Source organism: Sminthopsis crassicaudata, chromosome 4, assembly GCF_048593235.1.
Source record: "Sminthopsis crassicaudata isolate SCR6 chromosome 4, ASM4859323v1, whole genome shotgun sequence".
Classification (NCBI taxonomy): domain Eukaryota; kingdom Metazoa; phylum Chordata; class Mammalia; order Dasyuromorphia; family Dasyuridae; genus Sminthopsis; species Sminthopsis crassicaudata.
The window spans coordinates 290,874,281-290,946,369 of record NC_133620.1 but is presented as its reverse complement, the minus strand read 5'-3'; the positions used below and the strand labels follow the sequence as shown (position 1 = coordinate 290,946,369).

The following is a 72,089-nucleotide window of genomic DNA, read 5'->3' as shown; positions in this document are numbered from 1 at the left end:
ATTAGTACCAGTGGTTTTGATGACCACCACTTTAAAATATAATTTTAGGTCTGGTACAGCTTGATCATCTTCCTTTGAATTTTTTTCATCAACTCATTTGAAATTTTTGCCTTTGGTTTTTTTCAATGATTTTTTTCATTGTTTTTAATCACTCTATAAAGTAATTTCTTGGCTGTTTGATTAGTATGGCCCTGAATAAGTAGATTCATTTAGGTAGACTGTAATTTTTATTACATTAGTTCAGCCTACCCATAAGCATTTGTATTCTTCCAAATTATTTAGATCTAACTTTATTTGCATGAAAAGTGTTTTGTGAGTGTGTTCACATACTTCCTACCTTTGTCTAGACAAGTAGAATCCCCAAAATTTTATATTGTCTACAGTTATTTTAAATTGGATTACAAAATCAGTTTTGATTATTACTGCTTTGTAGTACAATTTGAGATCTGCTGCTAGTAGCAGCATATTCACTGGTTCACTTCCTTCTGACCTTCTTCATTGTTTTCCAAGAGGTTCTTGCATTTTCATTTCTCTAGCTGTATTTTGTCTATATGGCTCAGATTCAATCCCATGTCAGGAAATTGCACTGCTAACATCAGAGGCAACTAATGATATCATCACGGAATGATCATGTTCCCTTTTATCTATAAACTCATTGTCACAGTTTTGAAGATTGGTCAAGGTACCAGTATCCAGCCATGTTTCATATTGGGAATGAATTCATTAGCATGGGCTGCCTGGGCAGCAGCCCTCACCTCATCATCCCCATAGCTGTCCAGTCCATAGGCAATGTTGTCCCTGACAGATCCTGAGAACAGAACAGGCTTCTGACCAAACCCAGACAACTTTGAGGGAAGTGAACAGTAGGTAAGCTAATCCAGGACAAGGACCCAAAGGGATGCTCCCCTACTACATAGGTATTCAAAAGAAGAAATCTCTTTCTTTCCCAGCCAGCCCTGCCCACCTCTACTTCTCCCAGTGTTTTCTTTCTCAACTTCATCTCCCTTTCCTCCTTATCTCTGATCAACTTACCCCAGAGTCAACTCTACCATCCCTGTCACATGGGTGAAAGCTAAAAGCTACAAAATTGAATATCTGGTTTTCCTCCCAATTTCACACACCTGGAGGACAGGCTTCATTGGGTGATTGGGATAGGCAAAGGAAACATCTTGGAATTCTATGCAGAGGAGGGGTCAAGATCATAGGAGGAGGTAATTGTGGCTTACAATCCAGATTTCAGAAAACTTTCTCTGCTGCATCACATTGCTCATCACATCCCCACACATGTACGCTAGAGTGTAGAAAAATATTAAGGTGAAGGGTTAGTAGACTAGAGCCACTGAAACCTTAGAGGTATAAAGACAACCGAGTTTTCCTACAACCATGGAATTGTATATATGGAAAGCCAGTCTTTCAAAACTTGCCAGAACTAATCCTGAATCTGAAACAAAGATGACAGGGGAATCCAGGTTTGGAGTCCACTGTACCACTTAGCTTCTCTGTTTTAGATGAAATACAAAGGTCATTTTTCAGTGTATATGCTCCTTGACTTCAGTGCAGCATGGAACACTATTGATGATTCTTTTTGATACCCCTCACTTCTTTAGATTCTTTGACATAATACCCTGCCTTGTTCTTACCTCATCTTTCTAAGTACTACATCTCTGATGTCCCCCAAGGTCTGTCCTCTGCTTTTTTCCCCACAATCTGTTAATGACTAACTACTTTTATGACTTCTATGACCACATCTAGATGATATTATGAAAGGAAAGGGATTATCCTATGTGAACTGGGGGGAGGGGTTACTATGTTGAAAGAAGAGTGAACTCTGGATCATTCTTTCTTGCATAAGTATAATTGTGAAGTGATTATCATGGCACTATCCTACCTATGTAATGTGTTCCAGGCTAGGAGATTATTCATGAAATGCTTCTCTGCAACAGCAAAAATGCAGAAGTTGTAGGTTTGTTCTCCTAATCAATAAAGGTGTCAACATTATTATTGTGAATCTAGGATTTTGTATAAAATAAACTATTCCTCATCTTCCAAAAATAGTGGATGATTCTAGAGAATAGAAGCAGTAGTTAATACTTGAAAAACAGACTTTGTACAGCAATGATTGGTCAAAGATGAAATTATTTTGGTTGAAAATCAAGGAAATAGAATGCTAATAATTGACAACTGATATGAGGGACAAAATATAAGTGACACAATCTGATGACTTTATTGAGGACCAATAAATCTAGACTTGGTTCCAGTAATAAGTAAATAAATCTGTTTATAACCTATACATTCTGCTATTTTTAAGCATATCATGTACATAGTTATTTACATATTACCTCCTTTTGTAGAGGGTCACAGATAGTAGTGAACCCTGGATGAGGTATAAGACTCTTTACTCTAGTAAAAGGAACCCTGTTAATGTATCTGGTTTGGTTCCTCATCTTCCCTAGAGGAATCTTGGCCTTCCTGAGAAGTCAAGAGGTATGACAACCAGTGTTGTAATTAAAGCAGAATTATATTAAAATGGCAAGGAAGCATCTGCACACAATAGCAAGTTGTTTTTGTGGTCCCCTTTGTGACCATATCCTATAGGTAGCACATGTGCAGTGTATTAGGGTATATAAGGCTGAGAAAAATTTGAATAAACAGACTCCTGTTTGACCCCTTCATGAGACTTACCCATGATCAGAATTTTGGCTAGTACCTACTCTAGTGAGAAAGTTCAGACAATTAGCATTCAACCCAGGGCCCCATGCTAAAATTAGCACCTTGTAAGAATCCTTGTTTCCGAGTTCTGACCCATAACACTTCTCCATGACTCCATGGCTCTCTGGGAGAAGAGGTTGGAATAAGAGATATGGAAGGTAGTGGGGCAGCAATTAAATTAATATTACAAGGCTGTGGGTCCTGACTCAATCCCCAAGGACACATTCCTTATATATAATGTAATAAATTGGCTTTAAGAAATACCACATATAAGAAAAAAAAAGCTTTTAGCATGGAGTGTCAAACAAGGAAGTATGAGAAGAACAAATCAGGATGGTGCCCACAATCCCAGAGGGTACGGTGCATGGAGTGGGGACAAAGATAGGGACTGCACTGGGAAGTTTGAGGGGCTTGGAACTTCTCTGTTTCTCAGCCTGAGCCTTTGGGGTATCTTCTGCTTCCTGATCTTCCTCCCTCAACTCCATCTCCATGGGGGGAGGGGAGAAAAGGAGGAGCGAGAGGGGTGGTAACACCATCAATACTGCCAGCACAGCAGTTTTGCCCACCCTCTATGTCCAGATTACAAGAGGCATTAGTTAAAGCAAGGGAGGAGGGAGAGGATACATTTGGGTTGATAATGGAAGCATACCCTGTGATTAAAGAACCTGATCCTGTATATGAATGTTATGGAATATTATTGTTCTATAAGAAATGACCAGCAAGATCAATACAGAGAGGCCTGGAGAGAGACTGAACTGATGCTGAGTGAAATGGACAGAACCAGAAGATCATTATACACTTCAACAACGATACTATATGAGGATCAATTCTGATGGAAATGGCCATCTTCAACAATGAGATGAATCAAATCAGTTCCAATTGATCAGTAATGAACAGAACCAGCTACACCCAGTGAAAGAACACTGGGAAATGAGTGTGGAATACAACATAGCATTTACACTCTATTATTGTTTGTTTGCATTTTTGCTTTGCTTCTCAGGTTAGTTTTACCTTCTTTTAAATGCAGCAAGATAACTGTATAAATATGTATACATGTTTTGTATTTAACCTATACTTTAACATATTTAACATTCATGGGACTACCTGCCATCTAGGGAAGGGGATAGAGAGAAGATGAGGGAAAGTTGGAATAGAAGTTTTTGCAAGGGTCAATGTTGAAAAATTACCCATGCACATGTTTTGTCAATAAAAAGCTATAATAAATAAATAAATAATTTTTTTAAAAAAGGACCTGACCCTAATGGGCTTCCAGGTCAGATCAGGAGAAGATATATTCCTTTTAATCTGGAAATTATCAAAGACCTGAAAAAGAATTACACTCTTTATGGATCTACATCATCTTATGTTAGAATGTTGTTAAAGAATTTGACTTATGAAATCCTAACCCCTAATGATTGGAAATCCTTAGCAAAAACGCCACAACCAGACCAAAACCTTATTCCTTATGTAGTATTTGTGGCTGGAATTTTGTTAAAGGCCATTAAACAAGTAATATAATTGCCTGGGATAGGCCCTAACAAGATACACATCTTTTATACTAATGTACAAATTAATGTATGCTGTGAAACCATCCCAGAGTGGCACATTTTATTATCCAATGCTCCAAATTTTTTGCACAGGTCCCTCTTAAAGATAGTCAAGATATATATAATTGAAGAAAAAGTTTCTAAGATCTCTCTTAAAGGACTGACCATCTTTATAGATGAGTCCAAATATAACATTTGTGCTATATATTCTCCTAATTTAGCTATAAAGAATAGTCAGAACTTCCTTTCAATCCACTCAGCAGAATGAGTTGTATGCAATTATGCTAGTTCTTACATATTATCCAGGAGATGTAAATATAATATGATTAAGCTTTTTCAGTAGGTGTGATACAAAGAATTGTCTCAGCCCCCCCCAAAATTTGTAGCTTTTAACATATTTCAGCTTTTTAAGGAACTTCAGGAACAATTGAGAAACTGTTCAAGTATTACCTCTTGCATGTCCCCGCTCATATTGGTCCTATTTTTTTATGGAAACTCAAAAGCAAACCATCTTCCCACCATGTTAGCCAACACTCCCTTATTTCAGGTCTTCCAAGAATCTCATTCTAATTATCATAACAATAGAAGAAGTTAAGAGCATAATAAAAACCTGTACAGCTTGCTTCCTTTTCCATACTCCTACGCTACCTCCAGGGAAGAACGAACCCTCCTGGTTTGAGGCCCAATGAAATGTGGCAAATAAATATGACCCATTATAAATTTTTTGGCCATCTGTCTTTTATCTGTGTTGTCATGGACACCTTCTCAGGATTTACTTTTGCATACAGTGGCAAAAGAGACAGCCTGGGTAGTCACTGAATTTCTTACACAGGCCTCTGCAGTTATGGGTTTGTCACAAGCAATAAAAACAGACAATGGACCTGCATATACTTCCAAACATTTCACACACTTTTGTGCATAGTATAAGATTTTACACACCACTGGCATACCCTTCAATCCTCAAGGGCAGTCAATAGTAGAGAAGAAGAACAGGGATATCAAGATGCTCCTTCAAAAACAAAAAAGAGGAGAAGCTACAGGTAACCCTAGAGAACTTCTAAATTTAACCCTTTATACTATTAATTTTTTGGGTTTTTTGATGAGGACACGTTGGCTCCAGCAGACAGGTTTCATAACCACCAGGACAGTGTCCACTGTGAGCAGCTTCAGTATCTTTTTTTTTTTTTAGTATCTTTAGATAATCGCCAGGTGATGTGGAGAGATCCAGTGAGCAGTGAATGGAAGGGACCAGATAGTTTAATCACTTGAGGCAGAGGGTTTACTTGTATCTCAACAGATGGAGAAGGAATCTGATGGATGCTCACACGCCATATCAGTCTTGTCTGTCAGAGAGAGATGAAAAAAGAGAAGACCTTGAAATGAAAGAGAAGACCCAGGAAACATTTGGTGGTTCCATCTCTGCCTACATCTGCCACTGAAAGAGCATGGCTGTTAGCCTTCTGTGTATGGCAATTGACTAACAAATATTACCATGACCATAAAAATAATTGCTAATGAGACTGACACAGGACTTCAAAACCTGCAGGAATCATTCGATTCCCTGACACATGAAGTGATGGACAATAGATTGGCTTTGGACTATCTCTGGGCTGCTGAAGGAGGCGTATGTGTGGTTGTGAATTAATAATCACTTTTTACACCTTCTTTCTGGGATTCATGGAAGTGTTTTATAGTGTCTTGTGTATTCATGTTGCTTGTTATATTAGTTTTACCTGTGTCCTTCCTTCTTTTGGACCATCTTCGTGAGTTCTGCCTCTTCACTCCCGACCCATGATCAGGATTCTGGTTGGTACAGAAATCCTCTAGTGAGCAGGTCTAGACAGGGTCCATTACAATAGGAACTCCATGAGGACAGAGACGGTGTTTTTGTGTCATTGCCTATTTTGTATTTCGAAGTTGAGCACTGTGCCCGGCACACAGTAAGTGCTTAATAATGCCTATTAACTTGCTCTTTGACAGACTGAGTTTGGCCAGTGGGACAATCCCACCGGGCGTTTCTCTTCCTTACATACGCTCTCTCCTGCTCCCTTTGGCCACAGACTATTAGCAGTAATTCACTCAGATGGCTGACATTGTTTTAACAATATTCTACAAACATGGCATAAAAGATGTTTACAAATACAATGTTAAAAATGATTACTCAGATGTTGGTTTAATTTCCCAGTTAATTGTATTGGGGAGACGTCACCATCATGAACTTGAAACCTTACGGATAGCATATAGGAAGTGAGGACAGGAAAATCTGGGGATTCCATCCAACTTTTGCAAAAGAAAAAAAAAAAGGATGAAGTTCGATGAATGAATGAATTCATTGATGAGGAGTGTGGGAAATGCAGAAATCAGCTAGAACCAGTTTGGGAGAACCACCAAGTGTTAAACTTTCCGTGTCACCATTTATACACTTCAATAATTGGCAAACGCTACACAGCTATTCTCCAAGATGCTGATAGTGTTTTATAAAGGGCCCCTCAGCCTCGAGGAGGAAACTGAGGTCCAGGAGCACTGCACAGCACGGGGAGGCAAAGGGAATTAGAAGCTCTTCTCTTTCACAAGCCCAGCAGCCCCACCCGGAACCTTTGGCGCATGCGCAACCGCAGCCCGGGGTGGAGGAGAGTTGGGAAACAAGTGTGACTCGGACCACGCCCACCGGAGGCGGGGCAGGGCGGAGCAAGGCGGCCTCAGAAGGCAAACCAGAGCAGCCCGGATTGGCTAGTCCCAGTTAGCCTAGGGCGGTTTGAACTGGGAACTGCAGGGGACTGCGGGGGTAACAGTGTAACAGAGCTCCACCTCGCGAGCCTTCCTTAATCTGAGGCCCCGTAGGGAGAGTAGGGAAGAAACCTCCCCGACGTGTTTCCTTAAGCGGAGAAGAAGGGGAACTCGGGAGTCCGAGTGTGACCTCAGTGAAAGGAGGGAGACTGGACATGGGCCCCAGCTGAGATCCCGCCTGGGCCTGGAGAAGGCGGGGTTACCCCACTATGGGGCGGAGTGGGTAGAGCCTCAGCCCCCCCCCTCCTCAAAGAGGAGGTAGATTCCCCCATTAAGCATTAGGGGGCGCAGTGAATAGAGCTGGTATGCGATGCTTACTAGCGGGGTGACTCTGGATGTTTAATTGTTTGCTTCAATAATTCATCTGTAAAAATGAGCGGGAGCAGAAAATGGCAAATCGCTCCTGTATCTTCGCCAAGAAAACCCCCAATGAGGTCGCAAAAGGCCCGATGAGACTGAAATGATCCACCAAGCCTAGATTTCTCAGACATTCAGAAAAGGAGCGGGATTTACACACACATACGCACACACAGGGGGGAGGGAGCTTCCCTCCTCCCAGCCGGGGCCTCGTTAATCTCACCCCTAGAAGCTGAGCATCCAGAAGGCAGCCACGTCCCGGAGATTCAGTTCGATTCAATAACTATTTATTAAGCTCCACCTAAGTGTGCAGTAACTGATAAACGGAAAGGAAAAAAGATGAGATGAGACAATAGATCCTTCTCCCAAGTCAATCAGCAAGCATTAAGTTTAAATTTATTTTCTAGACACTATGTTGAGAGAGTTCAGGGGTTACAAATATAACAAGCACTCCCACCTCACAAGGAGTTTACGATCTAAAAGGCAGGGGATATTTGTCTGGAAGTTGTCAGAAAAACTCTGGAGAGGATGTGAAAATGCCAAGGGCTGTGGGAACTTTTGATTGAGACCTGCTCACATTTTGACCTGTTCAATGGGGTGTGAATAGTCAGAAAAGGAACTTAGGACCAAGAGCATCCTAACTGAAATTCCGAGGTAGAAAAATGGCCCTCCTAGAACATATATTTTATAATTTATGTTCTACTATTAACCAATAAATCCATTCTTGGGAGCTGAGAGGAGAAAGTTAACACCTAATCTCAAAACCCCAGGGATGCCAAGATGTTCTCCGAAGACACCCAGGACTGACTTCTCTAGTTGTGAACGTTGTCACATAATGTAGGGAGGACCATGGTCTGTAGTAGGGGATGCACATATATGGAAGATTTCTGCTCCTTTTCCTGAGTCTCTCTAGGTTAGCACAGCAGTGTGAGACCTCCTTTTCTTTGATAAATTTTCTATTGCAAAAAAAGAAGTTAAGCACAGAGTTCTAGAAATAGGAAGTGATGTCTGAGATGTCATAAGCCACGAGTTCTACTGCCTACTGTTGTCCCTTCAGCTTTGTCTAAAATGTCATCCTCTTCAAAAAAAATTTTCCCATTACTTTTAACTCCTTCTTAGGGGACAATATAGAGGAATATGTAAATTGACTCTCAAGGTTTTCTTCCTTTTACAGATTGTCCCTTATCACACCTTACATCCCATTACTTGTCTACTTCATGAACTTTCTCTCAAACAAATACACAGCACACCTTCTCCCACTCTCTCCTCCTTGAAATGATAAGATCAGCATTTTCCTGACAGCTTCTCTGCCTCCCTTCTCCAGCACCACCTGATTAGATCTAGCCTTCCTGACAAAGCTTCCTGGCTTAGAAGCAGAAAAAGTCCCAGCTGCATATATTCACTCCCTCTCACAACTGATGGCTACCTGAGAACGTGAGAGTTGCTATATCACAATGATGTAATGACCAGAAATGTTTGCAAATGGAAACAAGGTTACATCCAGAAAACCCAAGTGCCCCGTGTCCTTGCTGTGTTTGGACAAAGTAAACTTACTTTATTCAATTACTCCTGAATGCTTCCTTCTGTCCCAGCATCAAACCTGAAATGTGAGCACTGCCTACAACAGAATTCTTATTCTTTCAGCAACCTTTTTCATTCCCTTCTGTCAGAAATTTTTAATCTCCCAGTCTAAAACCGCCTTCAGGAACCCTTTATTGTATATTCTTGTATCAAAATGTGTTACTCTCTATAAACTTGCACCTTTAATATTTATTGTTGAGGATAAGAGAAAAATGTATCCTTACTCCATGCTGCTGGCGTAGGAGCTCAAGAGAAATGAGACATTTCTTTTTTTTTTCATTTTTTATTAATTTATAATTATAATTTTTTGACAGTACATATGCATAAGTTATTTTTTTACAACCTTATCCCTTATATTCATTTTTCCAAATTTTCACCTCCCTCCCTCCCTCTACTCCCTCCCCTAGATGACAGGCAATCCCATACATATTAAATGTGTTACAGTATAACCTAGATATAATATATGTGTGTAAATCCAATTTTCTTGTTGCACGGTAAGAATTGGATTCCGAAGGTATAAGTAACCTGGGTAAAAAGACAGTAGTGCAAACAGTTTACATTCAATTCCCAGTCTTCCTTCTCTGGGTGTAGTTGTTTCTGTCCATCATTGATCAACTGGAAGTGAATTGGATCTTCTTTATGTTGAAGATGTCCACTTCCATCAGAATCCATCCTCATAGAGTATTGTTGTTGAAGTGTATAGTGATCTCCTGGTTCTGCTCGTTTCACTCAGCATCAGTTCATGTAAGTCTCTCCAAACCTCTCTGTATTCATCCTGTTGATCATTTCTTACAGAACAAAAATATTCCATAATATTCATATACCATAACTTACTCAACCATTCTCCAATTGATGGGCGTCCCTTCATTTTCTAGGTTCTAGCCACTACAAAAAGAGCTGCCACAAACATTTTGGCACATACAGGTCCCTTTTCCCTCTTCAGTATTTCTTTAGGATATAAGCCCAGTAGTAGCACTGCTGGATCAAAGGGTTTGCACAGTTTGATAACTTTTTGGGCATAATTCCAAATTGCTCTCCAAAATGGCTGGATTCTTTCACAGCTCCACCAACAATGCAGCAGTGTCCCAGTTTTCCCACATTCCCTCCAACATTCATCATTATCTTTTTCTGTCACTTAGCCAATCTGACAGGTGTGTAGTAGTTGTCTTAATTTGCATTTCTCTGATCAGCAGTGATTTGGAACACTTTCATATGAGTGGATATAGTTTCAATTTCATCATCTGAAAATTGTCTGTTCATATCATTTGGCCATTTATCAATTGGAGAAGGGCTTGATTTTTTATAAATTAGAGTCAGTTCTCTGTATATTTTCGAGATGAGGCCTTTATCAGAACCTTTAACTGTAAAAATGTTTTCCCAATTTTTACTTCCCTTCTAATCTTGTTTGCATTAGTTTTGTTTGTACAAAAGCTTTTTAATTTGATGCAATCAAAATCTTTTATTTTGTGATCAATAATGATCTCTAGTTCTCCTTTGGTTATAAATTCCTTGCTCCTCCACAGGTCTGAGAGATAGACTATCCTCTAATCTATTTATGATCTCATTCTTTATGCCTAAATCATGGACCCATTTTGATCTTATCTTGGTATATGGTATTAAGTCCATATCTAATTTCTGCCATACTAATTTCCAGTTTTCCCAACAGTTTTTGTCAAATGATGAATTCTTATCCCAAATGTTGGTATCTTTGGGTTTGTCAAACACTAGATTGCTATAGTTGTACCCTATTTTGTCCTGTGTACCTAATCTGTTCCACTGATCGACTAGTCTATTTCTTAGCCAATACCAAATGGTTTTGGTGACTGCTGCTTTATAATATAGCTTTAGATCAGGTACAGCTAGACCACCTTCATCTGACTTTTTTTTTTCATTAATTCCTTTGAAATTCTCGACCTTTTATTCTTCCATATAAATGTTGTTGTTATTTTTTCTAGGTCATTAAAATAGTTTCTTGGGAGTCTGATTGGTATAGCATTAAATAAATAGATTAGTTTGGGGAGTATTGTCATCTTGATTATATTCGCTCAGCCTATCCAAGAGCACTTAATGTCTTTCCAATTATTTAAATCTGACTTTATTTTTGTGGCAAGTGTTTTGTAATTTTACTCATATGATTCCTGATTTTTCTTTGGTAAATGGATTCCCAAATATTTTATTCTATCGACAGTTGTTTTGAATGGAATTTCTCTTTGTATCTCTTGCTGTTGCATTTTGTTGGTGACGTATAAAAATGCTGAGGATTTATGCGGATTTATTTTGTACCCAGCAACTTTGCTAAAGTTCTGAATTATTTATAATAGTTTTTTAGCAGAGTCTTTGGGATTCTCTAAGTATACCATCATATCATCTGCAAAGAGTGATAGTTTGATTTCCTCATTACCTACTCTTATTTCTTTAATCTCTTTCTCTACTCTTATTGCCGAGGCTAGCATTTCTAATACAATATTGAATAGTAATGGTGATAGCGGGCAACCTTGTTTAACTCCTGATCTTACTGGGAAAGGTTCCAGTTCATATCCATTACATATTATGCTTATTGACTGTCTTAAATATATGCTCCTGACTATTTTAAGGAATAGTCCATTTAATCCTGTACTCTCAAGTGTTTTTAGTAGGAATAGATGTTGTATTTTATCAAATGCTTTTTCTGCATCTATTAAGATGATCATTTTTTTTTTGTAATTTGATTACTAATATGGTCAATTATACTGATAATTTTCCTAATATTGAACCAGCCCTGCATTCCTGGTATAAATCCTACTTGATCATAGTGTATTATCCTGGAGATGATTTTCTGAAGCCTTTTTGCTAATATCTTATTTAAGATTTTTGCATCAATATTCATTAAGGAGTTTGGTCTATAATTTTCTTTCTCAGTTTTCGATCAACCTGGTTTAGGTATCAGTACCATGTCTGTGTCATAAAAGGAGTTTGGTAGGACTCCTTTATCCCCTATTTTTTCAAATAGTTTATATAACATTGGGACTAATTGTTCTTTAAAGTTTGGTAGAATTCACATGTATGTGGGAAAACTGGGACACTGATGCATTGTTGGTGGAGTTGTGAAAGAATCCAACCATTCTGGAGAATAATCTGGAATTATGCCCAAAAAGTTATCAAAATGTGCATACCCTTTGACCCAGCCATACTAACTGGGCTTATACCCCAAGGAACTACTAGAGAAGGGAAAGGGTCCTGTATGTGCCAAAATGTTTGTGGCAGCCCTTTTCATAGTGGCTGAAGCTGGAAGATGAATGGATGTCCATCAATTGGAGAATGGTTGGGTAAACTATGGTATATGAATGTTATGGAATATTATTGTTCTATAAGAAATAACCAACAGGAGAAATACAGAGAGGCTTGGAGAGACTTACATCAACTGATGCTGAGTGAAACGAGCAGAACCAGAAGATCATTATACACTTCAACAATGATACTGTACGAGGATGTATGCTGATGGAAGTGGATTTCTTCAACATAGAGAAGAGCTAATCCAATTCCAATTGATTAATGATGGACAGAACCAGCTACATCCAGAAAAGGAACACTGGGAAATGAATTTAAACTGTTATTTTTACCTTCTCCTGTGCAACAAAAAATTCAGTTCTACACACATATATTGTATCTAAATTATACTGTAATATATTTAACATATATAAGACTGCTTGCCATCTGGGGGAGGGGGTTGGGGGAGGAAGGGAAAAAATCTGAATAGAAGTAAGTGCAAGGGATAATGTTGTAAAAAATTACCCATGCATATGTACTGTCAAAAAATGTTATAATTATAAAATAAAATAAAAATTAAAAAAAAAATTAAAACAAACAAACAAAAAAAACAACAAAAAAAAGAATTCACATGTAAATCCATCTGGTCCTGGGGATTTTTTCCTGGGGAGTTGATTAATAGTTTGTTCTATTTCTTTTTCTGAAATGGGACTACTTAAGCAGTTTGCCTCCTCCTCTGTTAATCTCTGAAGCCTATATTTTTGGAGGTAGTCATCCATTTCACTTAAGTTATCATATTTATTGGCATAAAGTTGGGCAAAGTAACTCCTTATTATTTCTCTAATTTCCTCTTCATTGGTGGAAAGATCATTTTTAAGACTAACAATTTGATTTTCCTCTTTCCTTTTTCTAATCAGATTTACCAAAGGTTTATCTATTTTATTGGCTTTTTCATAAAAGCAACTCTCAGTTTTATTTATTAATTCAATTTTTTTTTTACTTTCAATATTATTGATTTCTCCTTTTAATTTTAGAATTTCAAGTTTAATTTTTGGTTGAGGGTTTTTAATTTTGTCTTTTTCTAGCTTTTTAAGTTGCAGGGCCAATTCATTGATCTTCTGTTTCTCTATTTTATTCAAATAGGCCTTTAAAGATATAAAATTTCCCCTTATTACTGCTTTAGCTGCATCCCACAAATTTTGGTATGATGTCTCATCATTGTCATTATCTTGGGTGAAATTATTAATTGTTTCTATAATTTGTTGTTTCACCCAGTCATTCTTTAAGATGAGATTATTTAGTTTCCAATTACTTTTTGGTCTCTTTACCCCTAACTTCTTATTGAATGTAATTTTTATTGTAGTGTCTGAGAAAAAGACATTTACTATTTCTGCCTTCCTGCATTTAATTTTAAGATCTTTATGACCCAATATATGGTCAATTTTTGTATAGGTTCCATGAACTGCTGAGAAGAAAGTATACTCCTTTCTATCACCATTCAATTTTCTTCAAAGATCTATCATACCTAGTTTTTCTAATGTTCTATTTACCTCTTTAATTTATTTCTTATTTATTTTGTGCTTTGATTTATCTAATCCTGAGAGTGCAAGGTTGAGATCTCCCACTATTATAGTTTTGCTGTCTATTTCTTCTTGCAACTCTCTTAATTTCTCCTTCAGGAAGTTAGATGCTATACCACTATACCACTTGGTGGTAAATATGGTGGTATATATGTTTAGTATTGATATAGCTTTATTGTCTAGCTATCTTTTAGCAGAATATAGTTTCCTTCCTTATCTCTTTTAATTAGATCAATTTCTGCTTTTGCTTGATCTGAGATAAGGATGGCTACTTTTTGGCCTGCTTTTTTGGCTTCACCTGAAGCATAATAGATTCTGCTCCAACCTTTTGCCTTTACTCTGTATGTATCTCCCTGCTTTAAATGTGTTTCCTGTAAATAATATATTGTAGGGTTCCCACATTTGATCCAGTCTGCTATCTGCCTCCGTTTAATGGGAGAGTTCATCCCATTCACATTTACAGTTAAAATTACTAATTCTGTATTTCCTGCCATCATATTATCCCCTGATTATGCTTTTTCCTCTTTGTCCCCCCCGAACCCCTTCCCCAGTATTGAATTTATGAACCCCATGTAGCCCTCCCTTTTTAATATCCCTCCCACCTTCTTTTAAGTCTCTTCCCCTTTCTTGTACTCTTCCCTTATTCCTCTTTTCCTTTTCCCTTTTCCTCTCACCCCTTATAATGAGGTGAGAGAGAATCCTCTGAAAAACAAATATGTCAATTATTTATTCTTTGAGCCTATTCTGATGAGAGTAAGATTCACACAATGTTTCTCCCCCTCTCTAAATTCCCTCTAAATTTTCTATACCTCTTCCTGGGATGTAGTTTCCCTCTTTTTATCTCTCCTTTCCCTTTTTCTGATGCTATCCCCTTTCCTTTACTACTTCCCTTTTTTTTATGTTATATAAGTAAAATCAAATTATCCATGTGGACTTTCTCTATATCCACAATAGAGATACAGTTCTCAAGAGTTATTTTTACCTTTTTCTGCTTCTCTTCAGTCTTGTGGATATAGATCAAAATTTTTGTTCAAGTCTGGTTTTTTTTCTTAGAAACAAATGGAATTCCTCTGTTTCATTAAATGTCCATCTTCTTCCATGGAAGAAAATGATAAACTTAGCTGGGTAGTTTATTCTTGGTTGCAGTCCTAGTTCTTTTGCCTTTTGGAATATCAGGTTGCAGGCCCTTCAGTCCTTTAATGTGGAGGCAGCCAGATATCGAGTAACCCTTATTGTGGCACCTTGATATTTAAATTGTTTTTTCCTAGCTGCTTGTAATATTTTTTCCTTTGTTTGGTAGTTCTGCAGCTTAGCCACAATGTTTTGTGGATTATATTTTCTGGCTTTTTGTTTTAAAGTGTTTAAAAATGGCTTTGATTTCTTTTCTGATCTGCTGTTTTATAAACAGAGTAGAGTTATCAGCCTATTCCAGATTCCTCTATCTCAGTGGCTTCTCTGAGCTCAGAGTTCTCCCCAGCCCATTTGGCACAGTGTGCTAGCCCCTAGTCTAACCCTGTCTGTGCCGGTCTTTTTTTTTCCTCCCCTCGGAACCGACCTTTTCTGTCGAAATTCTAGATTCTCTTCGGCGTGGTAAGTTGTGCTTCTAATCCTTGTGATTTTTATCAGTCCAGTGTTATTTTTGAGGCTGATTTAACTAGTTTGTATTGAGGGAAGAAGGGAGCTTAGAAATGTGTGTGTATCTTCTCCTCCATCTTGGCTCCACACTCAAAATGAGACATTTCTTAACTACCTGTACCTCTCTAAAACCATTACCTCAAACTCAACATGTCCAAAATAGAACCATTTTGATCTTGAAATCTTAGGTGTTCTCTTGATTCATCTCCATTCCTTATATCCAATTAGTGGCCAAATTGAGATCCTACCTCTGAAATTTTGTTTCATCCATCACAAACTTCTACTATCCATCCATCACTTTTACTGTAATTTCTAATTCTGACTACCTCTATAACAATCTTCTGAATTCAAGTATCCCAGTTCAAATCCATCCTTTAAAACCATTGATAATGCAATCTAATCCACCTGATTAAAAATCACTACCTCCCTCAAACTCTCCCATTCCAAAAAACCCTTTCATTGCCTACATAATAAAATTAATGTAAATTCTTCAATCTAATATCCAAGGCCCACCACAACTTGATTCCTATCCATTTTTACAGCTTTATTTCAGGTATTCCTCTCTGGACACTCGTGTTCTTCTACAGGAAGCCTTTCTCAATCTTCTTTAAGATTTCCAACTTATCCTACATAGAGCTTGTTTGAACATATTTACTTTCTTGTTCTTTATCATTAGATTGTGAACTCTTCCACTGCAGGAACTATCTTTTGCCTTTCTTTGTATCCCCAATACCTAGCACAGTTCCTGGTATATAGTGAAGTGGAAAAGCACCCCAATTGGGACCGTGAGAAACATAATCTTGAATCTTTATAGTTAGAAGTTTATTATTAGTTTTTCACTCCCTACTGCAGATGGTATTCTTATACCCCAAGATGTGCTTTCCTGAAAGACCAGAGACCTTGACAACCTGAGAAGCTTAAAGAAATACTGCTTGCTGCTGCCTGAGAATGACCCCCTTAGAGTGATAAATTTTTTTTGCTTCCTTTTTAGAATAGAAATTCCTTTATTATGACAAATGTATCAAGAAACATTTTGATGTCTCTCTCTTCTTTCTATTAAATATATGGCCCTGAAACCACTCATTAGCTGACTCCCTTGTTCTGGTGGGGTTCAGTTGCTATCTAGCAATAAATGCTCTTAAATTTTCATTATTTTGGCTGCCCTGTTTTTTTCTTGCCTGGGTACTTCAATAGTAAGTGCTCAATAAATACTTATTGAGAATATTCCAAAATTTCAGCCTACCCTCTCCCATCTCTATACATTTGTACTCATATTTCTCTCCCCCACCATCCCCAGGCCTAAACTGTCTATTTTCCCAACTCCTGTTAAAATCTTCAAGACCTGTTCACTTCCAAGAGGCTTTCCCTTATTTCCCCCTATCAAAAGTGATCCCTGCCTCCTATAATCTTCAGCACTTCCTTTGATCACTCCTATTTCTCTATTCAACAAGCATTAGTACAGTTATTCTTTCTACATCTCTGGCATTAGAGGCACAACACAGCCTTGATCTAGAAAATCAATGTAAAATTTTTTGGCCTTCCTTTTGTACCAGAGAAAGTTGATTTTTTTTCTTTGTCATGTATGGTGTGGTTATTATAGTACCTTACTGTAAAAGTTGGTTAAGTATTTGGTCATAAGCTCTGTGTTATCTGCTGATCTTCTTGTGTCATCTGAGGCTTCCTTAAAACTTCCAAAAAATTCCTATTTAATTTTTTATGCTGACCATATATCAGATTCATGACAGGGAAAAGTTGTAATGTGTAAAGGATAACTATATATGCCAGGCTCTATGCTAGATGTGAGCACATACATATATCCACAAAATACTTGCCTAAAAAAACTTACATTCTAACAAGAGAAAACAACATAGTCACAGAAAAGTAAATGCAATCTATATAAAGTATATACAATTTTACAAGAAAGAGGAAACTAAACATCTAGTAAGGTAAAAATAGGCCTCCTCTAAGATTTTATATTCTAATTTGTATTATACTCATTTGTATACATCTCATCTCCTCCCTATCATTGATTTGTAAACTTCTGACTCCCTGCTAAATCATCTCCTGCCTACTAGGCATAATCTTCCCCCAAGACTCTTTCCTGCACCCTCATATTTCTATAAACTCAGTCCCTTGGTGAACTCAGCAGTTTCTAGTGCTTCAATTATTATTTCTATTCAGATGACTCCAAAATTTGTTTATCCAGCCTTAATATCTCTATTGTAAACTCCTGTTCTGCATTATCAATTGCCTGCTGGACATTTCTACTTAAATATCTAATAAGCATCTCAAATTCATGTCCAAAACAGATCTCATATTTATCCCCAAACACAAATCTTCCTACGAACCTTCTTATTTCTAATACTAGCACTGTTATCCTAGTCATCCAGGTTGACTTTATTTTTCCCTCTCACCACTGGATGTAAGCAATTGCTAAGTTTTACAGATTCCCCTAACTTCTCTTATCTCTATTCAATTCTGTACATTCACATAGCTATCTCCTAGTTTACTACCATATTACCTATACTTCAGCCTCCCAATCAGTTTCCCTACTGCCATTTCCCTTCTTCATTCCCCACACACAAGTGCCAAATTGTTATTTCTAAAATACTCCTTTAGTCAAAAACCTTCAGTGGCTCCCAATTACCTTTAGGATGAAATAGTACATTCAGTTTAGCACTTAAAGCCTCCCAAAATACAGCCCTCCCTTACCTTTCCATTCATTTCATTCTTCCTCTTCACAAACTATTCTAATCAACGGCCTACTAGCTATTTCCTGTATATAACATTCCATGTCTCACCTTTGTCTCCTTACACAGCTGCTTTAATTCTAAAATGCATGTTCTTCTCACCTCCACCTCTTAATAATCCCTAGCTTAATTCAAAGCTCACTCCGCTCTAGTACTACCATCTAGATGAAACTTTTCCTGTTCCCCATTGTTGTCAATATTCATAAAATGAATTTGTTATTTGTGTAAATTTCCAGTCAGCTATAAGCTCATTGAGGCCAGGGAATGTTTCATTTTTGTCTTTATATCCCCAATGCTTAATATAGTATCTGATTATAATAAATGCTTAATAAATTTGTTGAATTTATCTGTGTATCCTCAAACTGTAGCACAGATAGTTTGTGTTTTTTAATTAGGATACTAGATTCCAGAACCATTTTTCTTCCCTTCCTATGTTTCAGGAATGAAAAGTAATTAGACACAAAAAATTCTAAGATTTATTCCATAAAGATTACTCCTGACTTAATGCCCCCAATAATAAGATAGGTGTCAGAATGGCATCCTTTTCCTTTATTTCAATTTTATAGACAGGTACTTTCCACCTACCTCCTGTTTTTAAATAGCCTTAAGAATGAGTTTCTCCTCAGTAACCCAAAGTGAAGAGGGATGGTTTAGCAAGGTATCCAAAGGAAAAGTGAACAGAACCTAAGAAAGGGGGGGACAATTAAGGAGGGAACATTTTGGGTAATAAGGAGAGGAGTATAGGAAGATGTAGAAGTTAGTAACCAACTAGAGTTGAGTTTTCCAATTTCCTAATAGGAAAGGATAATAATAAAAGCTAATATTTACATTATACCAAACACTTTATAACCAAACACTTATTGCCTCACAGCAACCTTGGGAAGTAGGTGGTGTTATTAGCCCCATTTTATAAATAAGAAAATTGAGGCAGGCAAGTCAAGTGTTTTGCCCAGGCTCCCACAGCTCTTGTCTGAGGCCACATTTGAACTCAAGTCTTCTTGCTCCCAGACTCAGCACTGAGTAGAGGCTATAGAGTGTCAGTCTTTAGGAGAAGTTCCTACCTGCAGCAGAAAAAGAAGGAAGATAGCAAAGGGTCCACTGTTAAGGAGTTTGTCTTAGACATAATCCTGTCTACTTCCAGGCCAAAGTACCCAGATTGATGATATCTTCTCAAAAAAAAAAAAAAAAAAAAACCCTAAAAAATAAACTCTATACTTTCTCCCTCCCCCCTTCAAAAAAAAATTTTTGTCAAATGCCCTGGGGGCTCCTAAATTCTGTAATATCTGCTTGGATGATAAGTATCAGTTTCAAGTTCTCAGAGGGTGACCTCTGCTACAAACCCTGTTCCTGGGTAATTGGCAAAAATTCTTCACAACTTCACAAAGAATAGGAATATTTCTTTAGTCTCAGTGTCACCAGTGAAGAGAATGAAAGATAGATCAATATTCATACATGGAAATGGGAGTTACCTTCAGGATAATTGGACCCCGAGAGAGGAGTGTAGCCTATAAAAGAAGAAAGACATTGTTAGAAAAGGGTCTGTGGGGATGTCATAGTGAGGGGGAATGAGGTAAGAATCACATTTTGGCATGAGCATTGGGGATAGCACTTCAGAAGGGTCACTCACCAGAGGAGCCTGCTTTTTGGCAGAAAAACAGGCCAAGGAAGAAGAAGATGACTCCAAGTCCCAGAGTCAATACAGATACTGAGATCTTCACAGTCTGCCTCAGAGAGAGGCCAGAGGCTGTAGGGATACAGTGTTACAGGGGTCGGGCTTAGTGCTCTGTTCTCCTTAGCTCCCCATCCAACAGATCCCAAATTCTAATATGTCTCACTCATATACACGTTTGTACACACAAGTGCATAAACATAATCAAAAATTAAATTATCTCATCCAAACCCAGGAATTGTACATCCTTTTATTACCCTCTAACTATCCTGCATTTAAAAACTTCAAACCTGTGTATGTTTCTCCCTTGTATTTTCATCTGGAAAACTCACATTCTTGCTGGGATGACCATTTTTATTTACTTCCTTTACTGACTTAGGCAGCTCCCCTCTCTTGTCAAGTTCTCTAAAAAGGAGTACCATTTCCAATATTTCTGATCTTTTTCTATTTTTTTCCATGCTTATCCCATCCATCTTCTTATACTTTCTCCTCTCACATTATCATTTCCTTAGCTAGACAATCCATCTCCCTAGAATTTGACCTATCCTGGAACTATGTTATTTGAACAATAACCTAATTATTGTAACTCTTCTGAAACCCTTCCATAACATATGGAATTCATACTGTGTACCCCACACTCACCTTAGCTGTCCTTTAAATCCATAACACTGCACTCCCATCTGAGAAGGCCTGAACTTGTAAAACCTCTAAGACATCATTTCCATAGCTTTCAACAAAATGGGATGCTATTTCCCTGGGTCTATCCCTGAAATATAAGTCTTCTTCAAGAAGACTTCCCTAACTCCCCATGTTACCCTAAGTTATTTTGAAGGTCAAATGATATCGTATATGTAAAAATATCAGCTATTAATATCACCAACTTATCTTAACTCCCTCTTTCTACAATCTTAAATGCTCCTTTCATCTCTGGCACAAAATTCCTCTGGCACATTCCTTTCCTCAAATATATTCAAAATATTCCCACACTCGAAATATACTTACTCCAGGTCTGTAAGATGGCCTGGGGAGTCCCACTGTGCTCTACATAACAAGTATAAATATCCCCACTAGAGGGGGTAAGGGCCAAGTAGGATCGTGTCTGGTAAGTCCAGTCCCCATTAGACTGTACAGCCCTCTGGATGCCACTGTAAGGGATTGGCTGCCCATTCTTCAACCATGAAATGGCCACATCAGCAGGATAGAAGCCCCATACATAACAGGCCAACATCACTTGCTCCCTTGTGTTGAATGGTGTGGTCTGGGCTATTTGTACTGATGGCGACCCTGGAAGAAAGGAATGGCATTGTTATAGATTGAAGAGAGAAGATGGGAGCAAAATCAAGGAACATACTAATAGTTTCCCCAAACTCAGCTCCTTTCCTGTGCCTACTCTTGATGTCTAACGGCTTTCCTACAGTTTTTTCTTCACTGATACTTTTTCCTCTGTATTTTAGGAATTAAATCTTTTTCCTGCCTTACTAATTCCTTTTCCCCATGCTTCCTTCCCCTTTCCCTCTTCCTTGTCTATCTAAAATTATCTCATGAGAAAAAAATTATATAGAAGACAAAAAAATCTGAATTCTTAGAATTTGGTAACAAATTAAGAGGCTAATTCCAAGAACATATATTAACCACTAAGTTTAAAGAATTATTGTTTAGTAAAGATTCACAGACTCATTGAAGCAGGATTTTAGGGGTTTAATTAATTGATAAAGGTTATAATTCATAGGTAATCATTTTGTATATAGGAATTCTAAAGTTTGTTTTAATAGTTTATCTTAAAATATAGGTTTACTCAAGAGATTTCTAAAAAGGTAAAAAGAAATCTTGAGAACTATACTTCTGCCAAAAAAATATGTAAAGAACATATGTACAATTTGTCTTAGAAACTAGAGGTGGAAAGGAGATTATATCATGAAAAAGCGTAAAGTGGTGGTACTACATCTCATGAAGAGGCAAAGGTAACCTATTGTATCTGAGAGAAAGAAAGGAGGGAGATGAACATAGTGTGTATCAATAGACATATTCAATTTATGGTGAAACTTCTTCCACTTCATTGAAAAGTGAAAGGGAAGGAGTAAGCTAAGGGGAAAGGAATACAGAAATTTCGGGGGAAAGGGGTAAAATAAGGGGAGGATCTTTAAGGTGGGGGAGGGATCCTAAAAAGGGAGGGCTGTGAAAAGCAAGTGGTGTTCACCAGTTTAATACTGGGTAGGGGGGTAAGAGGGAAGGAAAGGGGAAAAGCATAAGCAGGGGTTAATAGGATGGCAAGCAATATAGAATTAGTCCTTCTAACCATAAATGTGAATGGGGCAAACTGCCTCATAAAGAGGAAGCAGTTAGCAGACTGGATTAAAAGTCAGAATCCTACTATATGTTGTTTACAGGAAACACACCTGAAACAGGAGTGAGACATTCAAACTAAAAGTAAAAGGGTGGAGCAGAATCTATTATGCTTTAGGCAAAACCAAAAAAGCAGGAGTAGCCATCCTCATCTCAGATCAAGCAAAAACAAAAATTGATCTAATTAAAAGAGATAAGGAAGGGCATTATATCCTGCTAAAGGGCAGCATCAATAATGAAGCAGTATCAATATTAAACATATATGCACCAAGTGGTGCAGCATCTAAATTCTTAAAAGAGAAATTAAGAGAGCTGCAAGAGGAAATAGATAGCAAAACTATAATAGTGGGAGATCTCAACCTTGCACTCTCAGAATTAGATAAATCAAACCACAAAATAAATAAGAAAGAAGTCAAAGAGGTAAATAGAATACTAGAAAAGTTTGATATGATAGATCTTTGGCGAAAGCTAAATGGAGACAGAAAGGAATATACTTTCTTCTCAGCAGTTCATGGAACCTATACAAAAATTGATCATATACTAGGACATAAAAACCTCAAAATCAAATGCAGTAAGGCAGAAATAGTAAATGTATCCTTTTCAGACCATAATGCAATCAAAATTATATTTAATAAAAAGCCAGGGGAAAATAAACCAAAAAATAATTAGAAACTAAATAATCTCATGCTAGAGAATGATTGGGTAAAACAGCAAATCATAGACATAATTAATAACTTCACCCAAGAAAATGACAATAATGAGACATCATACCAAAATGTGTGGGATACAGCCAAAGCAGTAATAAGGGGAAGCTTTATATCTCTACAGGCCTACTTGCATAAAATAGAGAAAGAGAGGGCCAACGAATTGGGCTTACAACTAAAATTGCTAGAAAAGGAACAAATTAAAAACCCCCAGACAAACACAAAACGTGAAATTCAAAAAATAAAAGGTGAGATTAATAAAATTGAAAGTAAAAAAACTATTGAATTAATTAATAAAACTAAGAGTTGGTTTTATGAAAAAACCAACAAAATAGACAAACCCTTAGTAAACCTGATTAAAAAAAGGAAAGAGAAAAAGCAAATTGTTAGTCTTGAAAATGAAAAGGGTGAACTCACCACTAATGAAGAGGAAATTAGAACAATAGTTAGGAGCTACTTTGCTCAACTTTATGCCGATAAATTCGATAACTTAAATGAAATGGAAGAATACCTTCAAAAATATAGCTTGCCCAGATTAACAGAGAAAGAAGTAAGTAGTCTAAATAGTCCCATCTCAAAAAAAGAAATAGAACAAGCTATTAACCAACTTCCTAAGAAAAAGTCCCCAGGACCAGATGGATTTACAGGTGAATTCTACCAAACATTTAAAGAACAACTAACTCCAATGCTATGTAAACTATTTGAAAAAATAGGGATTGAAGGAGTCCTACCAAATTCCTTCTATGATACAGACATGGTACTGATACCTAAACCAGGTAGATCAAAAACTGAGAAAGAAAACTATAGACCAATTTCCTTAATGAATATTGATGCTAAAATCTTAAATAAGATATTAGCAAATAGACTTCAGAAAATCATCCCCAGGATATATACACTATGACCAAGTGGGATTTATACCAGGAATGCAGGGCTGGTTTAATATTAGGAAAACTATTAGTATAATTGACCATATTAATAATCAAATTAATAAAAACCATATGATCATCTCAATAGATGCAGAAAAAGCATTTGATAAAATCCAACATCCATTCCTACTAAAAACGCTTGAGAGTATAGGAATAAATGGACTATTCCTTAAAATAATAAGGAGCATATATTTAAAACCTTCAGTAAACATCATTTGTAATGGTGATAAACTAGAACCTTTCCCTGTAAGATCAGGAGTGAAACAAGGTTGCCCACTATCACCATTACTATTCAATATAGTACTAGAAACTCTAGCCTCGGCAATAAGAGCCGAGAAAGAGATTCAAGGAATTAGAGTAGGAAATGAGGAAATCAAATTATCACTTTTCGCAGTTGACATGATGGTATACTTAGAGAACCCCAAAGACTCTGCTAAAAAACTATTAGAAATAATTCAGAATTTTAGCAAAGTTGCAGGATACAAAATAAATCCACATAAATCCTCAGCATTTTTATACATTACCAACACAATCCAACAGCAAGAGATACAAAGAGAAATTCCATTCAAAATAACAGTTGATGGTATAAAATATTTGGGAATATATCTACCAAAGGAGAGTCAGGAATTATATGAGCAAAATTACAAATCACTTGCCACAAAAATAAAGTCAGATTTAAATAATTGGAAAGACATTCAGTGCTCTTGGATAGGTCGAGCGAATATTATCAAGATGACAATACTCCCCAAACTAATCTATTTATTTAGTGCTATACCAATCAGACTCCCAAGAAACTATTTTAATGACCTAGAAAAAATAACAACAAAATTCATATGGAAGAATAAAAGGTCGAGAATTGCAAGGGAACTAATGAAAAAAAAAGTCAGAGGAAGGTGGTCTAAGTGTACCTGATCTAAAGCTATATTATAAAGCAACAGTCACCAAAACCATTTGGTATTGGCTAAGAAATAGACTAGTTGATCAGTGGCATAGGTTAGGTTCACAGGCAAGATAGTGAATAAAAATAGCAATCTAATCTTTGACAAACCCAAAGATCCCAAATTTTGGAATAAGAATTCATTATTTGACAAAAACTGCTGGGAAAACTGGAAATTAGTATGGCAAAAACTAGGCATGGACCCACATTTAACACCACACACTAAGATTAGATCAAAATGGGTCCAAGATTTAGGCATAAAGAACGAAATCATAAATAAATTGGAGGAACATGGGATGGTTTACCTCTCAGACTTGTGGAGGAGGAAGGAGTTTGTGTCCAAGGGAGAACTAGAGACCATTATTGATCACAAAATAGAACATTTTGATTACACCAAATTAAAAAGTTTCTGCACAAACAAAACTAATGCAAACAAGATTAGAAGGGAAGTAACAAATTGGGAAAAAATTTTTACAGTTAAAGGTTCTGATAAAGGCCTCATCTCCAAAATATACAGAGAATTGACTTTAATTTATAAGAAATCAAGCCATTCTCCAATTGATAAATGGTCAAAGGATATGAACAGACAATTTTCAGATGATGAAATTAAAACTATTTCCACTCATATGAAAGAGTGTTCCAAATCACTATTGATCAGAGAAATGCAAATTAAGAGAACTCTGAGAAGGTTTCCTGTCTCCATATGTTTCCCCAGCTACTTCCACTCTGCCCAAGTTCTGAACTATGATGATCCTATCCAACCAATACTCTTCAACTTTTCCCTCTTTCACTTCTATTTCCTTGGATCTCTTTCTACTGCCCCCTCCATTCTTACGTGTTCTTCGGGTCAATGACCCCCAGAAGGGTTTTGTATGATTAGCACAATCCTGGAGTCCATTGCTCAGGTGGTGTATCAAGGTATGGTCAGTATTAAGGATTTGAGAAAGCTGCTCAGCTAATGGACGCAGTAATCCATAATCAACAGCGACCATCTTTTTAGTCTCTGAGTCCCAGCAGGTCAACGTATCCTTGTTGAAGGAGATACAATATGTGAAGTCCTTTACTGATCCATCCTCATCCAGTACACAGTCACTCTCCACATGGGTCACAAAAGCCCCTGCAATAGCCAGGATAGAGAAACAGGTCAAGCTTACTACGCTAGAAGTCTGAAAACCTCTCTCTCACTAAACATTCCGCTGAAGAACTCGAGTCCTTCCCAGATTAAGACCTCATACACAAAGATATAAGATGTATATTAGTCCTCTGCCTCCTAACTATGGAGTCCATGTAATTTTAAGTATGATTAACGTTAAAGAGATCCCTCCCTGCCCGGCTCTACTACCCAACCCTGGCAGATTCTTTCCCAAGAACAAACAAGTCATACATAGCCCCAAGTTACTTTGGAGGGAATTTTCTAAATCTCCAAAAAAATAGGGCAATGGGGAAGGAGTGTTAAGGGAAAAGAAATGTTTCTTACCTGTTCCAGAAAAACCCAGGCTGAAGCCTACTAGCAGTAGATTCAGTAACTTCATTCTTTGCTTCAGGCAGCTTTGCAATGGATTTTTTTAGAGTTTGGAACAATACATTTACCTTGTATTGTAGAGATGATTCTGAGTTTGAGAGTCTGAAATTTTACCCAATTTGCCCAAAGCAAACAAGTTGACTTCTCAGACCAGGTCAAGTAAATATTTTGTAGTTCTAGCTGGTTCTCCTCAAACGTGAAAGTTTTTACTCTAGCCAATGTCAGTAATTTGCTCGGAGATTTGCTAGGTGACTTGGAATAGATGTGAAACCAATAGCTAGAATCTTCTGCCTGGCATCATCAGTTACTGGGTAGATCTTCTCTAGCACAAGCCTGTATAAAAGAACTGTTCCAACTACTTTTAAAAAAATCTTATTTTTATAAGGAACTTCATCTAATCCAATTTGCAACTGGTTAAGAATATGTTCTACAGAATTTCCAATGATCTCAAGTGCATGAAGAAACTTTAACCTTCCAAGGCAGCCCATTCAACATTATGAGTACTAATTGTATTCTAATTATTAGGAAGTTTTTCTTTACATAAAGCTGAAATGTTCCTTTCAATGTACAGATTTTGGTCCTCTGGGGGCAAATAGAACAAGTCTAATAGTTCTTCCATATGGAATCAAATGCTTAGAAATAGCTATCATGTCCTTCCATAATTCCGAATTATTAACTATGACTATCCTGTTGAACTGAATTGGAAAGTTTCTAAGAGTTCAAAAAAATTTATATCAATTAATTTTGGTGATAATAACCTAAATATCCATTAATATTATTTACAAACCTGAAAGGCAGCAAATCTATATAAAGGTATCCCAGGGTCAGTGACTGTGTTAAAATTGTACATTGTCCTGATCCCCATGATCACTCCCACTTTCTAGTCAGTATTGTAAATTTATTAGTAGTCAATATAAAGAGACAATAATAGAAAATTATTGCAAAGAGGAACCTGGAAGTCACAAACAAACCATCCCAAGATCAAAGTAGCATAAATTAATTGTCAATACAGTAGGAAAACAAGTGTACTACTCCTAGTAGCCAAGGTTGCCCTTAACTTTAACTCTTTGCTCCTTAGTATTCTCTTCAGAAGTTCCCAGTCTGAGCATTTAATTTCATCTCTTAAAGTTAAGGAACCAAGGATTATCTGGAGTCTGTCTCATTATTTAGGAAAAGTTCTAACCTCTGAAGACAAGAAAGACTGAAGACTAGGACTAGTTGACTAAAAAACAGTTGGATAGAGAATAAAGGAAGTTATAAATCTTAAGGGCCCATGTCTCCAGAGACTGGGAAGTCCTTCTCTGAATCTATGCTACATAGATTCTATCCTCTTACATATTCATTTCCTTCTGAGCTTTTTCCTAAGGTTAATAGACCCCCATACACTTACCACTTGTGAGTTCCCAGGAGGCAAGATCTAGGAAACCTTCAAACCCTCTCTTTAAATAAAATGATGTTGATTTGGTGCCCTGCTTTTGAGAAGTTCTCCTTTCAACCTGCCATTGCAGTCAAATGAAGTAAAAACTTCTTCATTACCACCATCTCCATGATGAAAATGGTAGTTCAAGTGAGCACTTAGTTGCCTGTTTATGGATTATATATAAAATTCCAGACTTAGGGTCCCTTGGGGGTACTTCTTAGCTATTGAAAAATGAGAATTTATTTAAACAAGTAAAAAAAAATAGAAAGGTAAATCTGATGCTGAAGAAAAAATCTGTATATTCATAATGAATGCAAAAAAAAAGAATTCTCTTCAATTATGTGCTATTTAGAATTATTTATACTATTATCCTCTCTCTTAGGACAAAAAAATCAATATATATGAATATTCTACTTTCTTTGATGTCTCTGTAGAAAGGATAAGGAAGAAAAGATAGAGAGAATTGGTCTACTATTTGGCTAGATCAGAAAACCCTCAGGAACGGGCTCGCTAGGAAAAGCTGCTCCATCAGTTCCACTTTCATAAGCTAAGGACATAACAATACGTCCTTTTTTTCATATTACTTCAGCCCTAATTTATTCACTAAGTGGAGTTTTTAAAAATCTACTAATTTGATCCTTTTTCCAAAAAGAACCCAGAGTTGGCAATCCCATACTCATTCTGATGGCTGTGCACTCCATTCTTTTCTTGAGAGAGCAGTGGGGAAAGTATGGATTACAACGGGATTTCAGCACAAGTGGAATCGTTGATGCTGATAGGGGATAAAGAAGATGAAATAAATATTATCTCTGACCTTGATCAGTGGTTGTGCTCAAAAATGTGTTAAATCCTATTGAGATCAGCACTACCAGGAAAGAGAATGGGAAGAGTGGAAGTGAGACCTGGGAATCTATTCCAGTAGTAAGAAAGCCTACAGGGAAGAGAAGGAAATGAAGAATTTGTGAATTGATGGGTTTTCACCACCAAGGAACTTGGGAAACCGCAGGAGAAATTGAAATAATATCCTAAGCTGCTGAGGGTGTGATCATTAAAAATGAAGAACTCTGGGGCCACTAGATCTCTTTTAATGTCTTTTTTATGATCTTAACTAACCAAGAAGTCATTTCAATGGCTCTTGCATTAGGTGACTTTCCACCATCACCACCACTCCCTCACCCCCACCAATCAAATCTTAGGAATGGCTTTATGTGCACTGTCCTCTCTGGGTTATTCCTCAAACTTGCACTCACACTCATAGATGGACTCTCTAGAGAAGGTCTGCTACCTCAAGTTCTAAGGGTAATCCTATGGATCTACACTACTAACATAGTAGTTAATATGTGTAAAATCTGTGCTGGCCTAAAATACATGGTTAGAACTCTGATAAATCTTGTTTCCACACTGGCAAGAACTTGACTTTACCCCTTCCCTGCTTCTTTATAATTCAACTTTGGAGGTATGAGATCTGCCCTAGTGTGATGAGATTAAAGGGGCTACCTTTAGTTTAGAGATCCTATTTCTGGTCCCTGGGTTGGGGCTCATTGGGATATCTTGGTGCCTGTCATTACATCTCACTCCCTTAGATGCTTCTAATTAAACTCTGTTTCTTTCCCTTTAGATTCTTTTGTTTTTTAAATTTTTTGTTTGTTTGTTTGTTTGTTTGTTTGTTGGCTTATTTTAGATTCTTTCTTTAATATATATATACATAGATATATATATTAAATATGAATTTAAATATATAGGGGGCAGCTAGGTGGTGCAGTGGATAGAGCACCAGCCTTGAATTCAGGAGGACCCGAGTTCAAATCTGGTCTCAGACACTTAACACTTCCTAGCTGTGTGACCCTGGGCAAGTCACTTAACCCCAGCCTCCCCCAAAAAATAATAAATTAATTTTAAAAAATTAAATATAACATGTAAAGAACCAATAGCTTGTGGTAGTTTGGTTCATTTGATTCTTCTGTGAAGCCCTTATAATCTCAGCAATGGACTTATCATCTATAATAATATAATTTATACCAACGAAGTCATATATCTGTACCAATGAAAACAGTAACAATAACAGCAATAAAGTCCTGCATTTAATTTTGTCATTTTTTTATTCAGCCTTATAAAGTTAGTTGAGTTGGGGGAAGAGGAGAAGGATTTAATCATTTACTTATTGTTTGCTCTTTGTTTCTAAAGAAGACCAGTAATGTCCCAGGTAATGTCTTAATTGTTGGGTGAATTAGATTTAAGTAAAGCAAAGTTGCACAAAGTCATAGGTCTTACTTTCTCTTCCAGAGTCATCAATGCAAAGACAAAAGTCAAGAAAATTGATGATAGTCCAAGATTCATTGCATGACTTTAGGATCTTAGATGTCTAATCAATAAGCATTTATAATGCACCTATCCTATAACAGGCACTGTCCTAAGTCCTGGGTGTAGGTATAGAAAGACAGTCCCGGCCTTCAAGGAACTTAAGATCTAGTGGACGAGACCACATGCAAACAAATACATTCAAAGCAAGATAAATAGGAAATAATTGAGAAAAGGAAGGCACTAGGATTTAGAGGGTAGGAAAGCCTTCCTATAGGAAATTAGATTTTAGTTGGGTCTTGAAGGAAGCAAAAAGGTTCATAGATTAAGGGAAGTGTTCTGAGCTGGTGAGTCATATGTAACATTATAGCTAACGTTTCACATTTTAGGAGGGATATTTACATACTAAAGAGAACTTGGAGAATGGTGAGTAAAATGATAAGAAGAGTCTGGGAATCATGTCTTGTGAAGAACGATGAAACAAAGTGGTTATGTTTAACCTTGAGAAGATTTAGAGTTACATAAAAGCTCTCTTCAGACACTTGCATAATTAACATGTGGAAAAGGGAGTAAACTTAGTCACTTTAGAGGGTAGAACTAGACAAATGTATGAGAGCTCTAGGGAGGCAGCTTTGAATTGAATAGTAAAAATAACTTTATAACAATTAAAGTTACTAAGGAGTGGAATTGGCTGTTCCTCAGAGAAATGTGTTTCCAGGCTCTGGAAATGTTCAGAAAGAGGCTAAATGATTTCTACATCAGGGAGGGTGTAGAAGGAATTCTTACATGGATGAAAGATAAGAGTGAATGACTTTCAAAGTTCTGTGAAATGGGATTCTATGATCTTTAGAGCAGTTTGGGGGTAGATCAGTGGTTGGGAAAGTGTCAGAATATTCTAATCTCCTGTCCCATCTTGTCAGCTGGCATGGGGGGAAGTGGAGATATGAAACTGTCCTGAAACTGCAGCAGAAAGTCATATGGCTGGAAACACTTTCACTTCCTATTTAGTTTGGGTGCAGATATGTCTTCTGGGGAAAAAAGGAGAGTCCCAAGCTCTATGTGGCAACTTCTCTTCCTTTACCCTCCCAAACTTATTCTTCCTTCTTAGACTTGTTTGCCTTCCTTTTCCCCTCTTATCATTCACAAAGTCCTATTTTTCATTAATTGCTGCCCTCCAATATGAATCCATAATTATTGATGCACATATGAGGGAAGAAATGGTGGTTCCAGGTTAGTCTCTTTTTTCTTTCTTTCTTTTCCCCCCAATATTACAACCTAAAGATAAAAAAGGTAGGTGGTCTTTTCCCACTGACCCTTTTCTTGTAGTACATCTTCTCTCCAATCCTCTGCTGTAGTCCAGCAATAAATTAAAAGGAATTTATGTGTGGGTACTATGGAAGAAACATAAACTAGAACTCTTAATGAGGCTTTCAATCTTGTGGGAGAGATAAGGCATAATATTACAGAGAATGTGTAGGTGTATCATCAAACTATTATTACAGGTAATATGTTTCTATAGTTTCCTGAGGAGAGAGAGCTCACTATGGTTTGGATTCAGGAAAGTTTCATAAAAGAGGTAAACCTTGAAATATGTGTGGAATTCAGATATATCCCTGGAGATGAGATGAGAGGTGGGAGGAGGATGTCATTCCATGCCTGAGGAACAGCATTCACTAACTTGGCAAAGAGTACTGGTTCATTCTGGGCTAAAAGGACAGATTTGACTGAAGCAGAGGCTTTTGGTAAAGGGGAGTTCAAGTGTGCTATTTAATCTGGCCACAGTGTGAGGGGATTTCCCTTCACTAAATCCTTCCACTGTTTCATTCAGGCCTGAAGGTGACGCTGGGTTCTGAAAAGCTGTACCAGCAGAACATGACCACTGACAGTTTTAATCAAGCTGGAAAATTTTTAAGTACAGGCTGAGGATGTACTATATGTGTTTGTCCCAGGTAGGGGGCTAAATTCAGAGAGACTAGTGACCCAGACTTTGGCTATCAAGTGATACATTTTGTCCACAGCTACATAGCCCATGACGGTAGTCTATTAGGATCTGTTAGTGCAGATACCACACTAAGCAACTCCTTCAAGTATGAGAGATTGAAGTGAGGAAACTTCAGGATATAAATTATTTACAGTTTAAGTTAATTATAAAATTACTTTATAATCTAGTAAAGTCAGCTGGGTTTAAAGGAGTTATCAGCACTTTCAGGCATTGCCTATAGTCATGCTTCTTTTCTATGTCCATTTTCTAAGTCTTTGGATTACAATTTGAGCCAATGTATGTAAACTACCACCCTCTAGTTTCTGTCAAAGTATAGCCCTAATCTTGCTTTTTGAAGATCTCAGATCTTTCTTTGGGGGAATCTAGTACACCTCCTTTTGATACAGACCTGGAAGTGCTAGTGTAGATAATTCTCCCTAATTCCACTGGGTTCTAATCCTTACAATATTGTCTTCTCTTTCTTTTAGCCTAGACATAGGCTCTTCTTGTGTCCTTAGGATCTGGACAATCACAGTGAGTTATTTTTTTCTTCTTTATGCTATTTGATTCCTTCCTCTTTATCTATTCATAATTTTCTTGAACCAGATAGCTCTTAACAACTCTTCCTCTCACCAGAGGATTTCTAATACAATCTCTCTACTAGATACTCACAATATATATTTGTATATCATAAACTTGGTTGGCATTTTTTATATCAGTGACTTGCTTAAAATAACAGATGGCATGCTTATTAAATCTATAGATGACATGAGATTAGAAAGGAAACTTGTCATGAGAGATAGCCAGAAATGAATTCCTGAAAGATCTCATCAGGCTATAAGTCTAGGCCAAATACAAGAACATAAAACTATTTAAGTATAAATATATAGACAATGCCCTTAGGTACTCCATAACTAGGGGAGATGTGGTTAAGCTGCAGTTGTGTCAATCAATCTTTTTGAACCCAAGATCCTTGGGATCATTGGGAAAGCAATATCCTGGAAACCAAATTCTGTGAAGATGGAACCTGGCAACTCTGCTACTGCAGGGCAGCAGCCAAAGCTAACAAAGGCCCATCAAGGAAGCTTCTTGTCACCAAAGTCCTTTTTTTATTAAAGCTTTTCATTTTCAAAACATATGCATGAATAATTTTTCAACATTACTCTTTACAAAACCTTGTGTTCTAATTTCCTCCCTTCCTCCACTCCCTCCCAGATGGCAAGTAATCCAATATATGTTAAACATGGTAGAAATGTATGTTAAATCCAATATATGCATACATATTTATACAATTATCTTGCTGCACAAGAAAGATCAAATCAAATAGGAACAAAAAAGTGAGAGAAAATAAAATGCAACAATAAAAAGAGTGAAAATGTTATGTTGTAAACCACACTCAGTTCCACAGTCCTCTCTCTGGGTGTAGATGGCTCTCTTCATCACAAGATCATTGGAACTGGTCTCAATCATCTCATGGTTGAAGAGAGCCACATCCATCAAAATTGATCATTGTATAATCTTCTTGTTACCATATACAATGATCTCTTGGTTCTACTCATTTCACTTCACATCAGTTCATGTAAGTCTCTCCAAGCTTTTCTGAAATCATCCTTCTGATCATTTCTTACAGAACAATAATATTCTATAACATTCATATACTATAACTTATTCAGCCACTCTCCAACTGATGGACATCCATTTGGCTTCCAGTTTCTTGCCACTACAAAAAGGGCTGCCACAAACATTTTTTGCACATGTTGGTACCTTTCCTTACTTTAAAATCTCTTTGATATATAAGCCCAGTAGAAACACTGCTGGATCAAAGGATGTGGAGCTTGATAACTTTTTGAGCTTAGTTCCAAATTACTCTCTACAATGGTTTCACCAAAGTCCTTGATGCTGTCAAAAGATTCAACATCAGAAACTTATAGTTTTATTTTTTTTAAAAGTGACATTACAAGTAAGGTATTATATTTTAGGTATATCTGTGTGTATATGTATACATATATATATGTGTATTATGCATATAGTTGTATGTATACATATACTACTTGTATCTAATGGCATAAAGAGAATGTATGGAGGAGGGAAGGGAAAAAAGAAATTTACATGATAATTGTGTTGTATATTTGAAAGGAGTAGCAAGTTGTGCATGGTAGTTTTTGGAGCTTCATATGCAACCATCTTTTTTTTTTATCATCCTATGTTATGAAAATATTTATTTTATTCCATAAATTAAAAACAAAATAAATATAAACTGGGGGGAAAGATCTCCATTTTTTCATTAAAGCACTTGAGTTAGAGGATCTCTAGAGTTTTCTCTAACTGTAATAAAAGTTCTGAGGAGATGGAGATCCTTGAACACTAGAATGGTCAGAAAAGCTGTCATTAAGAAGATGGAACTCAAGTTGAATGATGGCTAGAATCTTACTAAGCAGAGAGGAGGAGGGAAAACATTTCCTATGAAGAAAATACCATGAACAAAGGCAAGAATGTGCAGGAACAATGAATATTCTAGTTTGATTAACAGTGAGAGTTCATGTGAGTCAATTAGTAAGCTAGAATAAGGTTATTGAAGTAAAGTGGAGGAGGAATAATTAATATGTAATGTATACAGTGAATTTTGACCTTTAATAGGATAGAAGTGGGTGAAAATATGACACATTTTGAAGCAGAGGATACAGAGTCCAAAATCTGATGTGTTGTACCTTTGTGTGTCCTCAATCATCCTTTCCAGTTATAAATCTTATGAATTGCAAGAAAGACAAAAGATTATTCTTTTGAAGTTATTCTTTTAAAAGGATGTCCATTGGGGATTAAAAGTATGATATACAGTGCTACTAGAGGCTCTTAGACTTATTTTTATTTGGGCTTCACCCCAAACACCAAAATTATTCTTTTTCATCTTGCAACAGCCAAGCTAGTGAAGAAGGGGAAGCCAAGATTGAGTGATTGACTACTGTTCACTCATAATGACAGCAGAAACTGGACATCAGGTGATACATTTTATTCACAGCCACACAGCACACAAGAATAGTCTACTAGGGCCTGTCAGTGGAGAGATCACACTAAGGAACTTAATATTCTGTAACTGGCAGAGCTGATAAAAGGGCCTTTCGAGATACAAGAATAAAATTCAGATGCCCAGGGGCTGAACCAATGGTAGAGATTTAACCATTGTGAATTATCATTAGTGGTTGCAGAGATTCTGTTTTGAGTTCAGAGATGAGAATCTGAGCAACAGGTTACTAAGGGATGTAGATTTGACTGAAGAAATAAGGAGTGACTGAAAATTCTTAAGTAGGGAAATAACATTTGATAGCAGAGCTTTAAGACTAGCCTGGCAGGATGCCAGAAGAATTTGAGCAGAAAGAGATTGAAGACAAGCAGAACAGCTAGGAGACTATGGCCACAATTCTGTCATTTTTTGATGATTCTACCACCCTTGGACTGGTGATGGCAGTGTGCACTTAAGGAAAGAGATTTCAAAGGAAGAAAGAATAAAATTTGATAAGAAGTTGACCATAAGCAGAGGTATACTAGAGGCAGCGGGTACTGGCTCATGAGAGCCCATTGTTAGTGAGCTCCTATCTTAAATGCTATCAATTGGGGTTGATTTTATTGTTTCATTGATTGTCTAGACTTAAGAAAGTGATGAAGAAAATATTAATAATGCAAATTAAACATAAAAATGCGTTATACTCCCCCCCTAGCCTGTTATAAACTTTTACCATCATTCTGGCTGTAAGTATTAAAGGAAATGTTAGAATAAAAGATTACTCTAAAATTTCATGTATGGAACACCAGGAAATATAGATGATTAAATAAAAATGAGACAGAAATTTGGGGAAAAGAGAATTCTTTTTGGGAGAAATGAAATCCTAGAAAGGAGAACTCCAGTTTTCTTATATAAATGATAAACTATACCTGAAGAGGAATAATCTCCACTGAAAAGTCTCCAGTGATGAAGGAATCAATACTCACTAAGGTAGCCCACTGTATTTTGGGATAGTTCTAGTTATAAGGAAATATTTTCTGAAAACTGACATATATACATTCAATCTGAAGTGACTGAAGGACATCCAGGTGGAGAAGTCCTACAGCAAATCTTATTTCCATTTTGAAAAAGACTACATCAGATATTTTTTAAAAAACAACCTTTATTCTCACAAATAGGGGAGAAGGTATAGGGGGAGAAGGTATAGTATGGTAACCTTCACACTATAGCAGCCCCTGAGTAGTAGGCTATAGTCCCTCTGAGCTCCACGATGGAAGTTTTGCCTTGTGGGGGTCCCCATCTCTCCTCTGAGCTCCACAATGGAAGTTTTGCCTTGTGGGGGTCCCCATCTCTCCTCTGAGCTCCACAATGGAAGTTTTGCCTTGTGGGGGTCCCCATCTCTCCTCCAAAGGAAATCCCTTAGAAAAAGTGTGTGAGTCAAGGAAGCCTCCTGTAGAGCTGATTGCAACAGAAGTGAAGAAAGCAAGGCTCAGGCACCAACAATTCAGTCTGAGGAGGAAATGAGTTTTATTAGGTGAAGAAATATTTTGCTTACCTAAAACTTCTATTGTCAACTTGTATCATATACTGGCTTAGTGTCAGATACACTTTTTCTACCTAAGAAGAAAATTTTCAATAAAGCTTTTCTTACAACCTTTCCCTGCTATGTTATCCTCATTTTGGTCCTTATTCTTCCCTATATATCACAAGTTCTCTAACTCATTCCCATATATGTTGATTCATAAATGTGAATCAGTGTATGCACACATACATATATATTGTTATTGTTGTTGTTCAGTCATTTCAATTATGTCTGACTCTTTAGGAGCCTATTTGGGATTTTCTTGGCAAAGAATAGTTTTCATTTCCTTCTCTGGCTCATTTGATGAAGAAACTGAGGTAAACAAGGTTAAGTGACTTGCCCAGGGTCATATAGCTAGTACTCAGGTCTTCCTGAAGCCATATATGTACACACACATGTTTGTTATGTATTTATATTGATTTTGTACACATATGAGATGGGGTTCTGGCTTCCCAATTAGAATCTAAACTCACTAAAGGCAGGGATAGTATTTATTTCTCCTGTTTTCCCTACCTAACAAAAAAAAAAAACCAAAAAAACAATATTCCTTGTTTAATCATATACCATGAGTTGCCTTCTCTAAAGGGCAATCTTATTTCTCCTATGTCTCTGGGTCTCACTTCTTACCACCTTAGGTTTATTCCCTCAGTTAAGCTTTGCCTTCTCACCTGCACCATTTACACATGGCTTTTGGAAGTAGATGATGAGGGAAGCACCCACGATGATACCAACAATGCCCAGGCCAAAGGCAATACCACACAGTATGTTTTCCAACAATGCAGAGGGTATTGGATTCTGAGGCACTAGAAACAAGGAAAAGACAGTGTCAGCTTTCAGGGCCAGGGCAGAAAGGGATACCCTAAGGGATAGATTTAGGAATGAAAGGTTAAATGGGAAACAAATCCTGAGGACTATGTTGGGAGTTCAAGATGGGAAGGAAAAGGACAGGAGGCTCCACTCCTCATATGCCATTCCTTCCCTTTCCCAGAGTCCCAAAGCACCAGGAGGGAGGATCTTACCCCAAAAAGCTATAGTGCTGAAGAGGTCATCTTCCTGTGCCACAGTGCACGAGAAAACATCAGTGGATGTGGGTGTGATATTCAGATAAGAAAAGGCCTGGAAGCCAAGTCCATCTATAGCTGACAGAAAGGTGGGGCTGCTGCTTTCCACAGAGACTCCTTCGTGTTGCCAGGTCACGGTTACATGAGGTGGGAAGAGATTGCTAACAAAGCAAACAAGAGTGTTGGGCTTCCCAAACTCCAGGGGCTCCAGAGTGAAAACTTCAGCCACAGGGTTTCCTAGAACAAAGTGGTGAAAGGAACAAGCATGAGGAAGACAATGGAGGAAGATTGATCTAGGGTGTTTGGTCTGAAGACTGTGAATCTGAGGAAGCAGGAAGACAACAGAGGAAAGGTGAGCTATGAAAGCTAAAGGTGGGGTGAGAAGCTGGGGCAAAGATTAATAAAAGATGCAATTCCAATAATTTCAAAACTAGATTTGTTTTTATCATTATTAGTAATAGCAATAATAGCAGCAACATGAATTTATCTAGCACTTTATGTATTCAAAGTATTTTAAAATATTTTTTCATTTGATCCTCACAACAATCTTAGAGGTAGATGCTATTATTATATATCTTTTAAAGATGAGGAAACTGACTGATGAAGTGACTTGACTGAGGGCGCATAGCTAGTAGGTGTTTAGATTACAGTGATCCCAGCCATGGGAGTGAAGGAGAGAGGTTCCCATGCCATATACTTCTGTATGCTGTTCCCAGTACTAAGTAAAGTGTCAGCCATTCTACACAAGTCACGTAAATTAATTAGAATGTCTGTCTGGCCTCTTACCCTCCCTCTCACCTCCAAATAGGGTTGTACTAGAAAATAAATCAGAATCAGGCTTTGAGAATTAGAAAGAAAGGTGGGGATTTGTTCCAGGGTAAGGGAGGGGAGGAATCAGAGACTTTAATCTTTCCCGAACCTTCCCCCTTACCTCTGGCCTCAGGGATCTGTCCTTTACAAAGTTTACTCAATTCATGTTGCAGCTGCTGGCAGAGATTCTTGTCAGCATCTATGCTCTTAATGTCTCCTTTATCAGTGGCCCAAGCAGCAAATTCAGGCAGCCGAGGCACCCGGGAGTTCTTGGAGAAGTCAAAGGAGAAGAGATGGTCCCCATTGAAGTCTTCTGACAGACCCAAGGGAGATTCTCCATTCTGGCAGAATAGTGTGTGAGAGAATGTGTAATTCTGTAAATTATTCCCAAACACTGCCAACACTGTTAGGAAGATGAACCAAAGACATCATCAGGCATAGAACAGACCCTATTTCACTCCCTGTCATCTAGTGTTCACAGCACCTGATCCAAGAGATGGCTTGGGTGTAAACCTATCCCACTCCTTGTGATTTAGCACCCCACCTCAACAAGGAAAAGAGGAATTCATGGCAGTTCTACTCCCATCTGCTTATAAGTGGGTTTTAACTCCTTCCTTCCAATCTGCTATATCACATAAAGAGTCAAATCCCTGGCCTCTACAGAGCAGATTAGAGGTGGAGGAAGAAGCTTCAATGATCCCCTTAATTACTACACAATCCACATTGCATAGATAAATTCTTCACTAGATGTTTAGACCTAAATGTGACCTTAGAATCATCTAGTCCCATTCCTTCACATCTAAATGTCACCACCCTATTCCCCCCAACCTCCCCCTCAAAGGATTACTCTACTGACATCTTGACAATATGGGGGAAAGTTGTCTAAAGAGTTAACGGGTGGAGATGATAAGATGTAGAAGAAAGAGCAATAAATCTCCTGTAAATAGGAAAGTGCATTCCTCCTTTCCCCCCATACATTAGAATGGTTTCTTTGATGTTTGGTTCCCACTATCTATGCACCCCAGAGGGTTGTCTACTTCATACCTGGAGTGGCTTCCCAAAACAGGGATAAAAGCAATGATGACTGTAGCTTCAGTAGTAACAGTGTAACTCCCAGGTTTTGCTCAAGTCCCATGTCTGGATCTTTATTACACGCACCAGGCTCCAATTTCCTACTCCAGTTAAGCTAATTTCCTTTCTCACCTCCAAACTTCCCCTTCAGACAGTAACCCCAATTTTAGACCCACCCTCCGTCCTCTTCTAATCACTGTCCTGGCCACCAAGAATGAACCAATCATTGCAACACTATATGACTGCATCACCAGTTGCTCAGGCAAATCTCTCAGTCCAGAACACATAACAGGTCTTAGCTCTTCTGAGAGATTAGAGAAGAACTGAGAAAGAACCCGTGATTCTCAGTAGGGAGCCCTATCTAATGTTAGGCCAGCAGCCTCAGCCCGAGTAGATTGTTCCTCTTACCCAGATAGACAACTGTTTTCAGGCCATCATATTAAGTGATAAAGCAGCTGGAGTACTGGACTTGGTGTTTAGGAAGATCTGAGTTTGAATCTTGCCTCAGACACTCACTAGCTGTGTGACCTGTCATTTACTTTCTATCTGCCTCAATTTTCTTATCTTTAAGGTAGACACAATAATAGAGCCTTCTCCATAGAGTTGTTGTTGTATCAAACTGATCAATTAGTAAATATTTATCAAATGCCTGCCATATGCTAGGCACTGTACTAAGCATTGAAGATATAAAAAGAGAAAAAAGACCTTGCCCTCAAGGAGCAAAGAAATCAATCAAATGAAATAATTCATGTCAATAAAGTACTTTCCAGTTTTTATAGTGAAACATAAATATTAGCTAGTATTATTTCACTCAAAAGTTAAGTGGATTTTAATGGACTGGCTGGAGAACTCAGCCCCTGAAGTTAAAAGGCACATACATGTGTATTATTTTTACATGCCAAGTTAAAAGCTGGGTCATAAATGAACTTTTGAGACATGACTCATCTGTCCCCTAGATAGTCTGCAAATGTTTTTTACTTGGATACATGAGAAAACAAGAAAACTTTACATTTCTGAGGAAAATGCACCAAAAAGGAAGTTGCATTATTTGCTTCAATTTAAATATTACTCCAAATTTCCTGGAAATTTCCTCTCTTGGAAAGAGAGTTGAGACATGACTCATCTGTCCCCTAGATAGTCTGCAAATGTTTTTTACTTGGATACATGAGAAAACAAGAAAACTTTACATTTCTGAGGAAAATGCACCAAAAAGGAAGTTGCATTATTTGCTTCAATTTAAATATTACTCCAAATTTCCTGGAAATTTCCTCTCTTGGAAAGAGAGGATCAAGTAAACATTCAGGATGAGTTTCAAATCCCTGTCTCTCTCACACACATACTCTCTCTCCCTCCCTCTCTCCTTTTTTTTTCTCTCTCTCTCCTCTCAGTAACTGCAGGATAATATTATTTTCCAGGGAATTCCATGCAATTCAAGTCTATGTCTGTGTCTCCAGCAATGATAACTAAGATGGTAGATGGAGGGGGGGGGGTTGTAGTGGGCAGGGGATGTACTTCTTTAGGCTGCTAACAGGATCATCCATTTGCCTTAATTAACTCTTAAGTCTTCTCCCCAACATAAACGTCTGTGTAACATACTAAAGCACATTCAATAAAAAACATGAAAATGCAATGAAGATTTTGATCTCTTAGTGTAAAAGTTAAATAAAGAGTCTGTCTTTCTAATCTATGTGGCAGTATCCTCCACAGGTAAAAACTGAATATTCCTGCACCTTTGATTCCAACATGCTCCATCTTCTCTAGTAGACAACCCTCATTATGAATCCTGCTCTCTAATCTTCAATCTCTCCCTATCTACTGGCCTATAAATCACTTTTATATGTTTCCAGATGGAAGAGTGAATAGAGTGCTGGGTTTAGAGACAGGAAACTCTGAATTCAAATCATGTTTTCAACACTGGGTAAGTTGCTTAAATTCTGCCCTGCCTCAGTTTCCTCAACTGTAAAATAGGGGTTCACAGGATCATTGTATCAATTGAGATATTATTTGCAAAGCACTTATATCAGTGCCTGGCACATAGTGAGTTCTTCCCCTTCTATGCCTCCCCTATCCTTCAAAAGGGATGTAAGGGTCTCAAAGAAGACTAGCCCTTCTGGTATGAGGACTGCTGAGGCTTTTTCAAGGTTATTTTCCACTTTTGGTGTCCACCTAATTCATCAACCTCTTACCTATGGCTCCAAGAAGCTGTAACATGCACTCTGCCTCACAAATTCAATTTATGTGTGAGTCAAAATATATCAACTATATCATTTTACCTACCTCATGTAATATTCTCTAAAATGTAATGTTCTCTGGAGCAGGTTTCTTGGGAGCTTCTGGAGGCAGCCTTTATTTCAGTTCAATATAATTATCCCAAATGCAACCAGGTATTAAAGTCCAAATCCTGTATTGTCTCTTTCAAAGTCTTGTCTCCTTCACTTGGGGCTCGGCTAGTTTTTCTGGAGGCCTTCTGCAGTCTTGGTTCCAAGAGCTTAAGTTGTCTTCTCTGGCTTCTGAATCTCCTCAACTGAATCCTGGCTGAGGCTCTGAGAATTTCTAGTGGGCTTCTCCTTTCTGGCCCTGACATCTCCTTATATATCCCACACTGAGTATAGACCAATCATTATATTACTAGGAAACCATTATTTGTTGTAGGATTAAATCAATGCTAAACTAGATCTAACCACTGTCTTCTCAATTCCAGTTACTTAGCACCTTGTAAGAATCCTAATATCTCCTGCTTTCTTTTGATTTAGAACATAGGTGGTCATGAGCTCCCTGACTTCTCAAGAAGGTGAGAACCCCCAAAAAGAGGTGATCACGCCTTCCCTGACTGCTCAAAAAAGGAGTGAAAACACCATAAAAAAGGAGGTGATCACGCCCTCCCTGACATCTCAGGAAGGGAGATGAAAACACCAGAGGTAATGGCAAATCATATCAGATTAGTGGTTTCTAAAGGGGCTCACTCTTAAAACAGATATACATAAATCCATCAATATGGAAGATATTAAACATAATTACATAAATTATATAAGCACATAGTAACACAGGATAGTAATGATGTAACAAATAACAAGAATCAACATGAGGAATTATACATATCCATAAGTCCTAGAAATAGTCCAAAAAGAATCTATTGTCTATTAGTTTAATGCCAAGAATCCAATAATTCCTGCAAGTCTTGAAGTCCTGCAAGAGTCTCATCAACAATTTGGAATTCAAATCCTGCAACAGTCTCATCTTGTGTTAGGGAATCCAATGATTCCTGCAGATTTTGTTCTTAGGTCTTCTCCTTTGTTTTGAGGTTTTTCTCTTTTTCTGTCTCTCTCTGATGGACAAAGTGAATGTGGCTCATTGGCACCCATCTGATTCCTTCTCCATCTGTAGAAATACAAGCAAACCCTCTCTCCCAGGCAGTTAACCTATCTAGTCCCTTCTATTTACCACTTTCTAAATCTCTTCTCATCACCTGGCAATTACATTGGAGCTGCTCATTATATTGGAGCTGTTCTTGCTCTCACTGAACACTGCCCTTCTGTTGGGTTAAAAAGCCTGTATTCTCTCCAATTGTAATCCCTTTCTGCTATCTAATTGCTTTTCTGCTGATAGGTCATGTAATCCTATAAAGGGTTAGAACTGAGCAAATGTACTTGGATAATGGAGCACGTGAGACTAATTGCCAATTGGACAATTCTCTATTAACATGTTTGAAGAACGACCCTCCCCAACTTTTCTGTGCTGGCTCAATTGGTGGGACAAAGAAGGGGAGTGACTTGTATGGGTGGAGTAGGAGGAGGAAATGGAGGCATTCTCCTGGCAGTGGGGAGAGAGGAAGGAGGTGTGGAGATTGCTAGATCTAATCCCCTAATGGGGACCCCAAAAGACCAAGAATAATGATTTTTGGTGATCCTGACTCTGGCTGATTTCTGGGAAGACAGAGTTCCAGCATTTTGGCATCTAATGTGAAGCAGACACCCTACCTCCACTGAAATCCTCCAGTGACCAGGAGATTAGGTGAGTATTCTAATAGACAAATAAGGAACTTACCTTGTTAAGGGCTAAACCAGCAATCTCTTATAGCTGAAATGGGGCAGATGTTAGCTAAAGACATTCCCTCGACCTCAGCCGACCCTGCTCCAACCCCAGCTCCAGCCCCAGCTCCAGCCCCAGCTCCAGCCCCAGCTCCAACCCCAGCTCCAGCCCCAGCTCCAGCCCCAGCTCCAGCCCCACCCAGGAATGGTGCTATAGAGAGTATAATTAAGATAATTGAGGAACAGAGTTTACTTGTAACCTGGGTACAGATTGATAAACTCTTGGGCACATTAAAACACATGTCCCCTTGGTTCTTAGAGGAAGAAAAATTAAATATAGATAACTGGAAGCTAGTGGGACTTCAACTGAAAGAATTTCACACAAAAAAATGAGCCTCGTTCAATTTCCCCAGAGGTATTTTATATATACAATGTAGTTCAATTAGACTTAAACTATCGAGCAAGTTGTAGGAAAAGGAAAAGTTTTTAAAATGAACAGAGGAGGAAGTATGAGGAAAAAAAGAAAGATCAAGATCTTGCCCAAGGGCAAGGGGATTTAAATGAGGAATTAGGGTGTGATGACTCTGATTCTCTTGAAGAAGCTTCAACTAAAGAGCAAATTATTGACAGGCCCATATCAACTCCACCTTCAGGGACAGAGGGAGGAGAAGGAGTAGGAGGGGTGGTGATATCATCAGCACCTCCCCCCCAGAAATCACCAACTCCTATAACTAGATTACAGAAAGCAATTTTTAAAGCAGCACAAGATGGAAAAGAAATATATAGTGATTTCAAACTTCAAATTTTTCCCATGATTCAACAGTTCAATTCTGCAGGCCAAGAAAGTAAAAGATACACTCCTTTTGATATAGACATCCTCAAAGACCTGAAAAAAACTTGCACTCTCTATGGGGCTACATGAGCTTATGTTAAGATGTTACTACAGAATTTAGCTTATGAAGTCTTAACCCCTAGTAAATAATATGGACTTAGTTCCTCTTGTTTTTAAGTCCACCATGCTGTACATCAGTGATATCAAACTCAAATAACACTGTGAACCCATAAGCCATATATAAAGAATCTTGCAGACTGCATGTTGACTTAAAAAAATCCATTAACATTATATATTTTATTGTATTTTTATTTATTGTGTTAAATCTTTTCTAATTTTTTTTTTGGTCTGGCTGGTAGACCATGTATTTGACACCTGTGCTACATAGGTGCTTCTACAACTTACTAGTAATCAGTCTTTCAGTAACTCCCATTTATTAACTAGTCACTATGTGCTAGACACCATGATATGTTAGAAATTTAAAAAAAAAAAAAAAGTCAAAAATCATTCCCTCCCACCAAGGAGCTCACATTCTAATAGAAGAATTGGTTGATTGTGGGTTTTTGTTTTCAAAGAGGACCAAAATGACATCACTATGTTGGTGTGAAAGATCAGCACTGATCAGACCAATATGAGTTCAGAAGGCTGTGCCACCACATTTGGAGTAGTGAAGTCAAATTTTATGCATCTCATGTTTCTTTTGAGCTATTGCAATTCTGCTTTACTTCTAGTACTGCCTTCTTTGTTATGAGCATGGTCCTGTGTCAGTATTTCCTATGTCTCACAATCAATTCCAAAGTTTCTCAATACAGACCTTGAGAGTATCCTTCTATTGCATCATCTGACCTCCATGTGAATGCTTCCTTGTGTGAGTTCTCCCTAAAATAGCCTTTCAGGCAAATGAACATTTGATATTCTAATATCAAATTGTATAAATTGATGATCAATCCAGTATTCTGCACACTGCACAAATTGTCTTTCATCACTCTTTTGTCTTGTCTGTCTCTTCTTTTTACAATGACATAGTCTATTAAATGGTAATGTTTGCTGAAAGAAGTGTATCTAAGAAGTTTTATTGTGTTTAGGTTAATGAAAGAATAGGGTTGGAAATGAAAAGATTATGAGATATACATTGTGACTATTGCTGCTGTTGTTTGACTCCATTCCTCCCAAGGAGTCTCTGCCACATCTTTTAGTCTGTTACTTTGGTATTACAAAGTCTAATTACTTTGGCATTAAAGTCACCCAAAATTATAAGTTAGTCCTTTTTTGGCACATTGATGATGAGGGTCTCCAGATCTTTATAAAATTTTTCTTCCACCTCATCAGGGTTTATCATGGTAGAAGATCAATTGTATTGTTACAAGTGTGTCATTTGTTCCTTTTAGAAGATAATACAAGATGATTAAGTAGATAAGATTTGATGGCAAAACCTCTGCCAGCTTCATAGTGCTCCGCATTATAGTAGCCACTATAGAAAAACATATATCCAGCTCCTGTTTCGGTAACTTGGCCTTCATTTGCCAGCATTGTTTGACTCAGGGCTGCCATTTTGGTGCAATATCTTTTGAGTTATCTTATAACAGGAGATCTTTGTCTTTCAGTTCTACTGGATTTCATCTTGTTACATAAGCATATACATATTCTATATGGTGATGATGAGTGCAATCATCTTTGCAAAAATGTTGTATACTTTTTTGTGTTTTGACTGCAGGGTAAGATCCCTGCGTGCTGCAGTAAGCAAACCAGGATTAGGTGAAGCAGACAATTTGGGGAATACTTTTTCTAGCTTTTTCCTTATGCCAGGAGGTAAGCAGTATGGTCCTTAAAAAAGGTTTGTATAGACAACCAAGAGGCTGCTGAATCCCACTACTTCATTCCAGTGAGAAGACTCTATAACCTGTGCAAAGTTGTGACTAGAGATCCTAGTTTATCCACACCTACTCATTCATTACTTGCCTGTTGCTATAGGACTGTGAGGTTGTTAGGATTCTTACAAAATGCTAAGTCAGTGGAATTGAGGAGACACTGGTTAAATTCAGTTTAGTATTGATTTAATCCTACAACAAATAATGGTTTCCTAGTGATATAGTGATTGGTGTGTACTCAGTGTGGAACATATAAGGAGGAGCTGTCAAGGCCAGAAAGGACAGGCACACTAAGAGCTTCTAGTGTCTCAGCCAGGATTCAGTCAAGCAGATTCAGAAGCCAGAGAAGGCAGTCAGGCAGAACTAAGGAAGACAGAGAAGTGGTGGCAGCTGTCCTATGGAGAACATTGAAACCAAGAGCCGGAAGGCCTCCAGAAAACTAGCCGAGCCCTAGGAAAAGAGACAAGACCAATTTGAAGGAGACAATAAAGGATTTGGACTTTAATCCCTGGCTGTACTTGTGATTATTGAACTGAAAAGAAACCTGCTCCCAGAGAAGATTATATTTTAGAGAAGAATATTACATTTTGGCCCTGAACATGGGACATATACAATCCTGATTTCAGTGGAAAAGTTTCTCTGACCCAGAAATTAGGGTAATTACAAGAAGGAAACTTTATAAAGGGCTAAACTAGTGCTTCAGCTGAAATGGGATAGATGTTTAGAAAACAGCCATTTTCAATTCAAGAAAAATGATAGAAAGCATTGTCAGACTTATGAAAAGCCAAGGTTTGATTATAATTTGGGAGCAGATCACTGAACTTTTAGAAACTATACGGTACACATCTCCTTGGTTCTCTAAGGAAAAAGAATTGAATCCAGATGAGTGGAAATTAGTAGGAGAGCAACTATGTGAATACTACAATTTCAATCCAAACTCAATTTCCAAAAATACACTTTATACATATAATTTAATACAACTGGCTTTAGGAAATTATATAAGTTATAGAAAAAGGAAAAAGAAGAAAGAGCAGGAAGGGGAAGAGCCACCTGAACTAGGTGAAAAGGATGAAGAATCAGATAAGAATGGAGTTAAGTACAATTTTTTAAGTGTGATGCTTCACAGCAGGAGAAATTAGGTCATTCCACATCCCCTGGCCTACTTCCCTCAATTAACCCTTCATGGATGGAGGGAGAAGGAGGAGGGGGAGAGGCAGTGACGCAATCAGCACCACCTATGAAGCAGCCTTATGTATGACAAGATTACAAAAAGCACTGGTTAAGGCAAAAAATTAAGGACAGGATGTATCTGATTTAATAAATGCATACTCTATGATTGAAGAGCTTGACCTTACAGGTCAAAAAAGGAGAAGATACACTCCTTTTGGTCTGGAAAAAATTAAGGATTTGAAAAAAGGTTGCACTTTTTATGGGACTACATCATCTTATGTTAAGATGTTACTAGATAATTTGGCTTATGAAATCCCAACCCCTAGTGATTGGAAATTCATAGCAAGGACATATTTAGAACCTGGACAAAACTTGTTGTGGCTTTCTGAGTATCATGAATTATTTGGGATTCAAGCCTAAAGCAATAAGCAAACTGGAGTTAACATACAAATTACTTTTGACCAACTAGCAGGAGAAGGTCAGTATGCAGAGAATTCAGAACAGATTAATTACCCCATAACAGCTTATGAACAAATTGCTACTGCTGCAACAAAAGCTTGGGGTTCCCTCCCAGGGAAAGATCAGGGGGGAGCCTTCACAAAAATAGAGCAAGGTCCCAATGAACCCTTTGCGGATTTTGTGGGATGTTTGCAAACAGCTGTCACAAGAACTATTGGAGAAAATGCAGGTACAAGAATTATGATTAGACAACTGGCTAAGGAAAATGCCAATGAGGTTTGCAAAAGAATTATATGGGGACTACACAAGGATGCTCCTTTAGAGGAGATCATAAGACGCTGTGCCACAGTGGGCACAAATGCTTATTATACCTAGACTATGATGAATATGGAAAGACAAGGTCCCTCATGGTAAAGAACTTCTAGAGAAACTCGGCGATGTTTTCATTGTGGAAAAATTGGACATCTGAGAGCCCAGTGTAGGCAACAAGATAGAGTGAGAGGTCGGGGTGAGAAAATAAAATCCAAAACCATATGTCCAAAATGCCACAAGGGCTTCCACTGGGCCTCAGAATGTAGTTTGACCCAGGGAAAGGAGGTTGGGCCTAGCTCCAAGATATCATACAAAAGACAGGTAGGGCATGATGGCAGCTGAGTTTATACCCAGAGAGTCTTTAGAAAGACAGGGCTCTGATGTGATCAATCAGCTGAAAAGCAATCACATGGCAGAAAGGGATTATGCTGGAACTCTGTCTTCCCAGAAATCAGCCAGAGTCAGGATCACCAAAAATCTTTATTCTTGGTCTTTTGGGGTCCCCATTAGGGGATTAGATCTAGCAATCTCCACCACCCCCAGGAGAATGCCTCCATTTCCTCCTCCTACTCTACCCACACAAGTCACTTTCCCTTCTTTGTCCCACCAATCGAGCCAGCACAGAAAAGTTGGGGAGGGTCGTTCTTCAAACATGTTAATAGAGAATTGTCCAACTGGCAATTAGTCTCACGTGCTCCATTATCCAAGTGCATTTGCTCAGTTCTAGCCCTTTACATCTCCCGCTTTCTTTTGCTTTAGACCACAGGAGGTCGTGCCTTCCCTGACTTCTCAGGGAGGTGAGAACCCCAAAAAGGAGGTGATCACGCCCCTCCTGACTTCTCAGGAAGGGAGATGAAAAGGACCAAAGAGAAGTGGGGATTGCTAGCGGGTTGAAGGGTCTTATTAGAGACAAGTATGCACAAACCCATCAGCATGGGAGGTATTACACAAGCACATAGCAATAACACAGAGCCTATTAGTGATAACTCTCCCCACAGTCAGTGCAGGCTTGATAAGGTGTAACAAACATGAATTGTACATACAAGTAGTGATATAACAAACAATATGAATCAACATGGTGGTGTAAAAGATTTCCAGAAGTCCTAGAAGGAGGGAATGTAAACATCAATCACACATATACCTTCTTCAGCAGCCAAGAGATAGTCTAAAACCAATCTATTGTCCATTGCTTCACATGTCAGGGAATCCAATGATCCCCACAAGTTTTTGAACAACAGTCTTTTTATATGTTAGGGAATCCACTGATTCCTACAGGTTTTGAAGTCATGCAACAGTCTTATGATGCCTCAGAGAATCCAATGATTTCTGAGGATTTTCAAGTCCAACAATTTTTGATGTCCATGAGCCAAACGCCATAACTGCCAGGTTCTTTCAGTGGTGGGCATAGTCAGCAACGGAACCACCCGATGTTTCTTGGGTCTTCTTCTTTGTTCCACCTCTCTCCAATGGACAAGGAGAATACGGCTCGTTGGCACCCATCTGATTCCTTCTCCATCTGTGGAGATATAAGCAAACCCTCTCCCCCAAGCAGTTAACTTATCTGGTCCCTTCCATTCACCACTTTCTGGGTCTCTCCACATCACCTGGAGATTATCTAAAGATAATGGAGCTGCTCTCACTGGATGCTGTCCTTCCAATGGGTTATAAAACCTGTCTGCTGGAGCCAGTGCATCTTTGTCAAAAACTTAATAATTAATAGTATAGAGAACTAGATTTAGAAGTTCTCTAGGGCTACCTGTGGCTCCCCCTTTCTTTTGTTTTTGGAGGAGTGTCTTAATATCTTTGTTTCTTCTCTCTACTATTGCCTGTCCTTGAGGATTAAAGGGTATGCTCGTGGTATGTAAAATCTTATACTGTGCACAAAAGTGTGCAAAATGTTTAGAGGTATATGCAGGTCCATTGTCTGTTTTTATTTCTTGTGGCATACCCATAATTGCAAATGCTTGTATAAGGAATTCAGTGACCACTTGGGCTGTTTTTCATTCCCTGTAGCAAAACTGTCCATTCATACCTTTTATAAGGCTCAGCTAAATTAACGCTGGGCACTAAAAAGGCAAATCTTTTCATATCCTCCTTATCTAGAGGGACAGAATAGAAACAATCCTTAATGTCTATAACCCACAAAGGCCATTCTCTAGGCAACTGAGTAGGAGATGGAAGTCCAGGCTGAAGATTCCCATAGTTTCCATCTGTTCATTTACCTTTCTTAAATCACTTAACATCCTCCATTTTCCAGATTTCTTTTTTTACAACAAATACTGGGGAATTCCAAAGACTTAAAGAAAGTTGTAAGTGTCCTTGGTCAAGTTGTCCCTGTACTATGTCTAGTAAGGCCTGAATTTTATCGCTACCTAAGGGCCACTGTTCTACTCACACTGGTGTATCAGGTGAGTGTTGGCAGGCCTTCAACAGCAGCCCTGCCTAAAAAACCAAAGTACTCATTTTTAACCCTAATTGTTATAAAATGTCTCTTCCCCACAGATTGATGGGGATTTTTTCAACTATAAAAGGAGTAAAACTCCTGTTTCACTTTCAAATATCCATTTTAAAGGGGTAGCACCAACTTCAGCTGCTATTGCTCCTCCTACCCCAAACATGTAGGTGTCTGCCTTATTCTTTGGCCAGTGACTGGGCCAGTTGGCACCTCTAATGACTGTGCGATCTGCACCTGTGTCCACAAGTCCTTCTAATGCTATGCCATTTATATAGATGGTGAGCACAGGTCGGTCAGCTGTCACAGCTGCTGTCCAGTATATTCGAGTTTTGCTGCTTGGAGTCAGAACATGGGTGACTGTCATCAGATTGCTTATTAGGGGTCTGTATCAATAAACCTGATGCTACTACTTCCCCTGGTTGATAAGTCACACATTGTCTCCCTGTGTTAGTGACTGGGATATTATCTACACATTCCCCAGTTTCCCATATCAGTGTATGAATGAACAGTGTTTTGTAAGTACTCTCAGGAGGTACTGTCCCTGGAGGCAAGGGATCCATAGGCTGGAGAGGAACAGATTTCACCTCTCCAGGGGGTATCTCAGTTGTCCCAGCTGCATACAACTCTATCCTCCCTAACAGTAATCCTTTTCTCCCATCATGTTGCTTCCTGGCTGACTGATTGTGTAATCCCTTTCTCCCATCAGATGGCTTCCTACCTCATTGGTCATGTCTGGGTATTGGGTTTGTAGGCACTCTCTGGGTGTGGCATCGGCTGTCATCATGCCCCAAGTGTTTTTTGCCTGGGGCCCTGGAGCTGGGCCGCTCATCCCGTTTCCCTGAATCAGTCTACACTCTGATGCCCAATGGAGTCCTCTGTTGCATTTTGGACATGGGGTATTGGGTCTAGTTCTCCCACCCTGTTTTCTCACTCTGTCTCTATGCCAACATTGAGCTTTCAGATGGCCTACTTTACCACATTGAAAGCATTGACGAGTCTCTCTGGAAGTCCCTTGCCAAAAGGGATCCTGTCTTCCTATGTTGGGAAGACTGCACCATAGCCTGGCTATAAAAGGTATTTGTGCCCACTGTGGCATAGCATCTTATGATCTCCTCTAAAGGAGCAGCCTTGTGTAGTCCTAGTATAATCCTTCTACAAACCTCATTGGCATTTTCTCTAGCAAGTTGCCTTACCAAAGTGTCTGTTACTATATTTTTATCATTAGTCCATATGATAGCTGTCGGCAAACATGCCACAAAATCAGTAAAGACTTCATTTGGTCCTTGTTCAGTTTTTATGAAGGTCTCACCCTTGTCGTTTTTACTGGGGAGAGAAGCCCATGCTTTGATAGCAGCAGCAGCAATTAGCTCAAATGCTGCTATGGAGTAATTAATCTGTACCGAAGCGTCTGCATAAGAACCTGTTAGTAGGTCAGGTGATTGAGGTATTAACTCCACTTTGACTATTTTGTTGAGCTTGAATCCTACAGAGCTCACTATATTCAGAAAGCCACAAGAAGTTTTCCAGGTTCCAAGCACACCCTTGCAATGGATATCCAGAAGTTGTGTAACCCTGGTTAATTTACTTAGCTTTCTCATTTCCTTATCTCTAAAATCTATCTCCCAGGTACTAAGAAATTATTTAGAGGGTAGTTTTAACTGCTCAATTGTATCCTCCCCCCCAGCTTGATCTAAGTTCCTATAGACTTGCTCTAAATTTTAAAATATAGAAGAATTATTTGTATATAACTTGTTTTCATTTACACAGTGCCTGATTCATAGTAAGTGTTTAAGAATACTTCCCATTTACTAGCTTATTTCCTATCAACATTCTTTTCCCTGTCACTCTCAGGGACCAACAGCAAAGAAACACACCCACATCAGCATTTAGTATTTTTTTATTTCTTTGAAAAAGAAAGATAACAAAACACAATATTGACTCTCCACTGATGTTAAATAACTAGCACTAAGTTAATGACCAAGTTCATACATAACCATCTTCTCTCTCGACCCTTTGGGTGTGGGCATAGACACATTTCATCTATCTATTTGTATATACATACACATATATTAACCCACACATGTAGATAGTGTATGTATACCTATGTATGTACTCACATACATATACATATATTTGTACTCACATACATATACATACCTATGCGTATATACATACATATTGCATGTATATGTATGTGCATTACAGCTATAGACAGGTAGAAATATAAATCATTGGTTTATAAGCTAGTCAGCAACTAGCCAGGATATCTAAGTTTTTCCTTTATCCCATGACCTCTGACCCTTGGGTAACCACTATAAAGATGATGGTGTTTTCTATAACAGAATTTGTTCCTCTTGCTCCCCAGGTCATGTCGTTCTCATGCAGTGCTGGTCAGGTGTGGCTTTCTCTAAGTGGTCTCATACCAAGGAATGGTCTGGTAGGAGTTTAATCAAGGCTCCAGTTTGGGAAACCTAGCTTATCTTTTTAAAGAACCCTATTAAATTTTAAAGAACCCTTCTTATTGTTTTTCAGTTCAAGATGCTTTCCTTTGTCCTCTGCTCTTGTTCTGTAAGTGTGTTCAGGTCCATGAAGAAATTATAAAATTATGAGAGGAAAAGTCAAGCCTTGTAGTTTAGGGCTATATATATAAACACATGCATCATATACTCAATCAGAAGTGAACTCTATATGGAGATATAGCTAGAGCCCCATTTCCACTCCCTGAATTTAACATTTGTGAATCTAAAATGTAAGTATATTACACAAAAAGGGCTGGGTCTGATGAGTGGGAACCTGGGGATGTATCCAGTTGCTTCATATAGTAGAGTACAATAGTTTTCAGAGTATTCCACATACCAAGTTTTAAGGGAGTATTTCCTACTTCCCTATCCTAATCCAGTTTGGTGAATCTATTCCCTAGGGCAGAATTAAGCCATATTAGGCTTGATTTCTGTTCATTCAAGGATTTCAGCAAGAAAATTTTGGAAAAATTTTAAATGAACATAATGGTCTTAAGATATAGCACCCATTAGGAATACCATTTGCCTTGAAGACTTTGAGTAGGGACTAAACTGGATGGCAGACATCCAAGACCCATCGAGAGAAATTCAGAGCCATAATGCCAGAAGATTGGATATTGGTGGTAATTTCTTTTTTTAGCCAAAACAATTTATGCAGATGGCAGGTTAAAAGGGGGTATACACACAGATATAATAAGGAATCATCTTACCATTAAAATGTGTTCATTAGATTTGTCTTCTGCTAGTTCCTGTTGAGCCCTTACTCTCAAACTTTCATGTTTCCTCTATCAAAGAACAAACTATCAAATTAGGGAAGCAAGTGTTATAGGAGAAATAGCTCCTTTTTGAGTTCCTGTGGTAGGCTAGTGCTACGTAATAAACATCACAATGCAGAAATTATAGATATTAAAAATGGTTTTATTATGCATAAACAATGTCAGAAAATAAGAAAAACAACCTTAAACAAAGATTAGTATTCTAAAATTATGTCACAGAGAAATAATTTTAACATATTTTGTACATATTCTTAGGCATAAATATTGAACAAACTTAATTAAACAGAATTATAATCTTACATATCCCCTAAGGAAACAGAACTAGTTAAATAGACTCTATAGGTAAACTAAGTCAGGTAACAAGCTAAAATATACTTTAAAATGTTCACAACGCTAATTGAGAGGAAAAATTTGCATGCCTAAGAGAGTCAATGTCCAGAGAATCCTTCTACAAGTAGCTATATTTTTTCAGGAAGTTCAAACTCCCCTTCAGCTTATCTGAAGAATATCAAAAAGTCTTTCCCTAACACTATTATTCCATGATTCAGGTTTAAGCCAGATGAAGTTCATATTAATGCAAACCAGTTTGGGGTAAGCCAAAATATTTCAAGAGGGATGGCATAATTAAAAATTACCAAAATAAAAATGAAAATTTATCATCACAGTTTCCCATCACAGAAAGGTCTGTAATACATATCTTTGATCACATACTTTTAAATTGATGAATTCATATTAGAATTTGATAATACAGGTAAATATAAGTATCAGAAAACATTAAAGTAAGAATAATATGATAATATTCATCAACATTAAATAATATGAGGTCTTCTTTATCTAACTTGTTCCTGGTAATCCACTCCAAATATCCATTTAATCAGCATGTTTCATCACGAGTTTTAGCTGTCCCATTTAGTTGTCTAATCGTAGGAAATATTTTCTCTTAGAAGTTCTGGAATAGGTCTCATTTCCAGGACAGTTCTGGAGGGATGTTCTTCCCAGTAAATCTACCTTGCAAGTTACTTGCAGAAGTTCCTTTGATAATTCTGCTAAACTTGCTGATGATAAAATAATTCAATTTAGTGAAGCCTCACACAACCTTTTAAATTTCATCTTCAGTACCAGTTCATGTGGTGAAAAACAGGTCAGAACTGCTGAAGCTAATCTATGAAACAATAGTTATAAGAAAACCATTAAATAAGCCCTAATTCACCTGAAAGAGTTCAGAGAATTCAAGTTTTTACATACCCTTTACTTGTTTTTTTTCTTTACCCAAACACTGTATTTAATATGAACATTTAATAATAACAGGCTAAAGGAAGAATCTTAAAAGGAATCCATAATAGCCTGACTTTTAAAATGTGCCCTTTTGTCTCTTAATATTATAGGATAGAGACTTCAAAGCAAGAAAAAAAATCTAATCACAAATGCAATTTTACATATAAAATGTTTAATAAAATTTTGGGTACTTATAGACAACTATTAAATCATAATTAAAGTCTGTATAATCTTTTTTTTTTTTTTTTTTTTTTTTTTTTTTTTTTTTGAGGCTGGGGTTAAGTGACTTGCCCAGGGTCACACAGCTAGGAAGTGTTAAGTGTCTGAGACCACATTTGAACTCTGGTCCTCCTGAATTCAGGGCTGGTGCTCTATCCACTGCGCCACCTAGCTGCCCCCATAGTCTCTATAATCTAAAGCAAAAAGAGAAGAAAAAAAATTTTCTTACCAAAACAAAAAATTATCTGTGTATATTCAATTGGGCCTGAAGGATGTTCAATTTTTTGCTCTGTTTTTTCAGTTTTGTTCTTAATTACTTCAAGTCAAAAGAAAATTTTGTTTACAATATTATTCAAGAATATCATGTTTATATATTAGATTGCTTGCTATCTAGGAAAGGGAGTGGAGGAAGGGAGGGAGAAAAGTTTGGAACACAATGTTTTGCAAGACTGAATGTTGAGAATTATCTTTGCATTATTTTGAAAATAAAAAGCTATCATTTAAAAAAAAATAAAAATAAAATAACAAGCCAGAAAATATGTTTACTTGTCCTATTATTGTTCTTAAAAGAAACATTTAGAAGTTAATCATACATATACACATTTGTATGTATGTGTCTGTAGATATATACATCCACATATATTACACATAGAAAACAGTCTAATAATTGATAACTAGTCTGATAACTAGTCTATCATATAACATAAAACAAATGTGTAAGCCCCCTTATTTCAGCTCTGACGGGATCTAGTTTCTCATTACTTTAGAATTTCACAATATGGTGTCAGTAAGACCAAGATTTTGTAAATTTGTCCCAAAGAATCTGATGGGCAGCGAGGTGGCAAAGCAAATAGAAGACTTACCAAATTAGGAAGACTCATTTTCATGAGTTCAAAACTGGCTTCAAACATTTTTATTAGACATGTAATTCTAGACAAGTCACAGTCTGTTTGTTTTAGTTTCCTCATCTGCTAAAGAAAATGGTACACTATCCAGTATCTTTTGCCATCTTTTTTTGGGGGGAAAAAAACAAATGAGGTCATGAAAAGTCAGACATGATTGAAATGATTGAACACAAAGAATCTGATTAAGTCTCCCAAGAATTTCAAAGTTAAGAATTTACAAGGTCTAAGGTATTTTTTCCAAACTCTAATTTTTTTTATTATTATTAAAGCAAAACATACCCAATTAAACACTTAATAGTTTTTAAACATTTTGGCCACATACTCTTATCAGTTCAATTAATAGTCTAACAGCATTCAGATTAAAAGAGAAGTTACTTAAATTGCCCTCTATGGATCATTTTTGAAATTAACAGCATTCTTATGGAATGATTTTTCAAAAATCATAATTCAAAAAAATAAGAAGCCTAACAATACTATAAACAATATTATGGATTTTAAATCTAAAATAAAATTTGTTGCCAGACAAATGAAATCAATTCAGTTGAATAAATTTCTGAATTATCAGAACATAGGTTATTCTGAATTAGAAAATTATATCAGTCATCTTAATTTCACATTCTATACTAACTACACTCAGATCCCAATATAAATTAATTTTGAAACAATAACATTTTTAATTCTTATTAATGCAACTTACAAATATATTACCAAATATTAAGTATATTTTGTATTAAGGTCTGATTTACTTTTAGAAGGCCAAATATTACAGTTATTTGATTAGAACACATTTCATTTTATATGAAACCAAATTATAAATTAGTTCAGGAAAAACTCAATCAATTAAAATCTGAAATGGTATCATTCCAAATCTCAATTTTCCTAAAGATCACTAAATACCAAAAATTCAAACTGAAATTATTTTCAGTTAGCTTACTTCCAAAGTAAGCTAACTTTGGAAATTTACTTCCATTCATGCCTCCTCTTTTGGGGACCTATGATAGTCTCTTGAAATATAGAATTGCAAACATAATGATATTATGAATCCTCCACATAAAAAGTTAAAGATACCTTTCTAATGATCCTTCAAGGATAGAATTTTAGTATGTCAATACTCAAACTGTCCCACTTTCTTTAACTTTGCACCCATTTTTCTCATCTCTACTTGCTTAAACCTCTCCTTTCTCTTCCTGATTAAAATCCTACAAACCTCAAAACTCCATCTCTTTTTATACTCTGACCCCAATATTTAACTTACTTTTACTACATCTCATTTTTAGTTCCTAGTCATATCCCACTGAAAGTCTGATCAAAGGGCCAGTGAAATTAAGTCCTTGTTTATTGGGAAAGAGGGTTTAGCATCAGAATTGTAGTATATTACACAGATTGCAGGGAGAGATGTTTGGGATTATCCCATTTTCCTGTTCATTCTATAATAAAAGTATTTTAGCATCAGTTCTCTCTAATGACTTGAAACAATATCAGTAGATCTTAGAGGTTAGTCATATTTTTGCTGTCCTCTCTGTTCACAATAGACATAATTTTTCACCACTATAGAATCTGTTGAATCCTGTATTTTTATATATAGTCTCAAGATACGGTTTAATCTTCCCCATGATAGTAAAGAATGTTCATTTGCATCCTGATTAAACTCCATAAACTTGCTCTAATTTCTTGCTCTTACCAATTTTCTTGGGAAAAATTGCTAAAAGTCAGAGTCAGTAGCCTAGTGCCTTGCTTGCATAAGGAGGTGGGGCTTTTTGCTTACCAAAGTCTATCAAAATCTACACTGTAGAGATAGGGATTAAAGTTGATTATCAGGTGAATAATTATTTTTAATTTTAGGACAAAATATTTTATTCTGAAGGTGTGTTCAAATGTACCAATAAATAATATAATAAAGGTATAGATTGTCTATAACCAATCTAATCCCACAAAAAATGTTAAAATCAAAGGATTTTTCTTGGAGAAAGTTAATCTTGTCCAAACATTTTCACCAATTTTTTTAAAAACTGAAGTTTAGATAATTTGGATTACTTGGAGGGAATATTTTCCAAATTAGCCAATAAACAACCCATAAAGTTATCTTAAGAACAAACAAACTGACTAGATTTCATACTTTAGTGTAAAACAGTTTGTACCAGGAACATTTGAACCAGAATATGGGGTATCCAAAAGAATGATTTTGGAAGCAAATTTTTCTACCAAATCAGAATCATTGAAAGCAATTCATTGAGACCTTTAGAATAAATTTTTATGTCAGTTCTCAAAAAAGTTTTGTTGATGGTGGTGGCAACAACACTATAAAATAGATTATGGAGACAGTGACTAGAAAGAATGAGATCCCCAGTGATTTTTGACCTATCCTCAATTTGACAGTGAGGTATATGACAGAAGTATTCTTATCGGGATCATTTAACCAATAATTAAACTACTACGATATTTATACCACACCACAACCACTGAACTAGGGCCAGTGAACCAGTAGTCAAAAACAAGCCATGCTGAAGCAGACCAGGACCTTCTCGGTCTTAATAATACCCAGGTCTCAGACATAATGACTTCAACCATAACACACAAACCTTTTGTTTATGTGTCTATGGAAAAATGAGGACATAAGGTATTGATACAAAGTTTGGATAGAGTGGGGATGGGGGAAGACTTTTCTTGCCTATTAAAACCCAGAATTTCTCAGACCAATTCTTTTACTTTTGACATCTCAATCCCAGGACTATGTTCATTAGAATGTCTGTGCAGTTATGAAACTAAGTATTCCAAAATTTCAACAGATTGATTATTCAAATAAGAGTCAAAAACAAGCAAACCAAAAAAAAAAAAAAAAAAAAAAAAAAAAAAAAAACCTAAAATCAAAAAACAGAATCTACTAGGAAACAGACAATTCATCAGCAATTTTCATAACAGCAGGACAGCTGTATTTGGCTCAACTTGAAACCTCTGAGGTAAATATAAGCTTGTGAGTATGAGTTTCTGAAACAGAAGATTTAATCTTTCCTTTTTTTGTTGTTTTTTGTTTTTTAAGCTGAGGCTTTTGGGGGTCAAATGACTTGCCCACGGTCACATAGCTAGGAAGTGCTTCTCTACATCTGCTGTAGAGAAAAAGTTACTGTTTCTGAATAAATCTTTCACAACACAGAAAGTTCAGAGGTAAAAACTTAGGTTTTATTATGCTTAAGCATAATTTCAGAAGGTAGAAAAATAATTCTGGGCTTTTTGTAGGAAAAAACTGTGTCAGAGAGACAGAAATAACTTTTGATGCAAAGCAATTCTCTTGAGTCATAAAAGTTGAACACATTTAGTTAAACAGAATATATCCTCTTAAAAAACAAAGCAATAGGTAAATTAGCTAAACCTAAACAGACTCTATAAACTAAGTCATGTCACAGGCCAAATTATTTTTACAAGGTTCATGATTTCCTGGTGGAATGGGAAATTTGCTTACAGAGTTAGCATCAAGGTATTCCTTCCACAAAAAGCTAAATCACTTTAGGAAGCTTAAACTTCCCTTTGGCTTCTTTTCTGAGGAATATGAAAAAATCTTTCCATAATATTACTATTCCACAAGTCAAGTTTTAGCCAGATAAGGTTAATATTAACTGAAAGTAGGCTTCAAATGACCAAAATGTACAAGAATAGCATAATAAAAATTAATAAAAGAAAATAAATTATCATCTTGGATCTAAAAAACTTTTAAAACAACAAATAAAAGCTTCAAACTAAGCATTTGAAATTTTAAAGAGAATAAAATTGAAAGCAAAAAAACCCTGAATTTATACATAAAAGTAGGAGCTTGTTTTTGTAAAAAAAAAAAAAGAAGACCTACCTAATTTTTAAAGAGAAAGGAACACCAAATTGTTTATATCAAAAATGAAAGAGAATTCACAACTTAAGAAGAACTGAAAGAAATTATCACAAACTTTAAAAAATATAAATTAATAATTACAAAAATATAATATATCTGGATAAACCAAAGAAAAAATAGATTATGTAAATAATTCAATATAAAAAAGACAGGACATTTATTAAGACATTAAATGAACTCCCAAAGAAACAACTGCAAGACCAGGTGGATTTACAAGTGAATTCTATTTTTAAAAGTTTAAATTAGTTCTAGTATTACATAAAACTGTTTGCAATAATAGGCAGTCTTCTAATCTCTGTTACAAAAACAGTCTTGATAACTAAACCAAGAAGTGACCAAGCTGAGAAATGAAACTGTGTAGATGAATATCCCTAATAAGTATTGCTGCAAAATGTTTAAATAAAAAATTAGGAAAAAAGGCTATTACAATATATTTGAAGGTTTATACACTTTACCTAGGCTGGTTGTTTTTATGCCAGGAATGCAGGATTGATTCAACAACAACCCCCCCCCCCAAAAAAAAGACTGTTAATGTAATACATTGTGTAAATAATATAAATAAAAGCCACGTACTACTACATAACATCAATATTATTTAAGATTTTTGAAAAAATCTAATACCCATTTCTATTAAAAATTCTAGAAAGAAGGACAGCTGAGTGGCACAATGGATAGAAGAAGCATTGGCCCTGAAATCAGTACATCCTGAGTTCAAATTCCTCAGATACTTAGATACTTAGATCTTAGATACTTACTAGTTATGTGACCCTGGGCAAGTCATTTAATGCCTTTTGCTTCCCTCCAACCCTCTCTCCAAAAAAACCCTACAAGGCATATATCCCAAAGAGATCTTAAAGGAGGGAAAGGGACCCACATGTGCAAAAATGTTTGTGGCAACCCTTTTCGTAGTGGCAAAAAATTAGAAAGTGAGTGGATGGCCATCAATTGGAGAATGGCTGAATAAGTTATGTTGTATGAATGTTATGGAATATTATTGTTCTATAAAAAACATTCAGCAGGATGATTTCAGAGAAGTCTGGCGAGATTTACACGAACTGATGCTAAATGAAATGAGCAGAACCAGGAGATCATTATACATAGCAACAGCAAGATTATATAATGATCAATTCTGATGGAAGTGGTTCCTCTCAACAATGAGATCATTCTGGCTAGTTCCAAGGATCTTATGAAGATGAGAGCCATCTACACCTAGAGAGAGGACTGTGGGAACTAAGTGTGAATCACAACATAGCTTTTTCACTTTTTTGGTTGTCTGCTTAAGTTTTATTTTCTTTCTTATTTTCTTCCATTTTGATCTGATTTTTCTTATGCAGCAAAATAATTGTATAAATATGTATACCTATATTAGATTTACATATATTTTTATTATATTTAACATATATTGGATTACTTGCCAACTAGGGAAGGAGGTGGGGGGAAAGGGGGAAATTTGGAACATAAGATTTTGCAAAGATCAATGTTGCAAAATTATCCTTGCATATGTTTTGAAAATAAAAAGCTTCAATAAAAATAAATAAATAAAATAAAATAAATTAATAAGTTAAAAAAAGCCACAACTTTAGAAAAAATTAATCAATGAACCTTTCCTTAATATAATAAGTAATATGTATCTAAAACAAAGAACAAACATAAAATGTATTGGGTAAAAATTAGAATAAGAACAAAAATAAGGGAAGAATGCTTATTATCAGTACTACCATTTGGCATAGTTCTAGAAATGCTAGCCAAAGGAAGATGATAAGAAAGAGAAATCAGGGTATTAGCAGAAGCAAAGAGGAAGCAAAATTATAAGGTTTTTGAAGACAATATTTATTTTGTAGATAAAATTACTTGAGGAAAGTCTAAAGAAACAATCAAAAATTTAACTGAAACATAATAAATTCAGCAAAGTTGCAAGATATAAAACAAATGCTCATAAATCAACATTCTTGTGTGTTATCACCAAAATCCAAAAAAAAAGAGCCAAAAAGAAGAATTTTCATTTGAAATAAATATAACATATGTAAAGTATTTGGGAGTGCATTTGCTAAAAAAAAAAAAAAACAAACAAAACATTAAGGAACTAAATAACTTCAACTATGAAATACTCTGTGCAGGAAAAAAAATAGACCTAAATAGATATATTAACAGCTCATAGGTAGATGATATATATATACTACTTAAATTAATGTGCTTAATCAGTGCCATACCAATCAAACTATCAATGGATTATTTCATAGAGCTAGAAAGAAAAATGAGTGAAATTTACTTGGAGGAGGAAAAGGTAGAAAAGTTCAAGAATAATAATGACAAAATTAGAAAGAAAGAGAAACAGGGGTCTATCAGTACCAGAAATCAAACTAAACCACAAAGCAATCATAATTAAAACTTTTTGAAACTGGTTTAAAAATAGAACAGTTGATCAGTGGATCAGATTAGATATGATACAGAGAGGCTAACAAATTCAATAATATTATATTCATTAAACCCAAAGACTGCTCCTTAACTGGGACTAAGGCTCACTATTTGACAAAAACTACTAGGAAAAGTATGAAGCAATTTGGCCAAAATTAAGTATAAAGCTGTTATGGACCAGAACTCTGAACTTGAAACAAGTATTCTTGCAAGGTACTAAGTGGAATTGATGAGACAATGGTCATCTAGTTTAGCATGGTGATTAATAGTACTCTAAGTTCAGAATCTTCCAATAAATAATGTCACGTCTGATTTCTTGTGACCTGATTTGGGGTTTTCTTCATAAAGATACTGGAATGATTTGCCATTTCCTTCTCCAATTCATTGTACAGATAAGGAACTGAGTCTAAAAAAGTGAAAGAGGGGCCTGCATAAATCAATGAAGTTATGAACCATGAGGGCTCTTGCCCCTCCCCTATCAACTTCACCTTTCTGGGTAGAGGGAAGAGTGGGAAGGACAGTGATACCACCAGCACCTCCTCCCCACAGAAATCCTGCCCTCCCATTATTCAATTGCAAAAAGCCAAAGAGGAATGTCAGTGGTTGAGAGGGCCTCCCATATAGAAATTCAAAGGGGCTCAACTTAATATTCTTCCGAGAAGCCATAATGGGAGGTTTTTAACCCAATCCTCTGGAGTCTCTAAGCACAGTTTTAAAAGGACTCACTTGAATGTGTGATTCATTTTCTCCACCTTCCCAGAAGCCTGAGGATATCAAGCAGAGTGGAGGTGGTAAGTGATTTTGAGTGTTTTGGCTACAGTTTGGGTTACCTGAGAAATAAAGGCTGGCCCATTACCGCTCTGTAAGGAGCCAAAATGAGGTATAATTTCTTTTAGTAAGCATTGATACCTCCTGAGCCTTCTCAGTCCTTCAGGGAAAAGCTTCTACCCAGTTAGTAAAGGTATGAACAAAGACCAGAAGCAATTTGAAACCTCTACAAGGGGTCAATGTGTAAAGTCTATTTGCCAATCTTCCCCTGGGTTTGTGCCCTTCTCTGAACTGGCTTCAGGAGAAGGGGAGGTTTAATAGCTCCCTCAGAATTTACTTGGGCACACATTGGACAGGCCTGGCAAACCTGCCTGATTGTTTCTCCCAGCTTGTGACCAGTAAAAAATGTGTTTCACCAGGGATAGCAGAGCATTTCTTCCCAAGTGTGTGGCCTGATGAAGACCAAAGAGCAGTTTCCACTGACTTGCCTCTGGGATCAAGAGTTGGTTTGAGAGTGTTTGAAACCAACCAGAAGGAGAAAAGTTGTACCCCCTTTCTTTTACAAGGGTTTTTCCCTGTGAACTATAGGAAGGGGTATAAGAATCAGGGAGCTGGGGGATTAAAAGTGCTATGGTCAGGAATAAATGGGCAGCAGCTTTAACAGCTGACTCTGCAAACAAACTTATTTCCCTTGGCCTGAAGTGAATCTCCCTTCTAGTGTCCTTTACAAAATATGACTGAAACCTCCCTGGGTTCGTGGATAGCTTGTAGTAGCTGTAGAATTTGTCCTGCATGTTTAATGGGAGAATTTTTTGTTGTCAAAGGACCCCTCTCTTTCCATATAGCCCAGTGACCATGCAAAATGTGAAAAGCATATTTGGAGTCAGTATAGCTGATCACTCTCATTCCCTTCCCCGTTCTAAAGCCTTTTGGGCAGAAGTCCCAGGAGGCAATGGCTTAGCTTCTAGGGTGCCATTGAGAGTCACCACAGAATAACCTGCCTTTCTTTCCCCATTTTCAAGAAAGCTCAACCCATCTGTAAACCACTTCCTCATCTGGGTTGCCAAAGGGAATTTTCCTTAAGTCAGGTTGGCGGGAGTAGACAGAATCTAGTTTCCTCACAATTATGAATGATATCGCCTGACTAAGTGGTGTCAAGGAGCAGGGTGGCAGGTTAAGGGTGTAGCATACCCCATCCTTATCTCAGATCAAATAAAAGCAGAAATTGATCTAATTAAAAGAGATAAGGAAGGAAACTATATCTTGCTAAAGGGTAGCACAGACAATGAAGCAATATCAATACTAAACCTATATGCACCAAGTGGTATAGCATCTAACTTCTTTAAGAAGTTAAGAGAGTTGCAAGAAGAAATAGACATCAAAAGTATAATAGTGGGAGATCTCAACCTTGTTCTCTCAGAATTAGATAAATCAAACCACAAAACAAATAAGAAAGAAATTAAAGAGATAAATAGAATATTAGAAAAATTAGATATGATAGATCTTTGGAGAAAACTGAATAGAGACAGAAGTGAGTACATTTTCTTCTCAGTAGTTCTTGGAACCTATACAAAAACTGACCATAAATTAGGACATAAAGACCTCAAAATCAAATGCAGAAAAGCAGGAAATAATAAATGCATTCTTTTCAGATCACAATGCAATGAAAGCTACATTCAACAAAAAGCTAGGGGTAAATAGACCAAAAAGTAATTGGAAATTAAATAATCTCAGCCTAAAGAATGATTGGGTAAAACGGCAAATTATAGACACAATTAATAACTTCACCCAAGAGAATGACAACAATGAGACAACATACCAAAATTTCTGGGATGCAGCCAAAGTGGTAATAAGGGGAAATTTTATATCTTCATAGGCTTACTTGAATAAAATACAGAAAGAGAAGATCAATGATTTGGGATGGCAACTTAAAAAGCTAGAAAAAGACCAAATTTAAAACCCCAAATCAAATATTAAACTTTAAACTCTAAAATTAAAAGGAAAAATTGATAAAATTGAAAGTAAAAAAACTATTGAATTAATAAATAAAACTAAGAGTTGGTTTTAATGAAAAAAAAAACAACAATAAAATAGATAAATCTTTGGTAAATCTAATTAGAAAAAGGAAAGAGAAAAATCAAATTGTTAGTCTTACAAATGAAAAGGGAGATCTTTCCACCAATGAAGAGGAAATTAGAGCAATAATTAGGAGTTACTTTGCCCAACTCATGCCAATAAATTTGATAACCTAAGTGAAATGGATGACTACCTCCAAAAATATAGGCATCCCAGATTAAGAGGAGGAAGTAAATAGCTTCAATAGTCCCATTTCAGAAAAAAGAAATAGAGCAAGGGTGTGGCATATCCGAAGAGTTAGTTCAGGGGTATCTAGCAGGACAGCTGGTATCTAGTAAGCCACTGATATCACAAGCCATGATGCCCTTTGGATTCTAAAATGCTTTGAATTCAGTGTGGAGTTAAAACCTCTAATGGCTATTCCAAAGTTAGTTTTGAGGCTTCTTCAATTAAAAGAACCATAACAGCCACTGCTCTCAGACAGAAGGGCCATCCTAGGGAAACCAAGTCCTGTTTCTTTGAGAAATAGGCAACCAGTCTGGGGTCAGGTTCCAGGGCCTGAGTTAAGACCCCCAAAGCCTGACCTTACTTTTCATCCTCATACAAAGTGAAAGGCTTTTCTAAGGTAGGGCCAGAGCAGGGGCATTAGTTTGGCCTTCGGGGTTTTAAAAACCTTGGCTTGATCAGGTTCGGATCATAGAGAAGCTTGGCAATAATCACAAAATTTTCATGGCTGCATTTAGGGACTCCGCTCTGTGGGACTGAAGATTAAAATGCCATCCCTGTACTGGATAAGACTGCTGCCAAGCAGCTCCAGTTCCCTTAAATCTTTAGCCAGTGCCTGTTTGAATATGTAGGGGCTATCTTGGAAGCCTTGAGACAAAACCGTCCAAGTTAGTTGGTTGGGATGTTTGCCCATTCAAAAGCAAAGAGAAACTGTGAGTCTTTATGCAAAGGTATACAAAAGAAACCATCTTTAAGGTCTAGGGTAGAGAACCATTTTGTATCCCCTGGAATCTTGGGATTGTATAAGGATTAGGCACGATGGGATGGATCAGAATGATGGCTTCATTAATTGCCCGGAGATCCAGCACCATTCGAAATTCTCCATTAGATTTTCTAACAGAAAGAAATGGAGTATTGCAGGGAGACTTGCAGGGAACTAAAAGCTTATACTTAAGAAATTTCTCCATCAAAGGTTGCAGCCCTTTCCTAGACTCAGGCTTTATTGAGCATTGATATTTATGGGGAAATACACTGGAGTTTCACAGTTTAATTAAGGCTGGGATAGTGTGCATGGCCCTCCCAGGAATTCCCTGATCCCAGACAGAGAAATCTATTTCCTCCCAGATTTCATAGGGAATATGGGAGGATCTCAAAAGAAGTACAAAAAGATCATTTGGAAGTCTAAGAAGAGAAAATTGGGTCCCCAATTTCACCACTGAATCATGCCCCAATAAAGGAGCAGGACAGGAAGGAATAATAAAAAAGGAATGTGTAAACAATAGGGGAATGTGTAAACAATAGGTCACTAAGCTGGCAAAGCAGAGGTTAAGTCTCAAAACAATTCATAAATTTCCCTTTAATTCTCATTATTCTATGGAGGGAGGGTTGAGTGGGACCAGAGTGTCAGAACAAAACCTAAAGAGAGGCCCCATTTCAAAAAGAAATTCAGTGGCCTTACCTGACACATCCAAAGTAATCCTGGGTTCAGTGGGTGGTGGTGGAATAAGGAGGGGCCTGGACAAACCCTGGGCCCCATCACTTCTGGTTCTGAGGAGACCAGAGGACAAGCCTCGAGGCGGCAGCTCTACCCATCTCTGGACAGTCCCTCTTCCAGTGCCTTTCCCTGTTGCATTCAGGGCAAGGGGGGTGGGGTTTCTAGAGCAGTTGCATGCCCAGTGTTCCTGCCCACAACATTTAAAGCATGAACTCCCTCGTTTACTGGAAATAGCAGCAGCCAAGAGGTGGGCCAGTTCATTATTTCTTGTTCTGGTCCTGTGATCTTCCTCCTCTGCTGCAGCTTGGTCTCTATTGTTAAAAACTCCAAAAGCCATTTCTGAGTCATGGGAGTTTGGGGGCCCAAGGCTAACTTCTGCAGTTTTCTCCGTATATCTGGGGCAGATTGGTTAATAAAATACATGCTGAGGATAGTGGTCCCCTCTGGAGAAATGGGGTCCAGAGTAGTGTATTTCTTTAGTGCTTCTACAAGGTGGCCCTGAAAGAGAGCAGGATTTTCCTCAGCTCCTTGGGTGGTCTCCCTAAGTTTTTCATAATTAACCTACTTCTTAATTCCCCTCTTCATACCTTCAGTGAAGCAGGTTAAGAGGTAATACCTTTTCTATCTCTATCCCCTCCTGGTAGTTCCACCTGGGATCTGAGACAGGCACAGCAACAGCCCCTGAGGGGTGTCTACCAGAAGAAGAGACAGTCATGTCATCCTCAAACTTTTGGGCAGATCCCAGATTCTCTTTTTCTCCTCTATGGTACAATAGGAGAGGATATTAACATCTCCCCAGGAAAGATCGAATTGAAGGGCAATGGCTTTAAACCCCTCATTATACTTGGTGGGTCCTCAGAGTACTGGCCCAGTCTTTCCTTAATTTGGGAAAGATCTGACATTGAGAGAGGTAATTGTACCCTGAGTGTCTCTCCCTGAGAGTCTGCTACTTCCCTCAAGAGGCAGAGTTTAGAAGGGGTGGCTGGACCAGGGATCTGAGTAGAAGATGTGGCTGAATCAGGCTCTTGGAGAGGAGAAAGGGGGATGGAAGAACTGAGGTGTGGAGGCTGGACAGCATCAGAATCTGGTTCAGGAGAAGAGAGGGATTGGGTATCGTGGGACCCAAGGTCCTGTTTATAATAAGGGGGTGGTTTTGGAAAGGATTTGCAAGCTTTCTGATAAGGACTGCAATGAAGAGCAGAAGGATCTTGTGCCCTTAAAGGAGTAAAAAGGAGAGGGCCATATACAAGGTCGGTATCTTCCTTCAGGAGTAAATCTCACCAGCAGCATTCTGCAGTGCTGACTTAGTTTAGGGTCTTGAGATAAGGTCATAAAGGCTTAAATATAAGGAACTTCAGTCCATTTGCCTTACCTTCGGCAAAACAAATCAAGCTGCTGGATGGTGCTGCAATTAATTGAGCCATTAATGGGTCATTTTTCCTGGTTCTCCAAGATATATTGAGGCTAGGAAGCATTGCAAAAGTAAATGAGCTCTTTGGTCTTGAGATCGTTCAAACCAAATTTGTCTCTGTTTTTTAAGAGACAGTCTAAAGTAGAATCTTTAGGAATAGAGAAAATAAGCTGCCCCAGATTTTTCAATTCTATAGTTCATCATTCTCTTCAGGCATACCTAGAGAAAGAGATATGACAAAAACTCTCCTTGATTGAGGGGACTTTTTGTCAAGGCACAGGAATTCCATTCTGAGAGTCCTGGACAGAGAATTCTGCTGGGTGTGAAGCCCCAGACAACCCAAATTTTCCTAGGACTTTGGGCCATCCTCGCTGTAGAATAGACCCCAGCAAAAAGGAACTTACCTCGCTGGGCTCTTGGGGATCTCCATACCAGGCCAACAAATGATGAGGTGTGGGAATAGGGGGAGAGATCCCTTCTGCTCAAAGATGCAGATCTAATGCAAAAGAATTTGCAAACCGGAAATCTGTGTAGCAAAAAGGAAATTTTATTGTTGACTAAGAAGAAAGCTTTCTTGGGGGGCATGACCCATTTGGCAGGGACGGATTAACAAATGGTGATTATATGGGATACATCTTGGCCTGGGAGAGGGAGATGTCTGGGCTGGCTACTCAATAGAGGACTATCAGACAAAGATCTCCACTTGATTAACTGGAAGTTTGAACTGCTGAGAATTGTTTGTGGCAAATCTCCAATTGAATAACTGGGACTTTGCAGGCTTTTCCCAGGGTCTGGGAACTCCCTGAAGGGGATCCAGGTCACCCCCAAAAGATAATTGGGAGTTTTCAGGCTTTTCCCAGGGTCTGGGAACTCCCCAAGGGGATCCAGTTTCCTAACCCCCCAAAAGATGTTTACATCAATTATATATATATATATATATATATATATATATATATATATATATATATATATATATATACATATATATTCTGGTTGTATGAAAAGACTTTCTTCACAACTTCCTCTGCACCATCCACTTCTCATTATATATATATTCTGGTTGTATGGAAAGACTTTCTTCACAACTTCCTCTGCACCATCCACTTCTCATTCCTCTTTCTCCACAGCCAAATTTTAAACTTTTATTTTAAAAGAAGAGGATTGTGAAAAGATGGTAGAGTAAATCAGAAAATTCTAAGCTCTCCAGATTTTCCCCACAATCAAGACAAAATAACACTTGGCACTTAACACTTAACAAACATGGCAAAATTAAAAATAAACAAGAGTTGCAGCAGAACGGGTCCCCCTGGGACAACAGGAGACAGAAGACAATGGGAAGACAGATACTAACAACAAAATTTGACTTATATAAACAAGAGTAGGCTAGCTGTGCTGAAATAGCAATGATGAGCCTTGGGGCTAGCTAGGATAGATAACCTTGACTCCAGCCACAGTTATTTTCACCCGTTGGACAGTGTATGGGAAAAGATTGAGAGAACCTCAGCTGATAAGAGACACTAGATCAATCTGTGCTGATGAAAAGCAGCCCTAGGAACCAGAGATTGCAGAAGCAGTGAGGCAGGGACACTTTGTGCTTCTGCCCAGAGTTCTGCCCAGACTAGAGGGAAGAACTGAAGGAGGACGTGAGACACCATTTTCCCACACCCTAGAATCAGAGTTGATTTCAATAACAAGCTGCTATAAATTCAAACAAACAAACAAAAAAAGAGCAGGCAAAGGAGAAGGAGCCCAACCATAGAAAGTTACTATGGGAATATTAGAAGACTGGAATTTCTTTTCAGAGGAAGATACTGATTTAAAAAAAAAAAAAAAAAAAAAAAGCCTCTTTGGCCCCAAAGAGTAACATCAAATGGTCCCCTTTCTAAAAAGAATTCATAGAAGAACTCCAAAATACTTTTAAAATAAGAGGGACTGAGGATTTTTTTAAAAATAGGAACAATTCAAGAAAAACCAAGATTATAAAAATAAAGTCAAACAACTAAAAAAGAAGATCCAGAATCTCAAGGAAGAAAATTAGATCTGGGCAAAGGGAAACCAAGCAAAGTTTTAAGATATTAAGAAATAATAAAATATAAATAATGAAAAAATAGAAGAAAATGTAAAACATATTTTAAAAACTGATCTGGAAAATAGATCAATAAGAAAAAGCATAAGAATAATTGAAAGCTATGATTAAAAAAAAAAAGAATCTTGATACAAAAATTGAGAACTAAAGAAAATTGTCCTGAAGTTCTAAGAACAAGAGCAAATAGTAGAAATAGAAAAAAATTTACCAATCATTATCTGAAAGAGAATCTATGAGGAAAATCTACAGGAATATCATAATAAAATACTCAAGCCCCCAAGTGAAGGAGAAAATATGAGGAACAAGAAAAAAGAATTCAAATACAAAAGAGGCACAATTAAAATCACACAAGCCCTAGCAGTGGCTACATTTCAAGTGCTGTAACACTATTTATTGAAGATACAAAGAACTTTTGGGTTTCAGCAAAAACATCATACCCAGAAAAATTAAACATAATCCTGAATGAAAAAAAAATCCTGAATTGCCAGACTTTCAGGATCTTGTTGCAAAAAGATATGAATTTAACAGAAAGCTTGATGTACAAGATTCAAGGTAAACATCAAAGGCTAATTAAAAGGAACTTAATAAGGGTAAATTATTTATTTTTATATGTGAAAATGTAAATTTCATATCTAAGACTGTCATTAGTAATTGGATAGTTTGAAAAAATTTAGGGTTGAGCTGAGTATGATTTGATTCTAAAAAGCAAAAATGTGTAGAAAAAACTAGAAAGTAATTATACAAATAAAGTGGGAGAAGAACTGGCACAGGAATTAGATGAGTGAGAAGGGTTGTTGTGGAAACTAACTCATCAGCAATGGGTTAATGAAGGAACAATACATCTATATCTAGAAGGGTATGAAGGTCTTCTAAATTCAGAAAGAAGGGTAATGGGATAAAAAGTGGGAAGAGGATAAGGAAGTGATTTTTAGAGGGAACCCTATTTATATCAGATCTGGGGTGAAGAGAGAATTACATTTAGAATGGAATAAAACTTATAAACCAAATTTATAAACAATCTAAATTCAGAAAGAAGGGTAATGGGATAAAAAGTGGGAAGAGGATAAGGAAGTGATTTTTAGAGGGAACCCTATTTATATCAGATCTGGGGTGAAGAGAGAATTACATTTAGAATGGAATAAAACTTATAAACCAAATTTATAAATAATTAAGGGGGTGAGACATATGAAGGATAATATGGAAGAGTGTATAGATTAACAAGAACGAGAGAAAAGAAACAACATATATTTTTGAAAAGCTATAAAAGTCTTCCAAATTCACATAGAAGCAAAAAGGCAAAGGGAAAGGGGTGGTGGAGAGGATAAAGGAGGGCTTCTTGGAGGGAGGGAGGATAAATAATAGGAAGGCAAGGTAATAGGTAATGAGTTGGGAGGGACAGAAAAT

The 72,089-nt window shown here is 37.3% G+C and overlaps 2 protein-coding genes and 1 long non-coding RNA gene across 4 annotated transcripts; all 3 read right to left on the bottom strand.

Annotated features, from left to right (window-relative positions):
- Positions 1 to 18,645: 18,645 nt before the first annotated feature.
- On the bottom strand, positions 18,646 to 26,519 carry LOC141566586 (HLA class II histocompatibility antigen, DM beta chain). The gene is made up of 6 exons (XM_074311331.1): positions 26,249 to 26,519; positions 25,607 to 25,888; positions 20,864 to 21,145; positions 19,820 to 19,936; positions 19,662 to 19,697; positions 18,646 to 19,253 (listed from the first exon to the last, which is right to left on the bottom strand). The coding sequence occupies exons 1-6, from the start codon at positions 26,301 to 26,303 to the stop codon at positions 19,237 to 19,239; spliced, it is 789 nt and encodes a 262-aa protein (XP_074167432.1). The 5' UTR covers positions 26,304 to 26,519; the 3' UTR covers positions 18,646 to 19,236.
- Positions 26,520 to 36,132: 9,613 nt separating this feature from the next.
- Positions 36,133 to 68,621, bottom strand: LOC141566583 (HLA class II histocompatibility antigen, DM alpha chain). Of its 2 annotated transcripts, none has more exons than XM_074311329.1 (5): positions 67,153 to 68,621; positions 38,565 to 38,846; positions 37,592 to 37,870; positions 37,241 to 37,375; positions 36,133 to 36,499 (listed from the first exon to the last, which is right to left on the bottom strand). In XM_074311329.1, the coding sequence occupies exons 1-5, from the start codon at positions 67,523 to 67,525 to the stop codon at positions 36,495 to 36,497; spliced, it is 1,074 nt and encodes a 357-aa protein (XP_074167430.1). In that variant the 5' UTR covers positions 67,526 to 68,621; the 3' UTR covers positions 36,133 to 36,494. The 2 variants fall into 2 exon arrangements, with proteins under 2 accessions (XP_074167430.1, XP_074167431.1); XM_074311330.1 differs by lacking the exon at positions 67,153 to 68,621 and adding an exon at positions 39,488 to 39,691.
- On the bottom strand, positions 54,057 to 59,184 carry LOC141566585 (uncharacterized). Its single transcript, XR_012489360.1, has 2 exons — positions 55,657 to 59,184; positions 54,057 to 55,095 (listed from the first exon to the last, which is right to left on the bottom strand). It is a non-coding gene; the product is annotated as an uncharacterized LOC141566585 (long non-coding RNA).
- Positions 68,622 to 72,089: the final 3,468 nt, after the last annotated feature.

Coding starts and splice junctions, on each gene's coding strand:
- LOC141566583 (XM_074311329.1), bottom strand. CDS start 67,525: ATGGCTTTTGGAGTTTTTAACAATAGAGACCAAGCTGCAGCAGAGGAG. Junction 38,847..67,152: donor GATTACTTTGGATGTGTCAG/GTAAGGCCACTG, acceptor TCTTCCTAACAG/TGTTGGCAGTGTTTGGGAAT. Junction 37,376..37,591: donor CAGCACTATAGCTTTTTGGG/GTAAGATCCTCC, acceptor CCTTGTTTCTAG/TGCCTCAGAATCCAATACCC.
- LOC141566586 (XM_074311331.1), bottom strand. CDS start 26,303: ATGAAGTTACTGAATCTACTGCTAGTAGGCTTCAGCCTGGGTTTTTCT. Junction 25,889..26,248: donor CCTGGGTTTTTCTGGAACAG/GTAAGAAACATT, acceptor TGGCTATTGCAG/GGGCTTTTGTGACCCATGTG. Junction 21,146..25,606: donor GTCATTGACCCGAAGAACAC/GTAAGAATGGAG, acceptor CCTTTCTTCCAG/GGTCGCCATCAGTACAAATA.